This window comes from Malus sylvestris, chromosome 17, assembly GCF_916048215.2.
Source record: "Malus sylvestris chromosome 17, drMalSylv7.2, whole genome shotgun sequence".
In the NCBI taxonomy this organism is placed as follows: domain Eukaryota; kingdom Viridiplantae; phylum Streptophyta; class Magnoliopsida; order Rosales; family Rosaceae; genus Malus; species Malus sylvestris.
Window position 1 is genome coordinate 13,395,277 of NC_062276.1, and position 64,370 is coordinate 13,459,646.

General features: G+C 36.4%; 4 protein-coding genes and 1 pseudogene across 10 annotated transcripts; 2 read left to right on the forward strand and 3 right to left on the reverse strand.

The window, feature by feature from the left end:
* Positions 1–5,286: 5,286 nt before the first annotated feature.
* LOC126609578 (uncharacterized) lies at positions 5,287–9,128 on the reverse strand. Of its 5 annotated transcripts, none has more exons than XM_050277423.1 (6): positions 8,834–9,038; positions 8,690–8,755; positions 8,490–8,546; positions 7,446–7,510; positions 6,947–7,024; positions 5,287–6,656 (listed from the first exon to the last, which is right to left on the reverse strand). In XM_050277423.1, exons 1-5 carry the CDS (start codon positions 8,903–8,905, stop codon positions 7,003–7,005), a joined length of 282 nt encoding a protein of 93 aa, XP_050133380.1. In that variant the 5' UTR covers positions 8,906–9,038; the 3' UTR covers positions 5,287–6,656; positions 6,947–7,002. The 5 variants fall into 5 exon arrangements, with proteins under 5 accessions (XP_050133380.1, XP_050133382.1, XP_050133379.1 ...); XM_050277425.1 differs by having other exon boundaries at positions 5,287–6,206; positions 8,834–9,037; XM_050277422.1 differs by having other exon boundaries at positions 5,287–6,659; positions 8,834–9,036.
* Positions 9,129–9,796: 668 nt separating this feature from the next.
* Positions 9,797–11,511, reverse strand: LOC126609575 (23 kDa jasmonate-induced protein-like). 2 transcript variants are annotated; one of them, XM_050277419.1, is made up of 3 exons: positions 11,350–11,511; positions 10,591–11,141; positions 9,797–10,407 (listed from the first exon to the last, which is right to left on the reverse strand). In XM_050277419.1, exons 2-3 carry the CDS (start codon positions 11,047–11,049, stop codon positions 10,222–10,224), a joined length of 645 nt encoding a protein of 214 aa, XP_050133376.1. In that variant the 5' UTR covers positions 11,050–11,141; positions 11,350–11,511; the 3' UTR covers positions 9,797–10,221. The 2 variants fall into 2 exon arrangements, with proteins under 2 accessions (XP_050133376.1, XP_050133377.1); XM_050277420.1 differs by having other exon boundaries at positions 10,591–11,136; positions 11,350–11,501.
* An 18,865-nt stretch (positions 11,512–30,376) lies between these two features.
* LOC126612116 (uncharacterized) lies at positions 30,377–37,080 on the forward strand (annotated as a pseudogene).
* A 5,997-nt stretch (positions 37,081–43,077) lies between these two features.
* On the forward strand, positions 43,078–47,644 carry LOC126611038 (oligouridylate-binding protein 1B-like). Its single transcript, XM_050279214.1, has 12 exons — positions 43,078–43,358; positions 44,200–44,261; positions 44,716–44,818; positions 44,995–45,071; positions 45,158–45,219; positions 45,313–45,400; positions 45,577–45,652; positions 45,938–45,968; positions 46,117–46,236; positions 46,411–46,496; positions 46,776–46,952; positions 47,134–47,644. Exons 1-12 carry the CDS (start codon positions 43,248–43,250, stop codon positions 47,419–47,421), a joined length of 1,281 nt encoding a protein of 426 aa, XP_050135171.1. The 5' UTR covers positions 43,078–43,247; the 3' UTR covers positions 47,422–47,644.
* A 137-nt stretch (positions 47,645–47,781) lies between these two features.
* On the reverse strand, positions 47,782–50,412 carry LOC126611039 (protein FLUORESCENT IN BLUE LIGHT, chloroplastic-like). 2 transcript variants are annotated; one of them, XM_050279215.1, is made up of 5 exons: positions 50,197–50,412; positions 49,624–49,739; positions 49,012–49,174; positions 48,527–48,850; positions 47,782–48,261 (listed from the first exon to the last, which is right to left on the reverse strand). In XM_050279215.1, exons 1-5 carry the CDS (start codon positions 50,297–50,299, stop codon positions 48,059–48,061), a joined length of 909 nt encoding a protein of 302 aa, XP_050135172.1. In that variant the 5' UTR covers positions 50,300–50,412; the 3' UTR covers positions 47,782–48,058. The 2 variants fall into 2 exon arrangements, with proteins under 2 accessions (XP_050135172.1, XP_050135174.1); XM_050279217.1 differs by lacking the exon at positions 50,197–50,412 and having other exon boundaries at positions 49,616–49,739.
* Positions 50,413–64,370: the final 13,958 nt, after the last annotated feature.

The following is a 64,370-nucleotide window of genomic DNA, read 5'->3' on the forward strand; positions in this document are numbered from 1 at the left end:
GCATTGCTACCGACGAAGTTGAAGGAAAAGAGAAGCTCTGCAGATAGCAGGCTGGGATCCACAACTATTCAAAAATTGAAGATCCCAGTAGCAGGGCAGTGAAGAAATCCCCAGGAGAGTGCAATTGAAGCTCTAGCCGGCTGGAATCGACAACCATTAAAAATTGAAGATCCCGGAGCAGGGCAGTAGTGAAGCACAAAAATCCCAGAGGCCAATGGAGTGCAGAAGAACAAAACCAATGAAGCAGAAGAACAAAACATATAACATGCCCCAAATCTCACTTAAAAATACACCTAAAAATTGGAATGATTTCATTCTAATCTCAAAAAAAAAGGCCAAACGTTAAGCATTAACTAATGAGAATTAAAATTTGTATAAACTCAAGAATTCGAAGCTTCAAATGTGTCATGCCTTGGAAAAAAGTACAACCAAGAATTGGCAACCTTGGCCTATCAGATACCCCAAAAACAAAAATAATAAAGATCAATCCAAAAAGGAGTTCAAAAGTTTAAAACAGCAAACAACATAAAAAATTACAAAACGCAGCAAATAATATAACTCGTGCAGCACATAGACTACATACTCAAAATAAGTAACAATCTGCCCAACTTCTACTGCTTGCAGCAACTTTTCCTCTGTGAGAAAATCACAATAGCCCTGCAAATAAGATTTTACACCAATGAGTGTGAGTCAGCATAAAGACAATGAACATAGAAAACTTTCATGGAATCACTATATCCACCACTGGAGAAAGAAAATTGTTATTTAATAGTCTTTCATGTCAAATGCATAATGTGTACATAAAGTAATTTAAAAGCCCAAAAGTAAGTAAAAATCTACTTGAAGTGATGTGCACACACACATATAACGACTAAAGATGTGGCTTAGAGTCTAAATAGAACCAGATGTTAGTATTGGCTCTATTGTACCAGATTACTCTCTCAGTATAGAGTCCAACTGCAATTTTAAAATATTATCTTATATATGAGTTTAAAGTTTTTGTTAATTAATTCTTTTTAATCAAATAGTATCTGCATTAATTTCCTTTCTATATTTCTAGTGTTATAGAATTTTTAGTTTGTGTGTAATGTTTGAATTGATTGTATTAAAATTTGTTGTGATTTTTTCTTTCTTTTGTATACAAAAACATAATCTAATCTATAAAGTTGTTTGTTTACATTCTTTGATTAGGAGCTGCTTATCAGTTATTAATACAACTTTATATTGTTGGGTATTTACGGACTTATCATTGCCGTGATCATCAGTACCGATATGGCTATCTAGCTTGCGGCCTTGCTGGTCTCTCTACTAGTATGGCTATCGGCAGTGTTGATGATGTTGGTGTTAGGTAATATCTCTGTTTCTCTTGGAAAGGATTGGTCTTACTCTTGCTAAGGGTGTAGATATCATATCTCTTCAATTGTTTCTTAATTTATTTTTTGCACTTGCTCCTTTGATCAATTATTTAGCTACATATATCAGAGTCATGATATGATGGCCATTTTTTAGGTGACCATTTTCAGTGTCATTTTAGATAGTATACAATATCAAATAATGTATTGAAATTTGATATTCTGAACTGTATTGGTTAGATCGTAAATCAGTTTGAAGTTGCAGGTAGCAACATTTTCAGGCACAAGGAGTTTAATCTTCAAACACTTGGAATTGGTGGCTTAGGTGTTGAGTTTGCAGATATATTTCGAAAAGCTCCCATGTTTTCCCTCCTCACGTGACAAATAAGTAAGATAACTGATTCTTCTAGTTGCGCTGATACCTTTTTGGTATAACTTTATACCACTCTTTACTGGAAAGACTTTGATCTTTCAGATTAGTGATCAAGCATGTAAAGGGTAAAGGGTATGTTGGGGCACCTGGTACTGGAAAAACTCTCATGGCTCATCAAATTGGAAAGATGTTGAACAAGAAAGAACCAAAGGTTTGGAGTTTGATCCACCTTTTTCTTTAATAATTAAATTTCTGAGAGTTGTAAATCTCTTAGGACTAAGATTTGTTCTGTTCATTTGAATGATTACTTTTCTATATTTCAGCTGTAATTTCAAATAAGACTTTACCAATTGATGACACATGAAACTAAGATGAAATTAAGAACTAGGTACTCATTATCACAATCTTGTATGCTTATTTTTCATAACAGGCTTAGGTAATGAATCGAATAAATTTTGCCGGCTGTAAATGTTGAACCATGTCGAATCATGATCAAGGGGCTCGCGGTAAGGGAAATATATATATTTCAAGTGCACTTAGGCTTGTTTTTAAGTTTAAGAAAGAAGGGAATGTGGTTAAATGAGCTTCATTGCATGAAGAACTTGGGTCCAACAGCTCCAGTGCAGTGGGGGAGGATAAGATTCTGAAGAAGGGCTTGGTGGTAAATTATTGTGGGATTTGTTGATTTTATAAAAATTTCAAATTTTTTACATTAATAATTTTCTTTTTAAATAGAACCTATTGGGCATGATTTGAAAAATGTGCGCATATGATTTTGTCACCTGACATGGTTGTCAGAATTAAGATACAAACAAATAATTTTTTGTGTGCACTTGTCATATTTTTTGTAGTGTATTGGCGGATATTATATGTTGAAATAAAACCAAAGAAGTTGGTCTTTGCTAGCCATATATAGTTAAATTGGGAACACAATGACACAATAACACACCTAAAAAATATGACAAATATAGAAGAAGAAATATTTTCAATCAGAATTACGAATTATTAATAGAAAAATAAGACACAAGCTTAGACATATGAAAATGGATGCACTTTATAGAAGGTGCTCCTCCCTCATGAACAGAGAGCCTTAAAGATATTTACAGGTTCAGACACCTTATAAATTTAAGGAAAACTAATAAAAAAAGTTTCAAAACATTGAATTTTAACCAAAAGACATGTACTAACTTTATTTAATGGTTAGGACAAAGCCCACCTTTAAACCAATCCAATTAAAATGGCCCAAAAATTAAGTTTTTAATTTTGCCCCTGACAGCAACACAACATTTCGTCCCTCCCTCCTTCTACCTTTGCTGCATTTCCTCCATTCATATAAAAAGGACAAACATTGATTTTTTAGTTAAGTTTTACATTTCATGGTTACGCATGGTGGAATTGAAGCCGTGCTCCCCGCGGAGAGAGAGATCGAGAGTAGATGAGATAGAAGATGCGCTCCCCGCGGAGAGAGATCAAGAGAAGATGAGATAGAGGATGTGCTCCCTGCGGATAGAGAGACCGAGAAAAGATGAGATAGAAACCTCGCCGCCCGCTGCAATTTCTGAAATTGCAATGAAAGTTTGATTGACACACCCTGACCCAGAATGTCCACTAGGACTCCGAATCGAGCTATGCTGGCGGACACCTAGAAAGTGACGAAGCCATAAAGTGTAGTGATGTGGAAAATGTGAATAAATTTAAACCTAAAAGTGCCTAAGTACATGAGTGTGTGGTGAGCGGGTATGGATCCATTTCACACGAGATGTCCGAGTATAAGTAAAGTACAATAGGGTAAGATAAGGATTATACCATCATAGGAAGCCACCTGTACTGGGATAAGAATCCTCATCGATATAGAAACTTTGCTACTAGAACCTAGAGGGGTGCAAAACAAGAAAACATGAGTGGGCAAAAACAAAACTTTTCAAAAATCCATTTCTCTTTCCAAAAATAATAACTCCTCATCGTAAAAAACGTATAATTTCCCAGAAAATAATACTACGTATGTACGTAAAAACAATGCACAAAGGCAGTAAAAACCAAGTATGCCATGTCATAGCATTTCAACAAGGAAATATGTAAGTCAGGTGAAATAAATCAATGTAAAATAATATGCCAGCAGAAGTCACCTAACGTGACCTGTATGACTAAATCTATAGCTCATTAACCAATTCCTGCACACGAGTTGGAACCACCTAATGTGGTCTGTACGACAGGACTAGGTGTAATAAGTACGCTCAAGTGCTAGGATCACGTGAAGATTGTGCATATAATCGCGGGTCACCTACAAGTCAGAACCACCTATAGTGCCAAAGAATCAACATGAAGGAACCTATCACGAGTTCAGTTTTAATTTCGTTCTCCACAACTCTCCGATGACCTTCTTTGGTTGGGGATTATCTGGTCCTTTGTCTCGTTGTCCGGATGTAAAATACGGCCACCCATTCCAGAAACCAACTAGCGTCGTTTTAACCCCAAACGGAAGTTTCCCAAGAATTGACCACTTCTGCAATTATCGAAAATCAGAAATAAGAGTAGAAAAATTGCCAAGATTTCTATAACAAAAGAAAAATTGCCAATATTTCTATAACAAAAGAAACTTATGATCCGTTATCAGCTATAGCTCGTTTGTAGAAACGTAGTGTCTGCATTTATATCAATTACTACATGCAAGCTACCATCCTATTTGCAAAAGTGGAGCAACTAAAAGAAAAAGGAAGAGGTAGTTGAACTGTTGAACACATTGTGGTAGTATAACCCTCCTCCATACCAACAATGACTGCCTTGCAGTTGATTGGTTTGTGTTCATTTGTGTATGTGTAAAACAATTAAGCATATATAGTCTGTCGTATAAATATAATGAGGAGAACGGAAATACCAGTGTATTCAAGTTGAACTGGAATATTTCACCAACAAAGTTATCTTCTTAGTCACAGGGTGCTTCTCAGTTGTGCCTCCAATAATAACAATAGAGTTGTTGACAACAGCACAAGCAAATTCAAAATGGGAATCTAGCTAAGGCATAGGAGGTAACTCTTTCCACTTCATTTCGCCATCCATCATGTAAACATCACTATATACAACCTGAAACAATCAGAAATAACAAGATGAAACTTATATAAGAGGACAAGTCCAGATTTATCCTTCGGTTGATAGGATTTTGTTCTATGTTTGGGTATGGCCTTCTGAAGCTTCTTGTAAGTAATTGCGTGGTTCCTCGTAAATAGTGCATGGTTCTAACTAGGTGAGTAAAATAGGTGTTCGTGTTGAATATATGGTGCATTGAAACTCAGTAAAGGAGCAATACAATGTTCTCACATAATCAATGGGTACCGTTTCCAGAAAACACAAATAGAAGATTCTTTATCTGTATAGAAGCTCTATCCAAACGAGGTATGGCTGCCTCAGCCATACTTTCCCCTTTTAATTCTGGTCCGGGCAAATCAGCATAGGTTGCTGATGAAACACTCCCAGGAGCAGTATCGTTTTTGTAATTCATGCTCCCCTATAGGTAATCACTAGTAATATGCCCGCGCGATGCTGCGGGACTTGAATACATCAGCCTTAACTACATGAAAAAGACACATTTAACCTGAAAAACATTCAACATAATCATGAACAAACAAAAAGGATAAACAACACAGAGTCTACTGTTGCTGCCTCAGCAGCATCTTGAACGGGTAGAATACCAATTAACCCCTTCTGTTCCTGCTGCCATAACTCATGCTCTACCAATTTGACCAATTTTATCAATTCGATAATCCACCAGTTAGAAAAACCCAACTTACAAACCGCATAACGATCAATTACCTAGAAAAAGGAAAAAGGAAAGTTGGCATTTGAAATTAACTCTGGTCAAATTGAAGAATAAAATATGCAAAATTTTTGCAGTAAAAAGTAATAACGTATGATCCTTCAATGTTTCACCCATAAAATTCCAAATCTATCAATGTTTCACCATATAATTCCAAATCTATAAACACAAAAACGCAGAACAAAGTAAAATTACTTATAAAACCGTGTGCGTGGGAAGCATTTTTATCAAACAGGTAGTGGGCACTAAGCATTCAATTTGACATAATCGAGCTCATCTACACTTGTTTATCCATTGAACAAAAGAGACACTATGAATGTAAATGTTGTTTTTAAACTCAAATCGGACGCGTAAAAGTACTCTTAACATGGTTCGTAAATTTTATTTCATCAAGTGATTTCAAAATTCAACAAATTGAATAAATCAAAACACATAAGAAATATGAAAAATTACATTTAGAAGAACTGGAAGACAAATTTACATTTTTGGGTTTTTTTTTTTTTTTTTTTTTTTGGTACCCTCCACCACCCACACAAACACAAACACACACACCAGGTTTCGAACCTGGGACCTAGAAGGAATAATACCATCCCAGAAAACTCGTGCATCCACTCAACGAAGCTTTGCTGGCTCTCTATTTTTCTCACCTGCAATTAAGAGTCTAGACCCCCTAATTTATCAATAAACAAATAAACATTGTTAAAAACCCAAAATTACCCAATTGGAATAATGATAACAATTGGACAAAGCAGAAGAAACCGTAGAGAATCAACAGTTCAGAGTCCACAACCTGATACTTTTACCGAGTTCATACAGCTAAAGGAGCAATACAATTACTAAATTGTAAAGAAAAATCTTCAAAAAATAGCATCTAATAGCACATCAGATAGTAAACTTGGAATTAACTACAGATTCTGCAAGACAGCATTTAAGATAGATGTGTAAACAATATGGAATCAAATCTCCACCTAAATGGGTTGTTGGAGAACCTGCAATCCTTGAAAATTGTTGTAATTCAAATCCAAGTAATTAAGATGATTCAAATGGAGCAAAAAGGATTTATCTTACCACCCAACCAAGTATTACTGTTGTTGAAATTCCAATCATAGAGGTGGAAATCCTACTGAAAATTGGGATTAGTGAGGCGAAGTTGAAGGATCTTGATATGTCAAACGACAATTTAAATAAAGATATATCCGTTATGTTTGAGAGTTTGTCTATTTGTAGTTCGGAGAGAATAAAGTCATTATCGTTGGGGTTTAATAATCTTTCAAGCCATTTTACAGGACTCTTCCCAGTTCAATATCAAGTCTCATCCCAGTTTAACAGGACTCTTCCAGAAAGTATTGGTCAACTTAAATTGCTAATTAAATTAGATATATCTCATAATTCAATGAAAATTAAACATACCAGGTGAGCAATACCAGACATTCCTGCCTTCAAGCAACTGGATATTGTCTCCATGTTCAACTAAACCTCCACAGAAAACTGCAAAAAAAATGATGAGAATCATTTAGAAACGGGGAAAAACCGATATTAATAAATAAAAAAGAAGTCGGAGAAAAAATAGAGAGAAAACACTTCCTTTTGCAGAGCCATCCTCTTGATTTACATAGCTAAAAGGTAGCGTTTAATGACAATTAAACACGCATTTAGTTCCTCCATGTTTTTTACATAATCTCTTTTTATATTTGCAAATATAACTTTCAAAACCGAAACTCTCTCTAATTTCACACAAAAATGTAAATTTGCACAGTAATTACTACAATTTGAAGCAAAATTCAAGTTACCCAATACTCCAATTCAACAATTAACAAAAAAAACCAATATTCCCAACGAAGAAAACAAAACACAAACAAATGAAACCCAAAATAAAGAATCTACACTTTGTAGAGAAAGATAACTTTACCTCCCTCCATGCACAGTAATTGAAATTCCAGATAATGGGTTTGTTGGGTGGTGGCGGTGATTTTGCTGCAAGAGAAAGTTGGAGAAAATGGACAAAAATGTTAGTAAAATGAAGAACAAAAACCATTAATCAGACAACCCAAATTCAGTTTTCCATTTAGCATTTTTCCAAAAGAAGGCAATCAATTGCTGACACATGTAAAAAATCAGAGTTTGAAAACTAAAAATCAAGCAAGTTGAGGAGCAGAAGCAGGTGACTGTGGACGATACAGAAGTTTTTTAGAGAAGATCAAAATATATAATCTAGAAAAACAAATAAAGCAGCCAATCCAAAGTTAAATAAACAGAAAGAAAAAAGGGGAGAAAAAGACAACCTGAATTCAAAATGTTCCACATGCTGTATTCAAATTGATTACAAAACGATTACATATCTGAAATTGATATCAACTCACCTAAACACTTCATTTTCTATATTCTATTGGGTTTAATTTTTTTTTTCTTTTTTTTTTTCATTTTTACCATACCAATCTGTGCATTTTTTTGTCAGTATGCCTTAACTTTTGAGTCACTATATACACCTACTATATAACCCCCCCCCCCCCCCCCCCGCTCTCTCTCTAGCTATCCTTTTAAATAGCTTTATCATAAACCCATGCTCACTTTCACCCAACAACAAAAGAAACAGAGGAGAAAGGAAGACACCACATTTAATTAATTCATGATTCTGTCTAATTAGCTTTGATTGAACTGGAAAGCATCAAAAGAAGGTCATACATTATCAGCAGATGTTCATGCAGTGCAGCTGAGTTCTTCAAATCATTAAAAACATCCTACTTTATTTCAATTGAAAACTAAATCAAATCAGATAATCCAAAAGCACACAGAAAACCCACAAAATTAGAAAGGCAAAATTTAAACACAACCCCCAAACTTACAAAAGCAAAATTTAAACACAATATTCATCCCTAAATTGAAAACCACCCATCCAAAAAAATAAATTAGATGCACTAACAAAGCTAAAAAATATGGCCAATATCAAACTCACCTTGATGCCCAGTGGATCTGGAACCATGGTTGGAGAAGAAGAGAGAATGAAGCTGCCCTAAAGGTCACCGAGCATCAGGTTCTGAGTGGGAGGTGAAATAAATTAAAAAAAAAAGGAAATTTCAATCTATTTGTAAATCCAAAATCATAAAACCCCATATTTGAGCAAAACAAAACCCCCAAGATACTCGAAAAACTTACAGGATTGACGATTTCCTGAAAACCAAGCTTTTCTAGGTTCAAAATTTCTTCCCGAAGGCAACAGATCTAACATACTTGGAAAGAAAATTCGATCACGAATTGGAAAAGAAAAAAGAAAAAACTGAGAGTGAGAGAGAGACGAACCTTCATACGGATGCTAGCGATCCGGAGCCCGAGAAATCTGTGGAAGCAAATGGAAGAGCCCTGATTTTCCATTTTTCTTCCGTTCTAGGATGAGAGAAACGGAAGAGATGGGAGTTGTGGCCGCTAGGGTTTGAGAAGGACAGAAACAGGAAGAGTGAGAGATGAGAGAGAGAGTCGGGAGAGAGGGGGGGGGGGAAAGAAAAGGCAGTGGTAATTTTGTAAATAAAGTGAAATTCGACTCAAACCTACGGACACAATTACCCTCTTAACTTTTAATAATTACTCTCCAACCCAGACACAGATTTGGTGGCTGTGATGTAAATAAGGCAAAATCAAGGGGGGAAATTTTGACTGTAGCTAAGCTACAGTCAAATCCCTCCTCAATTTTAGAATAGATAATGGTCAATATTCAGAGCTCAAACAAGGATCGATTAGAACTTTAATTGTTATTAAATTCACATATCTTCTCCTTGATTTTCCTACATTTTCAAGTGGAACCCGAAAAGCATTCCATTTCTCATGAACCGAATAATATAGGTAAGAATTCACATCAAGCGGACATAAATCCGCAACAATGTGGGAGTGAATGAACTCGTCGAAATCCAAATCATAGTTTACAATTACCATCAACGAGCTTCAATAATCAACCAACTCTCACATCAGAGAGAGAGAGAGAGAGAGAGAGAGTCAGTCACCGCCAACGGAGGAGGGATGGAGCTGCTGCACATACCGGCACAGATTAGTAATTGTTGCAGTGAGGCTGGAGCTACTTTTGTAATTATTGGTTTTCTCCGGGGTCAGAGAAAATTTACTTATTTTTTCTAGGATTTTAAAGTGAAAATCGGCATAGCCACACAATTAATCGATCTTAGTTGGCGTTGAGCTAGCCTCAAATTGATGTTTTTATTTTTTCCTTTAAGAAAAGCACCAACTTCAAATTATTTCATATTTTTCGGCAAACAATAAGATAAATACATTACATTCATCTAAATTACGGAGAGATAATTTCGAGTACAGAACCTTGATGGATGGATAAATGTTCTTAACCAACAAAGCTAAAGTTCACTTGAAACCTCAAATCAATGTTCACAAAGCATATTAATGCACGAATATCTTATTGAAGAAGTTTACATTAGGTAGCCTCGACCGTGTAAATTATGAACGAAATGAACCATTGCTATCACGAATAATAACAACACTCCCCTGCAGAACCATCCTTCCAAGCACCATCGGCATTCACTTCAACAAATTTCCGCCACTGCTCTGCTCCTGACAAGCGACAAGACAACCGCAACGAGGTCCAGACTCCTTGTAAACAGCCAGACACCTACCTAGCTAGCCTTCCAAGTTTCCCAAACGCAGAAACATATGACACCAAATGCACCAACTCAGACATCTTCTAAAGTGAGTGTTCCCTCAACAACTGCGAAAATAGCACTGTCAGTTGAGATGGTTGAGGTACATCCATGCCATGTATCCTCTTGGGACGAGCGAGTTCTACACAAGTGATCGTAGATTTCATTCCAAGTTGCTCCATTGTCAAAGTGGTTAGTTCTGCGAACCTGCGTACACACCTGCATATACATACGCATTGTAAAGGAACGAGGATGAGCAGGAGATAACCGCGCTCATACCTGATAAATCATTGTGAGAAGACTTAATCTCTACGAGTTTATTCATTGTAAGTAAATATGCCATGAGATATATCAAATGCGTTCAATTTCGAATATGAACATACAGATAAAATCACTACTTACCGTGTTGTCCCATTTAACCCTGTCCGCCGGGTTGCTCCAAGACAGCATATAGTCGCAGTTGTTACCATCGGCGTTCTTGCCGCGATACACAACAGCGGAAGTAGAGCCATAACTATAACTGGGGTTTTTGACGGTCAGAAACCCAGCCCACTGGCCATTTCCAATCAATGGTGGGTACACTATGTCAACGCCAATCCAATCTTTCTGACCAACACATCTGACGGTGTCTCCTGTTGCATTGTAAATAAGGACGAGATTGGCGAGTTTTGTACCCGATTCGTCCTTCAAATGCTCGAGGTGTGCTCGTGCCTTCACGTAGTCCTTTCCCCTGGCTTTTTTCATATCCATTGCCGCGCGTGCCCTGTCGATTCTTGTTATTTTCCCAGATCTATACTCTGGCATACCCTCCAAAGTTGCGGTTGTGATGGGGTTGCCAAACACGTCTCTCCCCATCTCCATCTCTCTCTCTCTCTCTCTCTCTCTCTCTCTCTCTCTCTCTCTCTCTCCCTGCCTCCCTCCCTCAAATTAGCATCTCAATTCCCCCATCTGAGCTGAAAGGAGTTCAAAGGACATAAATCACAGCTACTGGAAAAGGACTAATCAATTCAAATACTTTAATTCCAATCAGGGTATATATCCAACAGCAATTATTTGGAAATTGAAACCGAAAATTAAAACTTAATCCTAAATCAAATTATAACACCAACAGACATGAATTGAAATTGGAAATTAAACTAAACCCTAACTCATCCGTCATACCTATCTGGTTAAGCCTTCAATCTGGACAGTCGGTGCCGCCGTCAGCAGGATCCTGGTTTCAGACGAGGTTAGATTATTGGGAGATTTGGGATTGAACTCCCTTGGGCTGAAAGAAAGTCCTAACTAATCAGCAACTAATAAAACCGTTGACCATGTACATTTGCTCTATTGGTGCTTATATTTAAGGCATATTTGTTGATTTGCCTACAGAATTTGTATACAGCTGACAATTTTTCTCATGAACTTTAATTTTATTCGATTATCCTCTGAACTTTTATAATTAGCTAATTTTCCTCTCAAACTTTGATTTTAGCCGATTACCCCCTGAATTCTTATAAATAGCCAATTCTCCCCCTGACGCTAGATTTTAAAAAGTTTCGTCCAATTTTCCGTCCATTTTGATCACGCAGACAACACATGACAACTGTATGAAGGTAAAAACAATGGAAAATTGGATGGATGGAAATTGGATGAAATTTTTTAAAATCTAACATTACGAGGATTTGGCTATTTATAAAATTTTAGGGAGGTAACCTGCCAAAGTTCAAGTTCACAGGGGGAAATTGGCTAATTATAAAAGTTTAAGTGGTAATTGGCTAAAATTAAAGTTCAGAGAGGAAAATTGGCAACTCTATACAAGTTTGAGAGGCAAACCGACAAATACCTCTATATTAATACAATCACATATAATTCATGTGTGTATATTTATTCGCATTCATGAGTTCGGTAACTATTTGAATAATTAGGTCGGATCAGATTTTTATATAATTTAATTTAAGACATGAAAAAGATTAAAATTGTTACAGTCCTAATTTAGTTAGAAATATGATTGTGTAAATCTTGAGAATCCTTATTGGGATTCTAAAATTGGTACCATTGGAATATGTTGTATATAAAAATTATAATCCGCTGAACTGACTAGTCAAGCCCACTAGTCACCTAAGATAGATTTGCTAGTTGATAAATTTGAGATTCAAATACCAATTTCAATCCCCAAAAAACTATCCTAGTCAGCAAGGCTGTAGATCGTTGCAAGTTATTAATGTGTCAAGTGACCATGACAGTGAGCACATACCAATTAAATGTTCAATAGATATATGTACCATGTATGTGTATGTGGGATGTGTGACACAATAAACATAACTTGAACACAAGATATTTTTTACCCGAAAAACCAACCTCTGGGTTAAAAAAACCTAAGACTCTCCTCTGAGTCCAATCCACTAGTGTAAACAAAGGTTCATACAAAGACCACACAAGCTCAATTCCTAGATCCCTATCTATGGAGTAGCTTTACCTTTGTGCAACCTTGCCTTACACGAGATGGACTTCTTCGGTCTGCACAAAGTGGCAGCTCATCTTGAGCTCATCACGTTGTGGCATCGAAACCAACACGATCAATTATATGATATGATTTTATGATATGCACATGAAATCTGGATTCAAATGACCAGTCAAACAATTGAAGGAAGAATCTAACTTGAATCCAAAAGTTTGGTCTAAAAACGAATTTAAAGCTTAAAACCATACCAAGACATAAATGCAAAACCTTAAAACAATGCAATCCTAATATACAATGATTGGGTGTTTAATGCATGAGGAATGTTTGGCAGTTAGGGTTACATAAATTGAGAAGATGCAAGCTTAAAGCCTTTGAGGCAACTCTCTTTGTCTCTAAAAACTAAGTTCTAAACCCCCAACAACAATTTGAAACCCTAGAAGTTAATATACCCAAGGAAATCAAAATTTCCATTAGCCAACTTGTTCCCAGGACACTTATCAGCTGCAAAAGAGATCTAGGCAAATCAATGGCCAGAAATTTACTACCATCAGAAAGGTCAGCCCCAGTGTTTTAAAAATAGCCCTAGGCGTTGAGCGGTGAAGCCCCGATGTGAAATTGGGAAAATCGTTACAGAAATCAGTCGAAAGTTAGGCGGTCGTCTAGGCGCACTCCCTAGGAGTTCTAGGCAGTGCTAGGCGGCATGTCTTGGCGGATTGAATCTTGTCATCTTTCGTCGCTGGTTTTGCTACTTCCGTTTCGAACTCGCTTCTTCGGCTCTATGCACAGTTCTCGCCATCGTCTTATGCTATGTTCTAAATAATGCTATCTCATTTAAGCAGACTCGCATCTGCAACTTGAACTCTCGCGACGTCAAACTCGAAGAAGAAGGGATTTATAGAGGGAAGATATGAAAGAGGAGGAAGACGAAACATAAAAAAACCTAATAGAAAATAAGATGTGAGAGAGGAAGAGGAAACGGAATAAAAAAAACCCAAAATAAAGGGCACTCTGGTTTCCAAAGCATCAAAATGTGTTGTAGTGTGTGCACCACTCTTCTGTATTTACCATCATTGCCCACCCCAAGCCTTATCATTAAATATTATGACTAATTTTTTCCTTAACCCTTCCCCCTCTTACTAAGACTACAGAATGTTCTTGTAAATTATGGCCAATACCAGGTATATAAGTAGTGATTTCAAATCCAGAGGTTAAGCGTACTCTGACAACTTTACGTAAGACAGAGTTTGGTTTTTTGGGGGTGATAGTGGAAAAGTTGACAGATAAGTCACCTTACTGCCACTCTACAGAACCGTATATTAGATTTTCACCTCATATGGCTCTATTTTCTACACTATTAAATCTTTGATATAGGATTGAGACCTTGGGTAATGTGAAAGAGGTAGAGTGAATCTTTTGATCTGGCTCCATCGATTGCAGTGATATGGAAAAGGTGGAATGAAGGCATTGTGGCTGTTTTTTCTCCTTTGATGTTGTTATTATTTTTTTAAACACAAAATCATATTATATACTTGAAATATTATGTTACAAACTTACACACACACACATATATGTGTGTGTGTGTGTGTGGATTATTCTTTTGAAAAATAGCATATTATTCAATATTTATTTATATATTATATAGTAAAATTTAATTAGTTTATATAATATATAACAAATTTACTAAATCCGTCTAGTCCATCTAGGCTCCCGCCTAGGCGCTAGGCCTCAATATGCCGCCCGACTAGTGCCTAGCGTCTTTTAGAACCTTGGTCAGTCCATGCGGGCTATCTTAATCTGTGTGCCTAGATAGTTGGAAGTTAGTGCGTAAAGTTGACTAGACAATCAGACTAGATAGAATGCAACACAAATAGAGATATGAAATGCACATGCATGAATAAACCTTTGAGTTGAAATGTGCCACTTCTTGAACATTTACTCCAGCAGTAACAACCCATAATCTGAGTATATTCTAAAGTTAGATTGAGCATGTGTGATGGTTCAATTACAATATTTGACAAGGAAAGCCAAACACTTAAAGCTAGACTTTACAGATTCTACAATACCTTATCTTTAGATAGTATCTTTTTTAAGTTATAATTCTTATTGGGTAAGGAATTTACCTTCCCTTCTATGATAAATAACGACACAATAGTTTGAGATCAGACACACCTTAAACTCTCTCACTATTGCCGTTGCACCCCTCTCTTTTCCGCTCTATAATTCTTCACTTAAAAAGGCTTATAACTGTTATCAGCACACTATAACATAATGCTAAGGAAATTGACGCTAAGGAACTAAAGGTTCGTGGAGGAGGTTCTTCTACAAATTCAAATGCTCAATTTCATTTTCTGGCATTCCTCATGATCCATGAACCCCCAATTTTATATTTTTCTATATATATATATGTGTGTGTGTGTGTGTGTGTGTGTGTGTGTGCGCATTCATATGCAACTTATAAAATCACTATGTTACATTTGTGAGTCAAAGAAACCGAAAGAAAACAGAAGCACGAATTTTGGGTTTTGAAAACCCTATAATTGAAAAAATATATTTTTTTTTAGGGAAATAGAAGCTAAGTCTTGGCCTAGAGCCACACCGCAGCCGAGTCGTGAACCTAGCCTAGCCAGCAGCTCAGGCATGGCTCCCTCTCTTAGACATCATCTTTTGGCATCTAGACCCAAGCCGGAACCCTGTCAAAAACTACAAAGAAGAACCCAGAACATTGTCAGGGCTTCCCTGCGCTATATTTCAACGATTTCACACTCCAAAACCAACCCAAAACACGAATTAAGGTCTAGGAAATTACCTAAACCCAAATTTGGACCAATGGAGGTTGAATCCACCTCGATTTCCAACACGATTTTTATGTTTAAAACCCTTAATATAGGATCAAGAACTTACCCAAGTGAAATGTAGGAGATTTCATAGAGAATTACAACTCAAACTCATTAGAGTTTATCTGTTTGCCTTTGTCGGAAATTGGAAACATGAAGGCAGTGTGCATGTAGAGGTTAGAACAACAATTTCACTCTCAAAACATCATAAATCTCGTCCCCATAAACCCAGAAATGGAAACAAGATGAGGAAGCTCCTTAGCCGCCTTCGAACTCGACAGTTTTCACCAGAGTTCGTCGCTGGAGTAGGGCAAACATGCACATAGTTAACGGGGTTTAAACCCACATATTTAAGTGCAAAAACCACCACATGAACATGTAGATAGCAGAAAGATTTACAAATTTAGAAAGAAGTTTCACCTGGGTTCGAGTTTGCCCTTACCTCGACTCGCTGCTTTGCAGCTTGATGGGTCGCTCGTGCATCCTTGTCTCGAAAGCCCAATGCTTACAGCTTTACTGTAGGGCCATGTACACATCAGCCAGCATAACCTTGATAGGCTGCAACCCTTTTTCGACCCAATGCTAATTTTTTGGCCATGTTTCTTTTTAGCTACACCCAATATTTTTGGGTGTCTTAGGCTAAAGCCCTATTAGTCTGTATTTTCAGAATTACTTAACCTGAAGCCAACTAAAGCTATATGACCTGAACATCATTATTATTTTCTTCCATGATTAACATGAATGGTCTCGATCTATTGAATTAATTTAAGTGACTAGCAATCCATTGCAGGGACCCAATGTTCTAACTATATTTCTATATATCTTTGATTTTCCATATAAATAACCATGATCTTGCTCCTTCCATTGCAGGGACATGTCGAACTTGAATAAACTCGAATTTACCGTTCTAGAAGTATCCGGAAGAAACTACCTAAAGTGGGTTCAAGAGTAATGGTTTAATAATGATTAAAGGGGACACTATTTGGATCGAAAATGAACATTGGGTCCAACCACAACCCAATTCTCTCAAATAAGCTCACTTCTTAGTGGGTATTTGATTTTGGGGTGTGCTATCTACACACCCCATTTTACTTCTCACACACCCTTTGATAATTTCTGTCCATTGATCTTCTTCGATTCATCCGATCTGACGGCCGAAAATTAAAAAGGTGTGTGAGAAGTAAAATGAGGTGTGTGGATATCACATCCTTTGATTTTAACTAACACGTTTTGGACAATAACCGCCCATTATATGAAAAGTACTTTTGACATGGCGGGTTTGGGTGGCAAATCCCCCATTGTCCACACTGGAAGAGTTGTTTTGCAAGAAAAAGCACTTTTTAGTGGCAAAATTAGTAAATTTGAAGGAATCAAGGATCGATTACCAAGTGAAGACTCATCTTCTACCAACAATCACATCAACCCCATGGTTGAAAGGGATGTATCAAGCATGAGAGCTTAATTCACAGGGATGAAAGCTCCTATAAAGGTAGCAGGAGAATAAGAAGAAAGGACATTCAACTCAACACTCAGAAAGACTTCTTAAAAGCTCCGTCACATCTTCACAGTCCATTTGTAGTTCAGACATTAGATTTATAATTTTTGCTTTACTACTTTCCCTTTGTAGTATCAATTTCCTTGCTTTCACTTTCCTTTCTCAAGTTTGTACACTGTGAGTGCAACGAGTTTACCCGACAAGCAGCTAACATTGCCCAAATAGGTTGAAACTTTGTTCTAATACTTGTATTTGTTGATTACTTCTCTAGCTATTGTCTTTTCATACAATATATTGTTGCTTTCACTAACACTATGAATTCTTGCAAGCTTTTTACCTTTAATATTTTGTGTGTTATTCTTTCCATTAACGATAATGAATTAATTGGCACCATTGTGGGGTAGTTTATAACAATGTTTTGACATTCAACATAAATCAAAAGTCTTTGTCTTCAAGGCATAGAAGAACTTATTATCTATTTAACCCTTCTTTAACAACCTTTTGATGAAGAGGTTCAATTAACTTGTGGCACAAGTAAATGACACATAAACACTTAAATCAATCTACAATATGTTGGTTGCAATCAACAGTTGCACGCCTAACACTCAAGTAACTTTGCAAGAGAGCCTAAGAGCCTAACAAAGGTGTAGAATTTTTGGTTTAAAGTTTTCATATGTATTTCATGTGTATTGGTACAAGAGGGAGTCCGGATATATATGAGAAGAGGGAGGGAAAACTGCTATATGCAGCCGACAAGAAATCAGGAAATGGGGAGAAAGTAGTATGAAGAAAGTGGAAAATAAAGCTGCTGCAAGCAGCCAACAAGAAAATAAAAAAATAAGGAATAAAGTTGCCAATCTAAACTTAACTTATGCAAGTCTACTCCCTTAAATCAAGGGAAAGGTATTACAATGACACTCAACAACACTCCCCCTCAAGCTGAATCGAGTAGATTAATCGAGCCAAGCTTGCCCAAAAAACGATGAAATGGAGTAGATGTCAGAGCCTTGGTAAAGAGATCTGCCAGTTGATCATGGCTTCGCGTGAAGATGGTCTGAATGACTTGAGTTTGCACTTGAGCTCTAACAAAATGACAGTCCACTTCAATGTGTTTCGTTCTTTCATGGAACACAGGGTTAGCAGCGATGTGCATGGCTGCTTGATTATCGCACATAAGAGACATAGGAGTAGTGCTAGTAAACCCTAAGTCTGAAAGAAGCCCTTTAAGCCATATAAGTTCACATGCAGTGGCTGCCATGACTCGATATTCAGCCTCTGCACTAGAGCAAGCAATGACATGTTGTTTCTTGCTCTTCCAAGTGACAAGATTTCCACTAACAAACGTGCAATAACCCGTGGTAGATTTCCTATCAAGAGCATTCCCTGCCCAATCTGCATCAGTGTAGCCACTGATGGCAGTGGAATTGTTGTTACGCATGATGATTCCCTGCCCTATCGAACCCTTGAGATAACGCAGAACTCTCTTAACCATGTTAAGATGATCAACTGTAGGAGAATGCATAAATTGGCTTACCAGGCTCACTGCATATGTGATATCCGGACGTGTGATGGTGAGATATATAAGTTTGCCCACCAATCGTTGATAGTAACTCACATTATGCATGGCTTCTCCATCTGTGTTGAGCCTTAGTTTAGAATCCACGGGAGTGATGGCAGGTTTGCAATCAAGCATTTTTGCTTCCTGAAGAAGATCTAATACATATTTCCGTTGATGTAGAAATAGCCCCTTTGAAGAGGTTGCCATTTCTATGCCCAAAAAATACTTTAGTTTCCCCAGATCTTTGATAGCAAATGTTTGGCATAGCGAGACTTTTAGTGCCTCAATTTCAGCAACACTATCTCCTGTGATGATGAGATCGTCTACATAGATGAGCACCACCAATTTCCCACTGGTGCCAGTTCTTACAAACAATGAGGAATCAGCATTACTTCGTAGGAATCCAGCCTTCTCTAGAACTGAACTGAGCTTGGCATACCAAGCTTTTGGGGATTGTTTCAATCCATAGATTGCCTTTGTAGCTTACAAACCATGTTGCCTTTAATACCATCAAAACCTGGAGGAGGCTGCATATACACTTCTTCTTGTAACTCTCCTTGAAGGAAAGCATTCTTCACATCCATTTGATAAAGAGTCCACCCACAATTGATTGCAACTGAGAGTAGAACCCTCACTGAATTCATCTTGGCCACAGGAGCAAATGTTTCCTTGTAATCTACCCCAAAGGTTTGGGTGAAACCTCGAGCAACAAGCCTAGCCTTGTGTCTCTCGATAGAACCATCAGCCTTGAATTTAATCTTGTAAATCCAACGACTTCCAACAGCTTTTTTTCCTGGTGGTAGTTGAACCAAGCTCCAAGTTTTATTTTCTTCTAGAGCACTAAGCTCATCTGCCATGGCTTGTTTCCATTGTGGGAGGAGAAAAGCCTCTTGAAAGCTTCTAGGTTCATTGTGTTTATCAATTTCACAGAGAAATGTAGCATGAGATGTTGAGAACTTACCAAGACTGATGTTTTCACTGATAGGATACCGTGAGGCATAAGTAACATAGTCCTGCAGCCTAGTTGGAGGTTTTCTGGTTCGAGGAGGATTTCTTCTAAGCCCTTGAGGCTCTGTAGGAGATTGTGAATTATCAGAATGAGACTCCTCGTCTCTCTCATTGGCCGGGATACTACTATCAGTGATTGAGTCAGTTTGTATTTCTTCAATATCTGGTATCACAGTAACTGAACTCTCTTCCAATACTGGATTATTAATGTTCTGAGGAAGTGGAAAGATTTCAAACAGTTCATCCCCCTGACTTGCAATATTTCCCTTGTGAGTAAAATAAGGACAATCTTCTTCAAACTTCACATCCCTTGACACAACACATTTCTTAGTGGTTGGATTGTAGCACTTGTATCCCTTTTGGGTGGAAGAATACCCCACAAACACACACTTGGTTGCCCTGGCATCTAATTTGTCACGGTTCAAGGCTTGAATGTGAACAAAGCAAACACATCCAAATACCTTGAGGTGTGTCAAATTAATTTTCCTACCCTTGAGTACTTCATAGGGAGATTTAAACCCTAACACACGACTTGGGAGTCGGTTGATGAGGTAGGTGGCAGTGAGGATAGCAAATGACCAAAATTTCTTTGGAACATGCATATGAAGCATGAGGGCACGAGTCTTCTCCAAGATATCTCTATTTTTTCTCTCGGCTACTCCATTTTGTTGGGGAGTCCCTACACAGCTGGTTTGATGTATTATGCCCTGAGAACTTATGTATTGAAGCATGTTGTTGGATAGAAATTCAGTGCCATTATCAGATCTTAACACCTTAATGTCTGATTGAAATTGTGTCTTAACATGCATATGAAAATCTTTGAAAATAGTTTGAACTTCACTCTTTGATTTCATAAGGTACACAAAACTCATTCGAGAGAAGTCATCGATAAATAGAACAAAATACTTGAACCCTTCTATTGATTCAGTTGTTGGTCCCCATACATCGGTGTGCACCATTTCAAAGAGTTTACTTGTCCTAGACATTGAATTACCAAAAGGTAGTCTAGTAAACTTAGAAAGTTGACAAGTATCACAAGTAACATGATTTTTACAAAAATTTGGAAATAATTTAGACAAGATAACTTCAGAGGGATGAGCTAATCTCTTATGCCAAAGTTGGTTTTCATCTACGGACTTTGATTGAGTTTGAAGGGCCTGAGTAAAACAGGTATTCTTGCACAGGTAGTAAAGTCCATTTATAAAGACCCCTTCACCAATCATCTTCATGGTGAGAACATCCTGAAACATCACATTATCTGGTGAGAAAATGGCACGGCAATTTAGGGTGTTTGTGATCTTTCCAATTGACAGAAGTTGGAAAGGAAAGGTTGGTACATATAAGGCAGTGGAAGGTGTTTTGTGTGAGAATAAGTTTATTTCTCCTTTTCCCAAAACTAAGACATTTTTTCCATTTGCAATAGATACATGTGAGGGACTTAAAAAACGTTTAAAATGATTCAAATTTGTGACTTTGTTTGTCATATGATCTGTGGCTCCTAAATCAATTACCCAACAATCATTTTCAGTACTAGTTAATAGGGTAGTAGTGAAAGCTTTGAGTATACCTGGTGCTTCATCCTTTGGGACTTTCTCATTTCCAGCCAGAAAGCCAGCAAACTGTCCCAACATGGCTGTATGACTGCTCTTTTCATTGCCTCGAGCTTGTGAACGTCCTTCGTGTTCCTTACTTTGAAGGTAAGCTGCAAACTCATTGATAAGTGACAATGGGTTGGTAGTGAACTCCATGGATCCTTGTGAGATAGTAGAGGGATGAGCATTGGCAAGTTGAGCCTTGTAGTGAGGTTGAAATTGCTGTGAGGACCTTGGTATCATTTTTCCATCTTTGCTGAACTTAGGCTTGAGTTCAGGATGAAGTTCCCAACACTTGTCTTCCACATGACCAACGTCATTGCAATATTTGCATTTCAGGTGTGTATTTTTACCCTTGTACACTTTTGCCTCTGAGGTCTTGTAGTTTGAGGCATATGCACGAGTCTCAGTCAATCTCGAGTTGTGCTCAGCATTCATCACTTTCTCTCTTGCTTCTTCTCGTTGAATAGTTGCACAGACATTGTTGAACGTGGGAAGCTCCTGACTCATCAAGATGTGACTCCTTAGATCCTCGTACTCGGAGTTCAAACTCCCCAACAGTTGGTAGATTTTGTCTTCCTCGGCTCGTTTAAGGAGAATGATAGGATCTGTGGTATGTGGAAGGTATACATCCAACTCATTCCACATGGCTTTGAGGCTTCCAAGATGTTGAACAAATGCTTTCCCTTCTTGTTGGGCACTGGCTATGTCCTTCTTAAGTTGAAAGACACGTGCATAGTTGTTTTGATTTCCATACATATCTTGCAATGCTTTCCAAAGCTCACATGAAGAATTGTAGTAGCTAAAAATCTCAGCAACATGTTTCTCCATGGTGTTGAGCAGCAAAGACATGACAAGTTGATCCTTGCAAAGCCATGCACCATATGAAGGGGAGGAGATGTCTGGAGCTTCCACACTTCCATTTACAAATCCTAATTTCCCTTTGCCTCCGAGAGCTAGTGACACAGCTCGAGACCAAGGGAGATAATTAAACTCATTCAAGAGAACTGAACACAAACGTTGATTGGTGTTAACCTTGACGTCTGAGAAATTTGAAGGAGAGGCGAGATGTCACCCTCAATGTTTATTGAATCTTCTTCAGCCATGGCTTACGATTGAAAGAAAGATGCAGCGGGAAGAATGGCCAGAGACAGGTTACAAAACCTGCTCTGATACCATGTAGAATTTCTGGTTTAAAGTTTTTATATGTATTTCATGTGTATTGGTACAAGAGGGAGTCCGGATATATATGAGAAGAGGGAGGGAAAGCTGCTATATGCAGCCGACAAGAAATCAGGAAATGGGGAGAAAGTAGTAGGAAGAAAGTGGAAAATAAAGCTGCTGCAAGCAGCCAACAAGAAAATAAAAAAATAAGGAATAAAGCTGCCAACCTATCTGCCAACCTATCTAAACTTAACTTATGCAAGTCTACTCCCTTAAATCAAGGGAAAGGTATTACAATGACACTCAACAACAAAAGGCTTTACTAAGACACCTTTCAAAATTAACACGAGAGTTCACCATCCGTGCAGGGAGAGTTGTGCGAAGATCTTATACACCGAATACGTACCAATTGCGAGTAAAGACCAAAGCAAAAACATATTGTATAATAGACTGCTCCACTATAAAAATCAACCCTTTTATTTGAATGAACACTTTATTTTGGAGCTAGTGTTTTGCATTATGGTTAATCGCCTATGAGAATTCTGGCAACGGGTTAGGAAGTGGGAATTGCAAAGAGTTGGGATGTGCACAAGGAAGAGGAAAGGTAAAGAATGTATTAATAAAAAATTAATATCATCCTCCTTTTGAGTGAGAAATAAACTTTAGAATTTAAGTTAAAATCAGATTAGCTCAAACAATATAACACGTGCATTCTTTTCTTGGGAATGAATTTATTCTTCCACTTGCAAATAACGTATCGTTATCATAGAATTCATAATCAGAACCGTTCAATTCTTTTGCTTCTAGTACAAATTTTGTGAGTTCAGCGGCTTAAAATGGTCTTAACATATACTTTTAAGATATAATCTTTGACATAGATTTAAAAATCATATGCATAAAATAGTCTTAAGATATAGTCTTTGAATAATCTAGGAACTAGGAATATTCATGAATCCGTTCTACGTTTACCAAATAAATTAAGACCTTCGCATTTTTTCTTATTCGCATAAAAATAATCTTAAGATACAGTCTTTGAATAATCAAGGTTCCGTTGTCTTGACTATATTTTTTACAACCTTAACATATAAGAGTTGCTATGCCTCTCACTTTCTTATATTTTTTTAAATACTTTTGCTTAGAAAACACTTTCATTAGAAGCACACCGAAAAACATTTTATAAAAACGTAAGTACTTCCTACAAACAAATTTGACGTGCTTATTAGGGAATTTTTAAACTGCTTTTACCTCATTAACACTTTTTAATTTTCTCTGTCAAATATAGTAAAACTGTGTGTTAATTACCTAAAGGCACTGCTAGATAGACCCTACATAGAAAATGACTTTGGCAATTTTATTTTATTTCTCCTATTGCTAGGCAGTCAGATCCAATAATAAAATATGCTGTCATGCATATGCCCTTGTACTTCATTTTTTTTTTTTTTTGGAAAGTAAGAAATTAAATTAAACACAAAACCCCTTGACCTAATTATACACTAATAATTACCGAATAGAAAATGACCTTGGCAATTTTATTTTATTTTTCCTATTGGTAAGCAGTCAGATCCAGTAATATATGCTGTCATGCATGTGGCCCTTGTAGGAGATTAAATTAAATACAAAAACCCCTTAGAGCAACCAGAACAACAATTATCAAAGTGTAAGGCATGTGGACCTTGTCGGCTTAAGAATACCATGGCCAATTGCATTTTTATACACGAGCAAGCATGTTCTTGGAATGGGTGGGTTAGCCTTCGTCTCCGTTAGAGATTACTTCTTTTAAAGACTAGTCTTTCAATAAGAGAAAACTTACACTGAAAGAGATTATTGCTTCTATAGCATTTCGTTTCAATAATGCAATTTCAACCGAAGCAAAAGAAAAAAGGAAATATATAAAAGGAGATAGAAGTCTTAGTATTTCTTAAGAAAATAGAATTTTTTACGGTTGGCTTAGTTGATACAAATGATAGTCAACTCACTAGTTATACGTAAATATATCTCCACATTAGATATGAACTACGACACTATGTGATGGTAAACCTGATACATATAAGTTGTTCTCCTTACATACCAATCTTCTAATTAATATATAAAATTAATTTATAATGCACCATTAGTAGGGTGTAGTGAGAACACGATTTTAAAAGTAATTAAGTTGACCTAATTGGAGTGGGAACATGAGATTTTGGAAATACGAAGCTCTCTATTTGACTTTGAGAGTATAATATAAAACATGTACATTAAAATCTCTCCAAAGTAATACTCTATAAGGTAATAACCTCCCAACTTAGGACATGTTATGTATAGGAATAAACTTCACATTGTAATAAGTTATAATTTGTCTTGATTCCATCAAGAAAACACACCCTCAAATAGTAATATTTGTCAATGAGTACAACAATATGCAATATCACAAATAAAAGTTTAAGATGAACTAAAGTATTTCTCTAAAGTTGTTTGGTACAATACTTTAGTTTTTAGAGTTGATGTCACGTCTTTGATAGCTCACCACGGTGGGAGAGACGGGTTGTGGAGGAGGACGGGTTACAGGGTGCCCTTTTTCCCATCCGATATTGAATTTTCCATCTATAATGGTTTTTCCCGTTATAAATTTTGAATGGTGATAAACCCACCCCATTGTCCTATCTTCTCACCCCACATTTTAGTAAAAATGTTAATGGCATGTTTATCCTTTTATAAAAAGACTTTTAAACCCTTATTTATTTTATTATAATTAATGTTATTATAATTTGTGTGTAGGTACATTACTGTATCTTGCCAAATGATTAACAACAAAAAAGATGTCAGGTCTAGTGCATTGAGCTAAGTACAATAAAGCGTCTATTGCACTTAGATAAGGAACTTTAGGCTCCAAAATCTCTTCATCATCCTCCTTCGGACAAAAGGGTTCTCGTTTTGCATCTAGCGATCGAACGACCATAGGAATACTCGAAAGTTTCACTTTATCCTCATTAAAGTGGCGCAACACCTTCTGGATGTAGTTCGATTGATGTAGTAGAATTCCATCCGACAATGCTCTATCTCGAGACCAAGACAATATTGAGTCTTACCTAAATCTTTCATCTCAAATTCTGACTTCAGGTGCGCGGCAGTTCTCGCGAGCTGTTCAGAAGTTCTGATAAGGTTCATGTCATCGACATATACGACAACAATCGCAAATCCAGAATGTGACTTCTTAATGAACACACAAGGGCACAGTTCATTGTTCACATATCCCTGACTAGTCAAATACTCACTCAGGCGGTTATACCACATTCTTCCAGATTGTTTCAAACCGTAGAGTGAACGCCGCAGCAAAATTGAGAGCGTGTTCCAGGGTTTGGAAATATTTGAACCAGTTAATGTAAGTCCTTCGGGAACTTTCATATAAATTTCTATATCAAGATCCCCATAGATACGCGGTTATTACGTCCATCAGCTGCATATCCAGTTTTTCGAAAACTAACAAATTGATAAGGTAGCAAAAAGTAATCACATCCATAATGGGTGAATAAGTTTCGTCATAGTCAATCCTGGGGTGTTGTGAGAAGACTTGTGCAATAAGAAGAGCTTTGTAACGCATAATTTCGTTCTTCTCATTACGCTTCCAAACGAAAACCCACTTGTAGCCAACGGGTTTCACATGTGGAGGAGTAGGAGCTACAAGTCCAAACACTTTACATTTCGCAAGCGAATCGAGCAATCATTTATAAACGCTTAATGAAAGCCTTTGCCAAGTTGTTCTAGGTGTGAACATGGGGTACAAGATGTTCAACTTCAACCCCAGTCGACATGCAATAGTCATCAAAAATTTTAGATGTGAATTCTCCAACATTATCCAATCAAATAGGTTTGATCGGATAATCATGGTAGTGAACCTTGAGCTTGATAACCTGAGCCAACAGTTTGGAGAATGCAGCGTTCCTTGCGGACAACAAACACACGCGCGACCAACGTGTGGAAGCGTCAACCAAAACCATAAAGTATGTAAACGGTCAGCAAGGATGATGAATCGGTCCACAGATGTCCCCCTGAATCCGTTGTAGAAAAATGGGAGGATTTGAACGAATCTTGTCATAAGAAGGCTTAGTAATAAGCTTTCCCATTGAACATGTTTGGCATGCAATTCCTTGGATCGAACCTAAACTTTGGGTTAGTGAATGCCCATGTGAAGATTTAAGGATACGGGCATATCGTTATTCATCCAAGATGTCCCAAACGATCATGCCAAAGTGTAATTTAGTGCACGATCCCAATAGTAGGGCCGATCACATAGTGGCATTCAATAGGGCGTATGGTCGTAATATACAGACCACTCGGGGTATGCTTTATCTTCTCTAGAATACGTTTCTGGCCATATTCGTAGGAAGTTATGCACAGAAATTCAACTTCGTTTTCTACATGGGTTTCCGCATGGTAATTGTTATATCTAATGTCCTTCAAACTCAACAACGTTCTTCCGGAACATGGAGAATAGAGTGTCTAAAAAATGGTCAAGATTGTACCATTGGACAACATTATAGGGCCTTACTGTATCCTTCTATCATTTGCCGGAGAGGGTTGTCGAGGGTGCATTCTTAGGTATGAAGTTAGTGAAATAGATGCGTTCACGCAAAACTGTGTGCGTTGATGCATTATCTGCCAAACAACTAACTTTCCCACTAGTCATACCTAGAATGAAAAATTAATTTTGAATCAGTCACATGCATAAAAGTTCATAAAAACAAGTATCAATTCAAAATAATTTCATTTATTCAAGGATGGTAATTAATTATAACTTAATATCCAAAAAACAAATCACCAACAAATAATCCAAATATAAAGGAAAATTGTTCAAAAATCAACCAAAAACAAAGGAGGGGTTCGGCCACTAGGTGGAATTCAGTCCCATTGTCTTATTTCAACTAAAAAATAAGTCTATGTCTAAGATTCTAATCTTCCATAGGGGTGGTATCCTCTTGAAAGTCAGAAACCTCCATTTTTGTAGTCTCCGGTTCATCCACTTGCATAAAATTTGATTCAAACTTCTTACGACGAGAATGATGTTCATCTACAACCTTCTTAGGAGCTCGGCAAACACGGGACCAATGGTCCTTTGAACCACAACGATAGCACATATCTGCGTCCATGGTTTCAGGTGCTTTGGCCTTATTCTTGAAGTTCGGGGCTTTGGGAGCTAGGTTTAGGCACTTCAAGGCCTTGTTTCATCCCTTAGATGGGCCTTGACTCTGTTGACCTTGGTGGGATGGCTTCTGGCCGCCCCTACCACGTCTCTTTTGGCATTTTAGGCATTGGTTGGTGTTATAATGTGCTTCAGGCACAGCAGTCGCCCTAGTAGGTCGAGCTTGATGATTCTTCATCAATAGCTGGTTCTGCTTTTCAGCGAGAAGTAAAATAGAGATCAAATCCGAGAACTTAGTGAACTTTTGAGCTTTATATTGTTGCTGAAGGACAATATTAAAAGCAGAAAAGGTCGAATGGGTCTTCTCGAGGAGATCCTCTTCAGTCAAAGTTTCGTTGCAAAATTTGAGAAGTGATCGGATTCGACAAACTTTAGAATTATATTCATTCATAAACTTAAAGTCTTGGAAGTGCAAGTGCTGCCAGTCGTGTCTTGCTTCAGGCAAGAATATGTCATTTTGGTGAGCAAAACGATCAGCCAAAGCGAACTATAGTGCACATGGATCCTCCTCAGCAAGATACTCAGTTTGCAGAGCGTCATGGATATGTCTTCAGATGAAGATCATAGCAGTGGCTTTTTCAGCTTCGCCAACAGGGTTGTCCATCTCTTCTTCAATAGCTGGACGTAAGTTCTTGGCAGTAAGGTAGAGCTTTACATCTTGAACCCACTTGAGGTAGTTTTTTTCCAGAGACCTCTAAAAAGGTGAAGTCGCGTTTGTTCAAATTCGACATGTTCCTATCACAAAATAGATGGACAAGATGTGGTTAGTGTAATAGAGAAAAATCAATCCATTCACAAAGGAGTAGAACATATAGGTTCTAATAGACATGTATTGGTTTAAGTTTGCATGAAAAAGTTTGGGTTTTCATGGGTGATGTTTTTAAATGAAAAACTTCAGGTTTTCAAACAAGGCATATTTATAAGAAACTTCAGATTTCAAAATAATTATGAAATTCGGGTTCATATATTCCTGCAGGCAATCACAAATATATACAAAAAAAATATGCAACAAGAATATGCAAAGTAGAATCTTTTAGGTCTACAATTATAATTGAATTTTAATTATTTCGACTTCTGGCCAAATTAAAGTGTGGGTGAAAAAATATAAAACCCATTGGACCTAAAATAATTAGGCAAATAAAACTTGGGGCCCAAAAGAGAAATATAAGCCCACAGGGGGCTGTATAAAAATGATGTCGTGTGACCTAGACCCTAAATTGGGCTAGGGTGTCCTGGGTGGGGCTGCAGGCCCATGGGGAGAACTGGGCAGGGGAATGGGCTACAGTAGGTAGACCCAAAAAAAAAATTCTTTTTTTTTTGCGGCTCGCTTCAGGCGAGCCCAAATTTATTTTTTTTCATATTCAAGTCGGGGAAATTCTAGAGCCTAACGGGTTAGAGCAGGATTCCAGTAAAGGGGCCAAGCTAAGTGCCTCGGGTGTCCAGCCGAGGAGCCCATGGCTCCGACTTGCGGTGTGGCACGGCTCAGCCCACAGGCTACAGGCCTGGGCAAGGTCGTGGGTTCAAAAAAAACCATTGTGGCACCAGGTTTTTTTCCCGATTTCAAAAAAAAATTGCTCTTTTTTTTTCAATTCAATTCAATTCATATGTAATTCAATTTGATGCATATACAAATATATTTGATGCAATTCATAACCAATATCAAATTCACATAATTCAACAATTATGATTATGAGGCATACACAATTTATGTAGAATCTAAAATTCGTAAAATGTAAAGTTGGGTCATGCATCATGATGAATATTCATGCTATCAGGGCTGTAAAAATGTCGAGATAAAAACCGTTGTTTTGAAAGAACCTGATTGCGTGATGATATGGATAAACTGGTTTGATGCAGAAAAATTCTTCAACGTTAGATTCCTAAGCGCAACGGTAGGAGCATGCTAATAACGTGTTGTGGTCTATTTTATCTGACAAGTTTAGGGTGGCTGGCGGCAAGGAGAAGAGAGAGATGTGTTTATAAAATTGTAGGGGAATGTGTATGTTGTTATCCCTCCTACATTGTGCCTTTATTTATAGTAGTAAGGGAGAGAAGATATTCTTTCATCCCCAAGGAATACAAGATACAATAGGAAATGATAACTAGAATCAAATCTAATCTAGGATTTACACAATCACACTTAAACTATGAATGTTTACAACAATATTATCAATAAAAATATTATACTACTAATAATTGATAAGCATATAACTTATATTATTAATAATATAATGAATACAATTGCTAGTGTTGACATCCATATTTAATAATGCATGATTACTGATAATTTGTTTCTCTATATAATAAATATTTATATATATTTTTTTAAAATGAAAATGGTATGATTTCGAGAATAGGTTTGGGGTGGATACGGGATACCTCAATAACTATAACCGAATTCGAAATCGAAAAATTTACCCGACGGTTACTCATAACCGTAAAATACTCAAAATTTAATCCCCCAAAACTGAACTGTTCGAATCAGCACCTACAGGAATCGAATTTGGCAAGTTAAATTACTATCCATATCTGTCATCTTAGAACCTAGGCGACGAACGCCTGCTTTCGGAAGCAACTTGTTTTCATCTAGCGAGTGGGTTTTTTGTACTGTAGGTCCACTTACTATTTGTTGGTTTCTAATCGATTTAATTAGAATAATTATGAAAACTAGGAAATGAATGGTAACATTTGATAATTTAACAAGATGACTTATCCTTATTCATTATAATATTTATAATATTTATATTATTTATTTAATAATGAATAATATATTTGTATATGACAGTGCATATATACGTGTGTGTGTCTATATATATATATATGCATGCATGTATATAGGATGAAAATGTACAGACGGAGGGAGGTAGAGAATTAATGAGTTGAGTCGAATGAGTTGAGTCTTGATTCTGAGAGAGATGGCAGATAACGTCTTTGGCGAACCCATCACAAACGCAACTTTGGAAGGCATGCGAGAGTATGCATGTAGGCGGGGGCAAATTGAAAGAATCAACAGGGCACACGTGGCCATGAATATGAAAAACGCGGCCGGGAAGGACGTGAAAGCGCGAACACATGCGGAAAAATTGAAGGCAAAATCCGGTGCCGGAATCGCCACTCTCTGCCTTGTTTACAATGCGACGGGAAGCACTCTAGAATATGTTGGTCAAAAAGATTGGATTGGCCTCATGGGAAAGTCCCCATACCCACCACTTATTGCAAATGACCAGTGGGCTGCGTTTCTGCACGTCAGAGACCCCAAAATTCAATGGGGCTCTTCTGCCGCTGTAGTGTATCGCGGAAAGAACGCTGGTGGTATCAATTGCGACTGGATGCTGAGTTGGGCCAACCCGAAGGACAGGGTTACATGGGACAACAGGGTAAGTAGTGATTTTATCTGTATATACATATTTGAAATCGAACGCATTTCATATATCTCAGAGCATATTTACTTAGAATAAACAAATTTGTTGAGAATTGAGTCATCTCACAACGATTTATCAGGTATGAGCGCGGTTATCTCATGACCATCCTCATTCCTTTACAATGCGTATGTGCGTGTGCAGGTCTACACGGAAGTTCGCAAAATTAACCACTTTAACAATGGAGCAACTTGGGGCGAAGTAAAAAATCGCTTGTGTGCTACTCGGTCTCGGTTCTACCATAAGGACACATGGAACGGATGTGTTTCAATGATCTCAACTGGCAGCGGGATTTTCCCAATTGTTGAAGGAATACTCACTTTAGAAAATGTTTGAGTTGGTGCATTTGTAATAGCTAGGTCTGGCAATTCCTGACACGACCCGATAACCCGACACGACACGACACGAAATTAACAGGTGTTTGGGTCGACACGATAACGAATCGGGTCGTTATCGGGTAACCCGATAAGCACCTGTTAAGATAACGGGTTGATTCGGATATACACGTGGGTAACACGATACACGATAAGCAGAATATTAATTTTATAATTTTATAACCCTAAAAAAATACTATAATAATTATATATATTAATTTAACAATTTTATACCCCTAAAAACTATAATATATAAATATATATATATATATATATTAATTAACTATAATAATTATAATAATTATATATAGTATATACTATAAAATTATACCCCCAAAATATTAACTATAATTATATATATATATATATATAAATTAAATTTTATAAAAACTATATTAATTATTAATTAATATGCATCCATTGATTCTATAATTCCATTCCATTCCTGCCGCACCCTTTGAAGAAAAAGGGAGGGAAAATGAAAATTATAAGAAAAGCTGAAAAGGAAACAAAAAAAGAGAGGGAAAGATGGGTAGGCTAGTGCCCTTTGAAGAAAAAGAAGGAAGGGAAAAATGAAAATTATAAGAAAAGCTGAAAAAGAAACAAAAAAGATAGAGAAAAATGAAAATTAATAAAAGTGGTGAGAAATTTTATTTTTTTTAAGTTATTAACTTTTTATCACACATATGACATATCCCATTATTTTTATAATGACACATAATGTACTACTCCGTGTACCGGTCAATTATACATACAAAATAAATAGATTTAAATCTACTTAATAAATAAATATATATACACACACACACACCATTGAACTTGATGGGATACAAATTATACAAAACTAATTTCAACGATCCAACCGTCAAACTTGTTTGTATATGCTTCGAGATCGTATCAGCAAAAAATCGCAAAAAACAAACATTCAGATATCAAGTGACCAAACAAAACCTTTCGATGGTTATAAAATGAAAAATCACGATTTAATGGTTATTTTAACTCCGATTTTGATTATTTTTTATAACTACACTCCTTAATCCTATATAAATACAATGAATGAATTCGATTTTCAATTTAAAATATTTACACCAGTGGATACCATAAAATCTTATGTTATACTTAATGAAAGTATGAATAAACTCTTAAGTATTAGTGAATCTATTGTTTTGATGGGATACTCATTCTACGAAACTAGTTTCAATGATCCAACCGTCAAACATGTGTGTATATATGTCGAGATCAGATACGCCAAAAATTGCAAAAAACAAACATTCAGAGATAAAGTAAGGGGACAAAACTTTTCAACGGTTATAAATGAAAAATCACGATTTAACGGTTATTTTAACTCTGATTTTGATGATTTTTTACAGCAACACTCCTTGACCATATATGAATACAATGAATGAATTTGATCTTCAATTTAAAATATTTGCACTAGTGGATACCATAAAATCTTATGTTATACTTAATGAAAGTATGAATAAACTCTTAAGTATTAGTGAATCTATTGTTTTGATGGGATACTCATTCTACGAAACTAGTTTCAATGATCCAACAGTCAAACATGTTTGTATATACTTCGAGATCGCATACGCCAAAAATTTCAAAAAACAAACATTCAGAAATAAAGTAACCGGACAAAACTTTTCGACGATTATAAACGAAAAATCACGATTTAACGGTTATTTTAACTCCGATTTTGATGATTTTTTACAGCTACACTCCTTGACCCTATATGAATACAATGAATGAATTCGATCTTCAATTTAAAATATTTACACTAGTGGATACCACAAAATCTTATGTTATACTTAATGAAAGTATGAATAAACTCTTAAATATTAGTGAATCTATTGTTTTGATGGGATACTCATTCTACGAAACTAGTTTCAATGATCAAACCATCAAACATGTTTGTATATACTTCGAGATCGCATACGCCAAAAATTGCAAAAAACAAACATTCAAAGATCAAGTAACGGGACAAAACTTTTCGACGGTTATAAACGAAAAATCACGATTTAACGGTTATTTTAACTCCGATTTTGATGATTTTTTACAGCTACACTCCTTGACCCTATATGAATACAATGAATGAATTCGATCTTCAATTTAAAATATTTATACTACTATATACCACAAAATCTTATGTTATACTTAATGAAAGTATGAATAAACTCTTAAGTATTAGTGAATCTATTGTTTTGATGGGATACTCATTCTACGAAACTAGTTTCAATGATTTAACCGTCAAACATGTTTGTATATACTTCGAGATCGCATACGCCAAAAATTGCAAAAAACAAACATTCAGAGATCAAGGAACGGGACAAAACTTTTCGACGGTTATAAAAAGAAAAATCACAATTTAACGGTCATTTTAACTCCGATTTTGATGATTTTTTACAGCTACACTCATTGACCCTATATGAATACAATGATTGAATTCGATCTTCAATTTAAAATATTTACACTAGTGGATGCCATAAAATCTTATGTTATACTTAATGAAAGTATGAATAAACTTTTAAGTGTTAGTGAATCTATTGTTTTGATGAGATACACGCATTCTACGAAACTAGTTTCAACGGTCAAACATGTTTGTATATACTTCGAGATCGCATACGCCAAAAATTGCAAAAAAACAAAGATTCAGAGATGAAGTAACGGGACAAAACTTTTTGACGGTTATAAAACGAAAAATCACGATTTAACGGTTATTTTAACTCTGATTTTGATGATTTTTTACAGCTACACTCCTTGACCTTATATGAATACAAAGAATGAATTCGATCTTCAATTTAAAATATTTACACTAGTGGATATTATAAAATCTTATGTTATACTTAATAAAAGTATGAATAAACTATAATAATTATATATATTAATTTAACAATTTTATACCCCTAAAAACTATAATAATTATATAATATAATTATATATATATATATATTAAATTAAATTTAAAAATTTGATGACCATTGGATTGGCTGAGATCAAGCCAAAGTTCTAATACAATTTCATGATGATTGATGTAAATCGAGGATTTTGTAAATTGAGGTTTAAACTTTTGAGAAAGACTTCACAACCTTGAAAACAAAAACTTTTTCATTTTGCATATCGTTGCACATTTAATATTTGTAATAGATTAGTAGTGTATGTATTATTTTTTTATTAGGCACTTATTTTCGAGTGTAGATGTAATACTTAAACGACAAATGTGTTTTAATGTTTTGAAGTAATATTTATGTGGCAATGTGTGATATGTGCAAATTTAAGAAAAAAAAATATTTTTCTTAACGGGTCATAACGGGTCGGGTCACTTTACCCGGACATGTTAAGATAACGGGTGTGACACGACACGACCCGTTAAGATAACAGGTGTTACATGAAAACGACACGAACACGACAGACACTACCCGTTTGCCAGGCCTAGTAATAGCCCACGCACTTTAATTTCTCGTATGCATGCATGGGGACTTTTAATAAATTGGTAGTGTGAACCAATAGTATTTCATGTTAATTTTAGTTCAATAATGGGCTTGTATTTTGAATCTTCTTGTATGTTATTCTAATCTTAATAAATTTAAGTAGAATTTCAATACTCAGGATTTTTGGCATAGTCAAATGCAGTCTAATATGAAAGAATCCAAGCTTGTAAACTAAGTCACGATCATTTGTGAACTTGAAGTACCATAAAATACAACGATCGAGAGGAGGTAGGGGACTGCATGAATCTCCATACTTTGTTAACAAATTAATTAAAAAAATATTCGACCATATAACTACTGTCGACGAATTTATACATATCCATAATTAGTACGTTGATCATCAATAATTAAGTACTCCCCAATAAGATATATGTGAACATCGATTTGAGGTGAGTTTAATACTCGGTTATGCTTGGCCATTGGCTTGAGGCACGTACCAATTGTGACTATGATAGACTGCTTCACTATAAAATCAACCCTTTTAATTTAAATGACACTTTCTTTTGGAGCTAGCGTTTTGCATTATGGTTAATCTCTTATGAGAATTCTGGCAACGGGTTAGTTAGTGGGAATTGCAAAGAGTTGGGATGTGCACAAGGAAGACGCAAGATCAAAAATGTATTAATAAATAATTAATATCACCCTCTTTTTGAGTGAGAAATAAACTTAGAATTTAAATAAAAATCGAAATTTTCATTGTAGAATATTCATAATTAGAATTGTTTAATTTTTTCACTTCTAGTACAATTTCGTGAGTTCAGCTGCTTAAAATAGTCTTAAGATATAACCTTTGAAGTTATGACCTTTTTGTCCACATGACCTACATGCATATGGCTTGGTGTAAATCCATCTTTTCAACTTCTTCATGACTTGTAACTTTGAAACTTCACATAATTGCAAGTCTAAAAAATGAAAATGGTATGATTTCGAGAATAGATTTGGGGTGGATACGGGATACCTCAATAACTATAACCGAATTCGAAATCGAAAAATTTACCCGACAGTTACTCATAACCTTAAAATACTCAAAATTTAATCCCCCAAAACTGATCTGTTCGAATCAGCACCTACAGGAATCGAATTTGGCAAGTTAAATTACTATCCATATCTGTCATCTTAGAACCTAGGCGACGAACGCCTGCTTTCGGAAGCAACTTGTTTTCATCTAGCGAGTGGGTTTTTTGTACTGTAGGTCCACTTACTATTTGTTGGTTTCTAATCGATTTAATTAGAATAATTATGAAAACTAGGAAATGAATGATAACATTTGATAATTTAACAAGATGACTTATCCTTATTCATTATAATATTTATAATAATTATATTATTTATTTAATAATGAATAATATATTTGTATATGACAGTGCATGTATACGTGTGTGTGTCTATATATATATATATATGCATGCATGTATATAGGATGAAAATGTACAGACGGAGGGAGGTAGAGAATTAATGAGTTGAATCGAATGAGTTGAGTCTTGATTCTGAGAGAGATGGCAGATAACGTCTTTGGCGAACCCATCACAAACGCAACTTTGGAGGGCATGCGAGAGTATGCAGATAGGCGGGGGCAAATTGAAAGAATCGACAGGGCACGCGTGGCCATGAATATGAAAAACGTGGCCGGGAAGGACGTTAAAGCGCGAACACGTGTGGAAAAATTGAAGGCAGAATCCGGTGCCGGAATCGCCACTCTCTGCCTTGTTTACAATGCGACGGGAAGCACTCTAGAATATGTTGGTCAAAAAGATTGGTTGGCCTCATGGGAAAGTCCCCATACCCACCACTTATTGCAAATGGCCAGTGGGCTGCGTTTCTGCACGTCAGAGACCCCAAAATTCAATGGGGCTCTTCTGCCGCTGTAGTGTATCGCGGAAAGAACGCTGGTGGTATCAATTGCGACTGGATGCTGAGTTGGGCCAACCCGAAGGACAGGGTTACATGGGACAACAGGGTAAGTAGTGATTTTATCTGTATATACATATTTGAAATCGAACGCATTTCATATATCTCAGAGCATGTTTACTTAGAATAAACAAATTTGTAGAGAATTGAGTCATCTCACAATGATTTATCAGGTATGAGCGCGGTTATCTCATGATCATCCTCATTCATTTACAATGCGTATGTACGTGTGCAGGTCTACACGGAGGTTCGCAAAACTAACCACTTTAACAATGAAGCAACTTGGGGCGAAGTCAACAAGCGCTTGTGTGCTACTCGGTCTCAGTTCTACCATAAGGACACATGGAACGGATGTGTTTCAATGATCTCAACTGGCAGCGGCATTTTCCCAATTGTTGAAGGAATACTCACTTTAGAAAATGTCTGAGTTGGTGCATTTGTAATAGCCCACGCACTTTAATTTCTCGTATGCATGCATGGGGACTTTTAATAAATTGGTAGTGTGAACCAATAGTATTTCATGTTAATTTTAGTTCAATAATGGGCTTGTATTTTGAATCTTCTTGTATGTTATTCTAATCTTAATAAATTTAAGTAGAATTTCAATACTCAGGGTTTTTGGCATAGTCAAATGCAGTCTAATATGAAAGAATCCAAGCTTGTAAACTAAGTCACGATCATTTGTGAACTTGAAGTACCATAAAATACAACGATCGAGAGGAGGTAGGGGACTGCATGAATCTCCATACTTTGTTAACAAATTAATTAAAAAAATATTCGACCATATAACTACTGTCGACGAATTTATACATATCCATAATTAGTACGTTGATCATCAATAATTAAGTACTTCCCCAATAAGATATATGTGAACTTCGATTTGAGGTGAGTTTAATACTCGGTTATGCTTGGCCATTGGCTTGAGGCACGTACCAATTGTGACTATGATAGACTGCTTCACTATACAATCAACCGTTTTAATTTAAATGATACTTTCTTTTGGAGCTAGCGTTTTGCATTATGGTTAATCTCTTATGAGAATTCTGGCAACGGGTTAGGTAGTGGGAATTGCAAAGAGTTGGGATGTGCACAAGGAAGACGCAAGGTCAAAAATGTATTAATAAATAATTAATATCACTCTCTTTTTGAGTGAGAAATAAACTTAGAATTTAAATAAAAATCGAAATTTTTAGCTTGACATAGCTCAAACAATATAATACTTGCATTCTTTTCTTAATGATGAGTTCATTCTCCCACTTGCAAATAACGTATTTTCATTGTAGAATATTCATAATCAAAACTGTTTAATTTTTTCACTTCTAGTACAATTTCGTGAGTTCAATTGCTTAAAATAGTCTTAAGATATAACCTTTGAAGTTATGGTCTTTTTGTCCACATGACCTACATGCATATGGCTTGGTGTAAATCCATCTTTTCAACTTCTTCATGACTTGTAACTTTGAAACTTCACATAATTGCAAGTCTAAAAATTCAAAGTGAAAGTGTTAAAGGAGTCTCCTTTAGCCCACTCCGTATTGTTCGGTTAGCATCTTGGAAACTCAAACCGTAATAAGTGGGGTTACAATTGACGGACTACAAGTACGAGAACATGGCCCCCTGACCCGTAAGTCTAGTGTACCATCCGGCTCCCAGAAGATTATGCAACGTGAAGGTTGTGGTTATGACATTCAAACCCAGGCTCTATGTCATTAGAGATATTGATCGAAAGGGCAATCCAGAAATCATATGAAAGGTGGCTTTGAGTCCTAACCTCGAGTACTATCACTTTTATCCCAGACTAGCATACTTAGTCAAGTAAGTTATGCAACCCTATATGTTAAGCAAGTCTGAAGAAGGCATACAGACAAGGAAAATCCTCAAGAGGAATTTTATTCCAATGGAGGAAGTGATTTAGCCAAGTCAGCTAAGTGTAGTTCGGTCAGAGATGCTTAGGTCCAACGCATAGGGTCTGACAAAAGCATTTAAAAAGTGTTTCTAACCCACATGTAGGTGACCAAGTCCATAATGAACTTTCGTTTAAGATTCACTAAGGATGGACCGATAATCCGAATTGAGAAAAAAAAACGCCTCTTCTTAATTACACATTGCAATATCTAAATCATCATACTCGGAATGGAACAAGGTGAACAAACAAACGTGTGAAGAATTGACAATTGGACTAACTCGAAGTAAAAGACCTCAATAACTCGAAGGACATTACATGTATTATCTAACGACTCTTTACCTTTAGTCTGATTGGCTCAAAAGTGAGTCTAGGGCAAGAATGTTTTTCATGGGCCAAAGGCCAGAGGTTGAAATAAGGTGGTACTCCGGCTATTACGATGGAAATATTTATAAACGCTACATATGGGAGGTAGCGTTTTCTTAAATCAAAGCTACATAGGGGAGCATTAAGCTCTGTCCCAGGCACACAAACTTACTAGACTAAAGTGCACCCATTATATGGAAACACATAGTGAAGAATCCTAGAGAATTTTTCCCCTGGACAAGCTCAAGCACTTGGGTATAATCATTTCACCAAAACAAAATATGCAAGAAAAGCAAGCAAGCCTATTTAATAAAATGCAAAAACCCAAGTTCCATGACAGAGGGAAAGATGTTCAAGAAAGTTATGGAAGGGACATTGCCTTTTCCTAGCCGGCTTAGTATCTGAATGCAAGAAAAATCATTCAACTGCATTGCCCCTTGGAGTCAGGCTCCACCATTACCAACTTCCATTTATCGTCAGCTACAGTAGCCTCACCAGTTAGATCATTTGGACTAGAGTCCTCATCGACAGACGTCTCCATGAAGTCACTCCTCAAATGCTCAAAGATGTTAAGGTTAGCTATTTTGATATTCGATAAAATTCGATGAGGATCCCAGTCTTTGTGATGGCTTTGCCCAGTGTAACTTGTTAAGAAACTAAAGCCATATCATTCAAAGTACCGCAAGAATGACACCGCCTTGAACGATGCACGCAACCCTTTGACGTCTGCCTCATTCTCATCTTTGGCTAATTGAAGAGTCGCCAAGTTTGCATCTTCCTTCTGCTCTGTCTCACGATGCAGCTAGTCTACCTTCGAGTGCAGCATTGTTTACTCTGTTTCCCAGGAGATCCGCTTCAAATATAGGACTCGCTACACCTCAGACCTAGCTTCGAGCTTCTACCCTAATTCTCCTTTGACCTTGGTAAATGCAACTTCAAGATTGTTCACCCTTGCCTTTTCACAAGTGGCTCGGTTTAATAGATCCCATGCCACTACTGTGTGCATCTTCGTTAGGGCATGATGTTCTTTCCGTTGTTTCTCCAGTTCTATGTGTACTTTTTCCAGCTATACCAACAACGCATGCAATTACCCCAATCCATACCGCTAAGCAACCTCTAAGTGTCAAATCTACTTCGTTCTGTGCCGGAAAGCCGCCTTTTTCCAAACATGAGTTTGTTCAAATGAAATGTATCAGGAGAATACAACCTGAATTATCCAATCAGGAGGCTAAGGCACGGGAATTACTTACCACATAGCAACCTTCATTACACCTCAAGATGAGGTATTCGAAGGATGTGCAAACTTTTTTGTTGTCTGCTAGGGCAATCATGGCCTTAAGAAGAGTTTGGGCATGATCGACATTATGAAGACTAGAAGCAATCGCCGACAGCACGACACGATCCAAAGACGACCAAGCCACAAGGAGGGTTGAGTCGTTCGCTTAAACTAAGGCAGAGCAACTTATGAAATATCACTGGCTCTGTGACCACCAGTGTAAGACCTAGTGGATTTTGGGACACTAGTGAGATAAAGGCGGAGTGGGAGCAGATACAGAGGAAAAAGTTTAAGCCTTGACTCTGATGTGCTTACAGAGTGGCAGAAACAAAACCTCTAAGACATGAAGAATTGGCTGAGTCTCATCTAAAGATGGATGAGAGGAGGAAAGACGTGGTTGCAATTGTAAGGATAATTGATGAGGGGAAGTATGAGGATTATCAACGACGACTTGAAGAAATGCAGTTCTTTCCATGACGGATGACAGAGTAGAACACAGTATTCTTCTTCGAATAGATAAACCTTCTCCTTTTCCTTTGCCTCTAAGCTTACAAGTGTACTTCGACTTTCCCCTTCCGCCAATACCAACTTCTTCTGGGATGACCCTTCCAAAGGCTTAAAGGGTTTGACGTCGAAACGTTTTCATTTTATCTTATCTAATGATGTTGGGGTGATGGATTTGAACGTATAGATTCTCATGTGTACTTTCTTTTCTTCAATCCAGTCTGCATCTAGAATGGGAAACTTGAAGTAGTGCTTAAAGATCGTGTCTTTTATGCACTCCTTGAAGCGTGCGGGAGAAGTTTGCCACATCCAAGTACAGTTCTCTGTAGGAACTTGGAAGGCTCGCAGTATTAGTACTAGATGACAAAGCCTAATACTTTCTAGGTCATTTTTTTAGTGAAACACCAGCAATGGGCATCCCTGACTCGAATGTCAAATATATCTTCTTCTTGGTCGCCGTCCATAACTAAGGCGTCCCTATACCAATCTTTGTATTACCATGGCACATTGAGAATATAGGACAACCACAGGACACCATGTCTTGGATGAAAAAAGTAATGCTCGTCGGAGCTCATTCGCACACTATATAGCCTACAGAATTTTGGCATATTAAGTTCAGCCTCGTACCATTAATTTAGCAATTTGAAGCAAGTAATGAGCCTAAGAGCAGCATGGGTAAGTTGTTGATGCCATGTCGTAGCTGACTAAGACGCCCTTCAACAGTCTGGAATGAGAAATCTCAGACCTAAATCAAGATATCATGGGTGGATTGTAGTGCAAAGGCAACGAGGGTCGTTAGGCTTGAGGAGAGAGACAAAAGTATTATAGTCTTTCTCCCACCATACTTTACATTTGTTTAGGAGGTCTTGATGGTGCTTCACGAAAACTTGACACTCATCATGGCTGCGCATTCTAGTTAAAGGGACCCTGCTAGAGGATGCCACCATTTGGTTTTGGGTAGAAGGAATTGAGAAGATCAAGTGAAGTGATGTGAAAGTGGTGAAAACCTCAAACTTGGTTTGCAAAAGGAAAGTTCGAAACTTTTTTGCAAAATTTTAGGGTTTTTTTTAGGAGACGAGTCAGAAGGATTCTGAGGTATTTAAAGAGGATATTTTAAAATCACCTAGCCGTTGAATGCGGATCGTCATCGGCAAATATGACGATTGGATTTAGCTAAAGAAAACAATAAATAGAGCTTTGTTTTTCACGCACACGTAATTGTGACAATCCTCATCATTGCGATATTGAAGGCACGATTTACAAAGTAGTGTGCTTGGATACGAAACACTTTGATGTACAAAGGTTCACAAGAAACAAAGTTGAGACGCCGTGCGTATGAAAGGAAGAAAACGGTACGTTTCCAATTTGCTTTGAAAGGCATGGTCTCTGGGTACCTACCTATCCTCAAGGGGAACAAGTCTTTTTCAATGCCTAGTTAGAGGCAATTATGGAACCATTATTTTCTAGGACCAAAGTAAGATGAATCAAAGTACGCGTACCTCAAAAGTTCGGTTATAGACTCAACAGCCTCCATTGCGGAGCTGACTAAACGGATCAACGATGCCACAATCATCCTGTCTGGGAATCAGTGAGTGAAGTCCGTCGACTTCATCATCGACACTAACCCCACGCCAACTCAAACTACACAAACCCCACCTCCATATATCAAAGGTTTGAAGAAAGGCTATTGGGACCATCAAAAGTACATAAAAGTCATTGACAGAAGATAAGTAATACTCACCAAAATTTGGAGGCTTTCCAAATATGCGAAATTTCTCCAACATGCTCACAATTCACCAAAATTTTCTCACAATCCACAAAAGCTCAATGATTCCTCACAGATTTCAGAATTTGCGAGTCCTGATATAAGCAGAACTAAATCTCTTTCGTTAAAATTCCTAATTGTCATGCTCTAGCTTTTTCAAATCTCTCTGACCAAAGAAGGAAGAAGTATCCGTGGAAAAGGTAGAGAAGTGAGCCGAGTAGTAGGTGAGGCGATTTGACAAAAAAAAACCTCCACCAAAGGGTCACGGGGGTCGGCACGTGCCTTCTTAACAAAGAATTTGATGGATTATTGGCAAAAGGATGACATTAATGTGTAGCATTGAATATCAGGACCAAAGTTACCGATTTTGAAACCGAGAGACTAATAAAATGATGAGTTAAGCCAATGTCGCGACCATTTGTGATAAACAGTAACACCAATTTATTTTTTGAAGTAGGATTCTCTCCCTTTATATTCTCATCTCCTTGTCTCTCCACCTATCACATATTATTTTTTGTGTTATTGTCTTTATAAAAAATTAATATAAGATGTTGATGTAATTAAATCGTAACCGATCAAATACGAGAAGAGAGAAGAGGAGAGAGACAGATTAGGAAGGGAAAGAATCCTCCTTATTTTTTTTTTTCCCTCCTCTCGTCCTGCCAGGGGTCCTCTCTCTCTCCCTCATCTCTCTTTTATTTCTATAGAGGCCCTTTGCTCGAACCCTAACCCTCAAATTTCTCGGCAAAACCCCGACTTTATCGGAAAATCAGCGAGGAAATGCAGCACCAGAGGCTGAAGCAGCAACAGCAGCAGCAGCAAGCTCTGATGCAGCAGGCTCTTCTACAGCAGCATTCTCTCTACCATCCTGGCCTCTTAGCTCCCCCTCAGGTTCTATCTTGCTCTAATTCTCGTCCTCTGACATCTATTCTGTTTTCGGGTTCGATTTCCATTTCGATTTTGGTTTTGATTTCCAGCTCCAATTGTCATTGTATGTGATTGCAGTACGGAATGTAGGGTTAGTTGAGTTACTCTTCCTTTGAATTACCCGAATCCGCAAGATGGGATTTTTGGGAAATTTCTGTTGTGGGAAAGTTTTAAATTTAATAGTTTTGTTTTTTGATCGCTTCTCGTTAGTGAAAAAAAGCTTGGGTGTTATATTTTGGGAGGCTCTGTGATTGGTGTTGAATAAGGTTAAATAGTTTTTTGTTTTCGTTTTCGTTTTTCGGATTTCTGAAATGGGGAAGAATTGTTGGCATCTTGGGACGTTTCGTTATCCTTATGTCGTACTGAATGGAAAATAGAAATAGGAGACTCTGTGTGGTTTTTCAAATTGTTTTTTTTCGTGCATTGGTGCCTTGGTTGGTGGTGATTTCGAAACCTCCAGTAAGTTGCTGATAATAGTTTTCAATAAAGAAGTAAACCAAATAACCATTTGGCCCTATCTTAGAAATTTGATAAAGTTCACAGGAGTTGCGCTTTAGGTTCTTTTTAGTTCCCTGCCAACCATGTTTTTGTCTTGCATAATCATTTATTTCCACTACGGACCACTAGTATTTAAGTTTGTCGTTGTTGGGTTCCAGTGAAAGTACTTAAGTGAATTTTGTTGTTAGGTTCTCATCTTGTTGATAACTAAGGGATTTTAGTTTGATTTACGTTTTTATTTTATTTTTTTCTTCTGGCTTTTTAGGTTCCTTTATTTTCTATTCTTTTTCACATTTTTATTTTGCAGATAGAGCCAATCCCAAGTGGAAATCTGCCTCCTGGTTTTGATCCAAGTACTTGCCGCAGTGTGTGAGTATTTGTCTAGACATTTTTTTTTCTTCTTTCCATTGTAAGTTTTTGTTTGTTTCACCTCTATGCTTATGTAACTATTATGTTTCTCTGCATTTTGTACCCTTGGTCGATGACTCGATAATGATTGTCTTCATTGAATAGCTTTATGATAGGTACATTTTTTCCATGGTTGCTTTTCACTTGGCCATGCTATATCTTCCTAAAGTAATTTTCAAGCATCTGAAATTACCCATCCTTCTCACAAAATTACCCTTTCACTTGCTATGCTTTCTGTCCGAAAAAATCCAGACAAAGTTAACTATGTGTAACTAAAATTGTCTTTTTTTTCTTTTTTTGTTTTTCTTTTTTTTTTTGTTTTTTTTTTCCTGGTTCAGAGTGATTACTTAGGGTTTAATTTAGTTTCTTTTTTGTCTTCTGGTTTTAAAGTTTTGTCTACTTTGAAAATTTTCAGGTATGTTGGGAACATCCATACCCAGGTGACAGAACCACTTCTTCAAGAGGTTTTTGCAAGTACTGGTGCTGTTGAAAGTTGCAAACTTATAAGAAAGGAAAAGGTAAGTTTGCAAAGGTGCACATGTTCGTCCTCGCCTTTTTTTTATCTGATCACTGTTCAACAATCCTCTCGTCATATGAAAATTTCTGGACTTGATTAGTTTCCTATGAGCCTAACTCAATTTTACCGTATGGTGATCATATAATTGATAATTTCTGTTTTCTCTGCCTTCTGCAGTCATCCTACGGGTTCATTCACTATTTTGATCGTAGATCAGCTGCTCTTGCAATAGTGTCTCTAAATGGCAGGCATCTGTAAGTACAAATATGACTTATGCTCCTTGTTATTTTGGTTGCTTTTATTTGTACTTTCTCTAAAACCTTTGATATGTGATCTTCAGGTTTGGGCAGCCTATCAAAGTAAATTGGGCTTATGCTAGTGGTCAGAGGGAGGATACATCAGGTTGGTTTTTGTTTTTCTTTCTTTGAACCGATTTTAATGATGCTTTGGCATTTATCATCTAGGTTAGTTATATACTGTCTTTCTGATGTGCAGGTCATTTCAACATTTTTGTTGGTGATCTGAGCCCTGAGGTTACTGATGCTACATTATTTGCATGCTTCTCAGTTTATAACAGTTGTTCGTAAGTGTCTTCTCAGGCACAGGTTTTCTTAATTTTATCATTCTTTAATAAAACTTGTGATGGCCAATAGTTAAGACTTGGAAGTTTTAGGTTCATCTGTTAACATTTGTTAAGGTTACATTGGAATCCATTATTTGTTTTTCAGATGCCTAATTTGATTCTTTTGTTGGTTTTAGAGATGCAAGGGTTATGTGGGATCAAAAGACGGGGCGTTCAAGAGGCTTTGGGTTCGTCTCATTCCGAAACCAACAGGTAGTATTTTTTACGTAACTTTTTACTTTTGTTATCTTTCGGAATGCATGGTGAATTCATTTTTATTAATAATCTATTGTGAGTCTGAATGGTAGTTTCTGATGGACTGGTAACTGAATGCAAGGGATTAGGATGAGAGAACTTAGGTAACGGCTTGATATAGCGATGTCAAATTTCAAATTTTCTTTTAAAGAGTCAATAGTTTAGAGCCCAGCCCCTCTGCCTTAATAAGTCTTTCAATTTGTTACTAAATTGCATCTCATCATACTCTCATTTACTTTTCAGGATGCTCAAAATGCTATCAATGACTTAACTGGTAAGGATGATGTTCTTCCTATTTAAAAACTATTTTGACAAGTTTGTTGAAAAAAAATGCAGGCGGGATAAGTACTGAGGGTTGAAAAAAATTCACCTGTATTCCTTCTCACCATATTCTGAACTATCTTTTTGTCTGTGATATCCAGGTAAGTGGCTTGGCAGCAGACAGATACGTTGCAACTGGGCAACGAAAGGTGCTGGTGCCAATGAAGACAAGCAGAGTTCAGATGCTAAAAGTGTGGTGGAACTAACAAATGGCTCATCAGGTGAGCTCACCGTGATCAAACTTTTTTTCCTTTGCTAACTTACAAAAGAAGTAATGTTCAGTTTGACTGGAAAATGGGAGGAAAATAATTTGGTTTGTAGTAATTTCATATACATTTTGTTCTTTTCACAGTCCTCAGCCTAAGACAGACTCATATTCTGTTTTACTTTTGCAGAAGATGGAAAGGACACAACAAACAGTGAGGCTCCGGAGAACAACCCTCAGTATACTACTGTTTATGTGGGCAATCTTGCTCCAGAGGCAAGAAGTTTTCTCATCTCTCTCTCTTGTGCACCGCGCAAACATGGGCTGTCACACACATTAATTTCTGCCATGCCATGGATATGAATTGATATACAAGTTTTTTTTTTGTGACAGAACTGAGTTTGAATTTTCTACTATGACTGCTTCTTAGCTTGAGTTGGTGGTTTTGAAGTTCTCGAAAGAGGAAAAGATGTGGAGAACAAAATGAATATCTTCGGTACTTGTGGATCACAGAAATTCTAGTATCATTAATTTTTATTGGTCTTATTCCTACAGGTCAGTCAGCTCGATCTGCATCGGCATTTTCATGCTCTTGGTGTTGGAGTGATTGAGGAAGTTCGGCTGCAGCGTGACAAGGGCTTTGGTTTTGTGAGATTCAATACACATGCCGAGGCAACTCTGGCTATTCAAATGGGAAATACTCAGTCCATCTTGTGTGGTAGACAACTAAAGGTGTGCTTCTATGCTTAGTTTAGAGATGTTATAAATTCAAGTATTATCGGCACACAAAAGGTAGTGGACTGGATCGGCCGATCTTACTGGGACATCGTGTAGAGATCCATATACGTACATCTACTGTAAAAGTTTTTATTTTTTCTATGTGTGCATTGACTGTTGATTGTTTATTATGTAGTGCTCATGGGGTAGCAAGCCTACTCCACCTGGAACAGTTTCAAACCCACTCCCACCGCCAGTAGCGGCACCACCTTTGCAGGGCCTCTCTGCAACCGACATTTTGGCCTATGAACGGCAACTGGCAATGAGCAAGATGGCTGGTGTCCATGCCCTCATGCACCCTCAGGGACAGCATCCCCTTAAGCAGGCAGCAATGGGAATGGGCACTGCTGGAGCAAGCCAAGCTATATACGACGGTGGATTCCAGAGTGTTGCTGCTGCCCAGCAGCTCATGTACTACCAGTAATAATACATTAGAGGATCTGTTTCCTGCATTATGCTGTTGTTATCTGAGTTATAATCCCCATTAGGAATCTTTTTTATTATTTCTCCCCCTTAAGTGGCGACGGTGAGGCTGTTACCCTGCCTTACGTGCTTGCTATCTGTATGGATATGTAACATGTATGATCTCCTGTTTTCAGACTGTTATGATGATTGGTTATTTATCAGAGGAAGTTGGCTTTTCCACACTTGTTTTCAGTCTCTTCCTTTATCGTTTTGGCAACGAGCCTACCGTTGATTATAACAGTAGAACCGACCTCCCTTCTTCGGTTGTTTCTTGGCCAAAGGCTATTATGCAATATCGCTAATGGGTTCATCGATCACCTGGTGCGGAAGTTTATGTTCTTGGACAAATTGCAAATCGAACATATATCCTGTGACATACAAAAATCATGATTTTCTACAATCTAAAGTGACGGGCGGAGTTCGACAGTAGGCAGATAAACCAAAGGCATTATGCATCGAACTACTTCTAACACGAAACAAAAACAACAATCCGGGATCTGCAGGCTGGTGCTGTTGACAAGTCTTTTGCACCCTCGCGTGATGTTCCATATTAACTCTTAACTAATAGAGAGAAGCTTTTGGGTTATGAAGCTAATTCAGTCTGACTCCAACCTCGCAATATAATTGTCGTAGAACTTCCCTGCACGCTCAAGATCACCAAGCTCAGTATAACAATCAGCAATTGCACCGTAAGCTTCTGTGTTTCCCGAGTCTTCTCCTTCTCGCTTGGAGATGTCCAGAACCATAGAGTGGTATTTAATGGCGTCTCGGTACTTGCCCAATCTTTGCAGTGAGGCTCCTGACAGATGCAAATGGCAATTAAAGGGCACAAAATCAGAATGGATTTCCAACACACAAGCCAACATAATTAGACAAACACACTTGCAAACTGTTGAACATCGTCGATACTGAAGCTAATAAATAAGGCTCACAGAGACGAAACTAGCAGGGAGGCAAAAGACAGAAGTAGCAGCTGCATAAGATGTGCTCTTGTTCTTGTCTTAGCAAACTAGTATGACAAGTAAAAATAGGACAGTAATGAACAACGGGGATCAGAGACGAACCTAAACCTCTTGCAGCCTTCTTTTCCTCAATTGGGTCCTTCACACTTTGGGCAAGCTCAAGCGCAGTCTTAAACTCATCGAGTGCTTTCTCCGTTTCTTGGTTTCTCAAAAAATTCTTCCCAGATTTCAGTCGAGAAATCAAATCGTGCTTCCTCGGATCAACTATCACCTCACTCTCTTGTAGTACTTTTGCACCAATTGGCGAATAACTCAAACTCGGAGCATATGACTCAATCTTAGCTTGCCTTCTTAGAGATTGATTGATTTGACGCAACTGTTCATTCACTCGCTGTAATTCTCCTTTCCTTTGCCGAGCAACCAAGCCTATCATAGAAGCACTAAACTATTAACAAACTGCTCAACATGGGTATCATATGAAGGTATAGTTAAAACATTCAACAGAACTGCTTAAAACAGTTTCAAAAGCAAAGCACATAAATCCAACACCAGAATTAATGGTAATTAATAACCCTGTAAAATCTTACCACCAACAGTAGCCCCAACAAGGGCAACAAAGAGCAGTACAGGCATGCTGAAACCAGAGTTGTCAGCCTCACATGTTTCTGCCAAAGCATTCAATGGCTTTGTCAACATTAAGGCATTGCCGAGAAGAAGTCCCATTGTTGGGAATCTCAACTTTATGTCTCCCTGCAGAAGTAATAATTTCCAAATGAGAGTCACAAAAAAGCATTTTTGAATACAGATCATCAGATCATAATGGATAGAAAGTAACAACGCAAAAATAGAAATTTGGACACATGCATTTTCAATAACTAGCCAAATCCAAAAACACTGTATATCCCAATCCATTACATCTGACGATGCATTTGTCAATCTATGAAAATCAACCTACAGGGGAATTATACAGATATTACTTGAACGAAGCACGACAATGCATATGCTCACCATGTTTTTGACAAAACCAATCCAACAGAATACGATTAGTGTTGTCATCTCTCACATTATTATATCTATAGAATGCCTTTAAACAAGTTACCAAGTAGGTAAGGTGCGAATGAAAATGAAAAACCCGAATCAACCAAAATTGAACGCACAACCAAATGAGAAACATCTGGTGCAGGAACTCACCATCATACCTGACATTTTGAGTTTGGCAACATATGGTGGATCTCACACACTCCATCAAATTTATTTCCAAACGATGAAACAAGCTTTTCGACTTTAAACGGAAGCGAAGCTAACTTTCCGGGTTCTAACAATGAAAAACACTTCATGTCAATATCCAGATCAGTTTCAATTAAGTAACACCCAACCAATCATTGCAACAAATAAAGTACTAACTGCTAACCAAGAAAATTAACAAAAACAACTTTTTGGATTATTTACATATTCGAATATTTCGCTACGGTAATGCAAGAAAATCCCAAAATCCATAAGCTTTGTCTCCTCACATTCCACTCATACCTTTGATCATGCAAGCTTAGTCATTCATTTCAATTTAGGGAAAACCAAAATTTTCAATTTTCAATTTTTTCTGTTCTTTTCGTTCAACTTTCTCAGTAGCCAAACAAGAAGTAAAATTTCCCAAGTTGAAAACTCAATGTCACTAAATTGCACTAGAAATTCACATTCACATTAGAATTTGAAGGCATTTCGAGCAAGATGCTAAGGAGTGAGCAGAAACAATGGGTGCACGAGGAAGTACTCACCGGAAAGATTGGAGTTGAGGGAGATTTGATCGGACGGCGGAGATCGGCCGGAGTTCTTGGGGTGGGTGAAGAAGCAGCAGGAGAAACGGGCTACCACTGCCATTTGGTTCGGATAAACGTTGGTGTGGTTGTTCCCAGTGGGTTTTTCTCGATATGAGCAGTCAGAATCCGTGCGCGTATAAAAATGGTTTCTTTGCCATCCGACATGAGCACAAAGGATTTTGTTTTGGATAGATTTGATGATGTAATGTCACTTTAATTAATATTTTTTTATTTTTCTTGACATGAAATGTCCATTTTACCCCTTAAATCCATTTTTATTACTATATAAAGATATTTGTCGATTTCCTTCTCAGCTTATAAGGATTGTCAGTTTTCTCTATGAACTTTAATTTTAATCGATCACTAACTTTCCATCCACCTTAGTCATGTGCAAGGCCCATGACAATTGTTTAAGGGTAAAAAGGTAATTTACTCCTAATGTGGACAACATTTTTTTTTCTTCTACTCTTCCGCTAGATCACTTCATAATTTTTTTTTGTTTTAGTTTTATTCATAAAATTAAAGTTTAGATGAGAAATTGGCCAATTGTAAAGTTCAAAATGATCATTGGCTAAAATTAAAATTCGTGGGAGACAATGGCTAATTATAAAGGTTCATGGGGTAATCTATTATAATATATACTAGCAGATATCCACACACACTGTATGAACATTTTCATTTCATTTTGTTTTTTTTTATAAGGAAAACTAAAAAATAGGGCTTCAAATCTTTACATTTTAATTAAAAATCATACACTAACTTTATTTAATGATAAGGACAAAAATAAACATAAAAAAAAATAAAAAACCAACCTCACCCATCTCACCCACCTCAATCTTTCCCACAATTCCCTATTGGGTTCTCTCCCAGATGACTTGCTTTCTTCCCTACCAAATCTTCAGATCATTGACTTGAGCTTCAATCATCTTGTTAGCCCCTTTCCACCATCTTCGAATGGAAGCAGCCACCTTCAAATTATAAACTTGTCCAGCAACTTCTTCAATGGAACAATCCCGTCTTCGGTCCTTGTCCCATCAATATCAATTTTCAATGTCAACAACAACAGCTTTTCCGGGTCAATACCAATGAGCAACCGCAGCAGCCACGCTTCCCTTACATTTTGAATAGCCTCTATGGACCCATTGGCGATGGTATCATGAACCTCAGCAATCTCAATATCCTAGACCTCTTTTCGAATCTGTTCGCTGGTCCAATTCCAACCCATATCGATAGCCTTTTCAAGTTGGAAACACTGCTCCTCCACATCAACAACTTCACAGGTTCTTTGCCTTTTCAAGTTGGAAACGCTGCTCCTCCAACTTCATATCGGTAGCTTTTTAAGTTTTAGTTTCATAAACAGTGTCGTAAATTTTCATAAATAGTGTAATAAGTTTCATAAACAGTGTGTTAAGTTTCATAAACAGTATAGAAAGTTTCATAAACAGTTTGGGTGAGGATTTGCATGGGTCCGCGTGTCAGATTTAAAATTTATTTTTTAATATTAAAATTATATCATTTTCATTAAAATTTAAGTTCTTTTGTCCTTTTTATTAAAATTTAAGGGTTTTTCATTAAAATTTAAGTCTTTTTCATTAAATAAAGTTATAACATGGTTTTTTATTAAAATTGTCACATCCCGGGCCCGCTCCACCACCGTAGCACGATATTGTCCGCTTTGGGCCCCGACCACGCCCTTACGGTTTTGTTTCTGGGAACTCACGAGCAAAGTGACGGAGATCCGACCGTTGGATGGTAAGGAAATTTTAGGATGTTGTTATAGAGAAATATTGTGGACCTCTGGAAGTTATGGATTGGAAATCTGAGTTGCAGATCTTTCGGATCGAACTACGTAGTGACGTGTTTTATATAAGTTATATATTCTATCGATATGATTTCTGAGGTTTGATTTGATGATTGTTCTAGGCGCCGATCGTCATGACGTCTTGATGTGTTGTGCTAGGGAGTTGTAGGGCGAACTCCAAGTGAGTGGGCAGTTATTTTCAGTTTATACCTATATACTACTGATTTTTCCTAGAAATTGAAATGAAAGTATGTTTTAAAATGCTATGCATACATAATATATGAATTATATGAATTAGTATTTGATGCATATATATGAAATGGTGTTGTGGACGCACATGTGAGTATCAGGTGAGTTTTATGTGTTCATGTGAATTATTAATGATATGAATTGTGTTGAGAGCTCATAACCTGCACCCCTGGTGTTAGTGCTTATATTATTCACCCCGCACCACACGCTCACCTTAGATCCAAGTAGGTGCATGTCGTACAGACCACGAGAGGTGGTTCCGACATGTTGTACAGACCATTAAAGGTGGTTCCGACTTGTAGGTGACTTTAGATTATTATACAGTTGTTGATAAGAGAAGCACTAGAGCGTATTCTTACACCATTCTTGTCGTACATACTACTTCAGGTAGTTCCGATTTATGTGCAGAGTAGTGCCGTATATGTCACAGTGGTGACTCCGGTTGGATTGGATATTGAGCTATAGAATTAACCGTACAGGACAGTTGCAGGGTCTCCGGTTGATTCCTCATTTCACCTGTTATATTGATGCATCATTATCATGTTTTGAAGCATAGCATGGTATATTTCTTGAAAAGTGTTAAAGACTTGTGATTTGGGTTATTTGCTGTTATATATGGTTATATATATACTATTTTTCTGGGAAAGTATATGGGTTTTACAGCGAGGGGTTAGCGTTTTGATAATGAGATGATTTCGAAAAACTTTGTTTTACTGAGCCACTCAACTTTGTTTTGCGCCTTTCCAGGTTCAAGATAGCAGAGCTTTGGTGGCTACGAGGAATCCAACGGTGTTCTGACAGAATTCACAAAAGTAGAATTCACCCTCAGGTGTTACATCTTAGTAATTGTATCTTTAAAGCTTCAGAACTGTGTAAATGATTACGTCACTCTCACATGACGGTCAGCATGTCCTTTTTCAGGACGAGGTGTGTCAAAAATAAACTTACTCCAATCCCTTTTCATGAAAGTTCCCTTTTTTTTTTAATTATGAAGTGATTCGTTTTTTAAAATTAAAAAAAAACAGTTATGAAAATTGGGATAATGATGAACATTAAAAAAAAAAATTAAATAGGGCATGCTATACTAACCTGGTTATGAGGTTGCTGTAAAAACTAACAAAATTTATGTTTTGTAATTACTAAATTGCCCATATTATTTTTGTTCATTTTTAACGGAGGGGTTAAAATAATAATTTCATGGAATTTTAGTTAACAACCAGGGTTCTATATATATATATATATATATGCTCTTAGTAAAGAACACGAAACTTGTCAATTATTCACACTAGAACAAATCAGAACTCATAGAAAAGATGGTTACAAGTACATTCACATACGTCTAATCCAAATAGCAGTCAAGCTCTTAAAAAGAAGAGGCCTCAATACCTCTATTTTGTTATGTCTCCGAGATGCAAGATTCGCTGACTTCAATGATAGTATTCTTGGAATGATTGAGTCAAGTCTTTACAATGGACCAATTCATTTTGATTGCTTCCCAGATCTCACAATAAGTCTTTCAGACCCCCACATGCTGAAAGCACTTACATTAAACATAAAAACTTCAGGGTACCAAGTCTTTGAAGGAGTCCAACCATTAGCTTTAATTTTCAGAGTTTACTACAAAGTCACGGGAACAAACATGAACTTCCAAGCCTTAGTTAAAAGTCCTCAAGACCACAAACTCTTGATACAAACCAATCAAGAAAATGCCAACATTAAAATACCCAGAACCATTAGGTGGTCAGATATCAGTCTACCTTCAGATTGGTACTTGATCAATGAAAGCAAACTAGTTAGTATCCAAAATAGTTTAATCAACCTAGACAACATAAAACAATATTTTGATGGAACTGCTAAAATCAACTTTGACCGTCCAGCCAGAAAATCTAGTGTCCACTTACACGAGTTAGCCCAGTCACACAAATATTTAGAACCAAGTAGGAATTCTTTTTTTGGATTCACATCAGCCAATATGGTGGGATGAGATCAAGATTTAATCAATTCCTTAGTCAATAGAAAATTAAAAGTAGTAGAAACTAACTCAGTAGTCACCTGGCAAGAATTAATTAATGATTTCATCAACATAAAATTAAAATCGTTAGAAACAACATCTCAGTTAACTCACCCACGATACCAGCCTAACACTCAAAACCAAAGAGAACAAACCTTTTTAACAGAATCTGACTTTGAAGCAAGTCAAATTAACCACCAATTACTCGTACTGAATAAACCATTCAAAATTCGATGGAAGAAACTCAATGTTGACATTGAAGCAACAAAAAATATTCCCAGAAGAAATATTTTTCAAAATAAATATACAAAAGAACAAAAATTGGACATTTACAATAAATGGACTAATTTCATGAAGAAGCATAGATTTAAAGTATTTTTCTTCGATTTCGTTGAAAAACATTACGAGTCTGAAAATAAGATAGAAGTCATCACCAAAGAAAATTGGGTTAAAGAAGACAAAATCATAGTCTCTTCTAGTCACCCTCCACAAGAAACAATTTTAATTACAACTGCAAAAACACAAGTACCAGCCACTCCCTTCAAACTTCCAAAAGAAGATGCAGGAGTCAGGCTAATCATTGAACAAAACAATTTTACAAACCAAAGTCTACACACCATAGGAAAACAATTAGACAAAATAGAAACCAAAATAGATATACTTTCTCAACCAAAACCAACAATTAGGGAAAAACCCTTAGTCAATTTCCCAAAATTTTCCTCTAGCAGAATAGCTTTAAAAACAATTTCCACAAGTCAAAAAATAGATCAAATGTTACAAGAATTAAAACAAGAAAAAGATGAATCTTAACCAGAAACAATTTCTCCAATATGGGATTCAGAAGACGAGAGTGAAACAAATTCCATCAGAAAAGTAGAAGAAGCTTTTCAAAATCTTGAACTAAAACGAATCATGAACAAACGAGTCGATCCAACAACTCTTACCAAAAATTGGTATCCAAGGCCAACACCTCCGAATATTCAATTTGAAGAAAGAAACATTCAAAATCAATTCTCAGTCTCAGCTAAAAAGCTCTATGAATGGAACATAGATGGATTATCAAAACAAGAACTTTTGAATAAATTACAACACATCTCCAAGGTTGCTAATAATTATATTACCAATCAGAACCTCAGTCAAACACAAGTTGTCGACCTTTTGGTCATTGGATTTACAGGAATGCTCCATTCCTGATGGGAAAAACATCTCATTGAACAATCCAGAAATGAAATTAAAAATGCAGTCAAAAGAGACGAAGATGGAGCACCCAGTAAGCTTGAATCTTACAAGATGCAGTCAACACATTACTTTTCACCATTATAGAACATTTCATAGGGACACCCAGTAATGTCACCTCTAGAATTCATGACCAACTTAGTAACTTAAGATGTCCAACCCTACATGATTTTAGATGGTACAAAGATGTTTTCATGTCTAGAGTCATGCTTAGAAAGGATAGTAATCAACAATTTTAGAAAGAAAAATTCATTAACGGATTACCAAATCTATTTGCCCATAAAATTAAAAATGTTTTAGTTAATGAAGAAGGTATCATACCATATCATACCCTTATGGAAATATTATTAATATTATCTAGAAAGAAGGATTAAAAATGTGTATTGATATGAAAATTACAAAACAAATCAACAAAGACAAGCCAATAGCCAAATATGAATTAGGAACATTTTGTGAACAATATGGATTACCTTCTATTGCTCCATCCAACAAAAAGAAAAAATCAAAAGCCTACAATAGGTACCCAAATATGTACTCAAGTAGGAAACATCTCAAATATAAAAATAAGAATTTTGAAACAAATAAATTTTACAAGAAACCCAAGCCCAGCAAGTGGAAGAGGAAACCCTCAGGAAAATTCCACTCCAAAAACCAAGAATGAAAAGGAAATTGCTATAAGTATGGCAAATTTGGTCATTATGCAAATAAATGTAGAGTCAAGACAACAATCAACTAGTTGAAAATCTCTGAGGAAGAGAAAACTCAGTTAATCTAGGTTTTAGAATTAAGAGACACAGGCCGCAGTCAATCCAAAGATGATTTAAGTTCTAATTCGTCTTCTTCCAATAATTCCTCAAGTAGTCTTTCATCCCCCGACATGAAAATAGGGTGCACTAATACTTGTTGTAAAAAGATTTCAGTCCTCAATAAACAAGAAGAACAAGAAGATCTTCTTATCGAATTAATCAGCAAAGTAGATGACCCTGAATTAAAGTCATTCTATTTAAAGAAACTTAAGAAGTTAGTCTCCCCTGAAGAAGCCAGTACTAGTCAATCCCAAGAGGCCCCAAAAATATGTCTTAGCGCAACCATAGAAAGGTTTAATAGGGCTAAGAAAGAAATTACAGACAAAGATTTACAAAGAGAAGTTAATAAAATTAAGGAAGAAATTAAGTCCTTAAAACCAGAAAATATAGAAATTCGCTCATATCTCAGTAGTATCTAAACATAAGAACTCCTTGGCAATAATGATGAAGAACATAATAGTTCTTCCTCTGACCAAGAGTCAGAATCCAAATCCATAGAAAACCCAACAAAACATCTAGTTTTAGGATTACTACAAAAAATTAGGATCCAAAAATGGTATTCTAAAATAAAAATAATAATTGAAGACTTCCAGTTAGAAACAATTGCCTTAATTGACTCAGGTGCAGACTTGAATTGTATCCAAGAAGGTTTAATTCCCACTATGTATTTTCATAAATCAACATAAATTCTTAGTGCTGCAAATCAGTCACTGATACAATTAAAATATGAAATCCCAAAAGCTCATGTTTGTCAAAACAATGTTTGCTTTAAAACTCCATTTGTTTTGATAAAAAATATTTTAGACCCAGTCATTCTAGGTCTCCCCTTCATAGCTCTCCTATATCATTTTAAGGTACATCATAATCGTATAACCACCAGAATGTTAGGACAAAAAATACATTTGAGTTCTGCACAGAAACAAATCTCAAAAATTAACACAATTACAAAAAGATAGCATCTCAAAAACCATCAATTTAGTTACCAAAAAATCACAACAAATTAATTTCTTAAAAGAAGAAATTAATTACAAAAGAATTGAAGAACAATTAACAAACAAATCTTTGTTACAAAGCATTAACAATTTTCAAAAGAAACTTGTTAATGAAATTTGTTTGGATATTCCCAACGCCTTTTGGCACAGAAAACAACACGTTGTTAAATTTCCTTACAATAAGGAATTTAATGAAAAAGAAAATACCAACAAAAGCCAAACCAATCCAAATGAGTCAAGAAGTTATGGAATTCTGCAAAAAAGAAATCCAAGAACTTCTCAATAAAGGAATCATTAGAAAAAGCAAATCACCATGGTCTTGTTCTACTTTTTATATCCAGAAAAATGCTGAATTAGAAAGCGGAACTTCCAAGTTAGGCATTAATTACAAATCTCTTAATGAAGTCTTGGAATGGATACGGTATCCATTTCCCAACAAAAGATTTAATTAAGAGACTTAGTCAAGCTGTAATTTTCTCAAAATTTGACATGAAGTTTGGATTTTGACAAATTCAAATTCATGAGGATGATAAATACAAAATAGCATTTGTCACTCATTTTGGTCATTATGAATGGAATGTAATGCCATTCAGTCTTAAGAATGCACCCAATGAGTTTCATAATATCATGAACGAAATATTTAATCAATAGTCATTTTTCAATTGTTTATATTGATGATGTTCTCATTTATTCCAAATCAATAGATGAGCATTGGAAACACTTAAACATGTTTGCTAGGATAATTAAGTCATACGGATTAGTTGTCTCAGCAACCAAAATTAAGCTATTTCAAACCAAAATTAGGTTTTTAGGATACAATATTCACCAGTCAACCATTCAACCAATAGATAAAGTAATTCAATTTGCTGATAAGTTTCCAGATGAAATCACTGACAAAACCAAATTATAGAGATTTCTAGAGTCTTTAAATTATGTTGCAAAATTTTACCCACATCTTAGACAACAATGCAAACCCTTGTTTGATCGTCTAAAAGAAAATCCATCATCATGGTCCAATACTCATACTTCCATAGTCAAACAAATCAAATCACATGTTAAGCTTTTGCCCTGTCTTGACATTCCAACTCTCAATTCATTCAAAATTGTTGAAACCGATGCCTCTGAAATTGGTTACGAAGGTATTCTTAAACAATCAATTTCTTCCTGATCTCCTGAATAAATTGTTCGTTTCCATTCAAGAGTATGGAATCTAGCACAAAATAATTATAGTACTATTAAGAAAGAAATATTATCTATAGTATTATGCATTAGCAAATTTCAAGATGATTTATTAAAACAAAAGTTTTTAGTAGCAAATTTCAAGATGATTTATTAAATCAAATGTTTTTAGTCAGAGTCGATTTCAAATCTACAAAACATGTTTTACAAAAAGATGTTCAAAACATTGCATCAGAATAGATTTTTGCACGATGGCAAGCTATATTAAGTACTTTTTTATTTTGAAATCGAATACATCGAAGGTAGTCAAAATTGCATCCCTGATTTCCTAACCAGAGAATTTTTGCAGGGGAAGAATGACAACAAGAAGACCTTATTAGAGGAGGCTTTCAAGAATCAAGCTTAGATTCTTCATTGGCCTTCGCCCAGGTTCCCAAAATGGTGGTCAACTCACGAACCAACAACCAGTCTCCTACCAGAAGAACTTATGCAAGTTCTCTCTGCCAGTTTCCAACAAAAATTTGACAAAAACCGATTCAACTACAGAATTACACTTCTCCCAATATTCATGGCCAAGTACAAAGTCTCATAGATCATGAAGTGGAATTATGAAGTCGAAACAAGTGAAGTTTACAGAGCTAGATCAGTCAAGTGGTGAGATAAATTCAACCATCAGAAGACCATCAGTCAGGTCCTCACCGAATTTCTCATTACTCCACTCCCAGTCATTCCGGCACAACCAGCACAGCTATCATTGCCAGTCATCCCGGAACAATCATTATCAGACATTAGTTCATCTTCGTCCCTCAAAAGAACAGTCAAGTCTACCAAATCGCCAGGCTCAAAGAAAAATAAAGTCACTTAGCTTGAAGATTTAGCACAACAATTACTTGCAGAAGCAGTGATGCTCTATGCTGAAGACGAAGAAGCTGCAGACTCCAAATCTTCAGACGCATCCTCACAACAACCACCCAACATAGCAAGCTAAAAAACACAGTCAGGTAAGTGGGCCGACTACTAGGATTCTCAAGACCCATTTGCTTAAAGCCATCATGTCAAGTCACCATGTGAACAGAGTTATTTGCCATGTGAAACATTCAGAAATTATTCTCACCAATGATTCTGACAAAGTTTGAAGTCATTCATTCATCCATCCATCCCATGCTTCCACAGTAATGGCAGTAAATATTCTTCCACAGTAAAAGCAACAATTATTCCAACAAATTTCACTGTTCATCAATAGTGAAAGCAAGTCTTCCAAGACTTTTTCCAAGTCTTTAAGTGAACTACGGATGCGAAGGTTTCAAGTTTGGAATTTCCACAATTTATCAATCAAAAGTTTCTTTAAGTTCACACTATACCCAAAGAAATCAATAATTGTAAACACTTTTCATTTTAGAATATCAATGATGCCTGCGTGCTCCAATATTATTTTCATCAGTCATTTTCTTATTTGCTGACTCAATTGTTAGTAAATCAATTGTAAGTTCCGGTGTAAGTTTTGGAATAAAATTTATTTTTAAATTATATTTGCATCATTACTTTGAATTCATTATTTTCATAACAACTGATTTTGAATGACATAAAATTATTACTCACAGTCAATTCATCGAATACCTCAAGTTCAAGGTAAACACCGATCAAACATTTGTTCAATTCTTTCTATTTGTTTATAATAGTTGGTGTCATGGCATTTTTAATCCTGATTATTCACCACATCAAGTTCCACATAATTCAATTAACAATTCATTTAACAGTTCATTCAACCCTAATCATCATTGCCCTTGGTATAATTGTCATCATCGTTATTATTATCATTAGTTCCGCCTCAATATATATAGGAAACCTTTCAGGGAAGGGATTCCTATATTTTTATAAAAATGGGGATTCGTTGTGGAGTCCACACCATATCAATCTTTAACGATCTGAACCGTCTAGTTTTCAAGTTGCACCTCATAGATCATCCTTGTAAAATATTAGCCAAATCGGAAATGTTTAAGACATCTAATTAAGTTCAAAGAAATTAACGAAACTTTGTTATATAAGAAACAATGAAATTATATCTTGATCAGTAAATAGGCAAATAGTTTTGGATTGAATTAAATTTATGTAAGAATGATCTATGAATCGAGAATTAAAAAATAGACAGTTTGGATCATTGAAGTTCGATGTGGAGTGGGCTCCACACCTAATCCCCATTTTTTGAAAAAAAAAGGAGATCGATTTGCATAAAGGGCCTACACATACACATACACACACTCTATTAAATTGGTCTAATTTTGGCTTATTAATTGAAATGTCCTTGAAACTGCTATTTAGTCTTAATTTATCCCTTGAAATTGATTTTGTCTCATTTTGCCTCATGAAACTGACATTTTCATCGCTTTTGGTCTCACTTCACCACATTCCATTAAAAACTATTAAATTTAAGGGTATTTTAGAGTTTTCACTTTTTACATATCTATTTACCTCTAGCCTACACCCTAAACTAATCTCATTTACATTTTAGACAACTCTCATTCAAACACCATGAGTTAGGGTCTTTTTAAAAATAAATTACTCAATTAATTGAAATTTTTTTAGCAACAATGGTTGCAAACTGTGCACATTTGCTCTAGATGATTTTTATGGTTTGGGAAGTATTTTGGACATGATAGCTCAATGGTTTTTTTGAAATTATATTTTGTGCAACCGATTAGAGATAATTTTTCTATGGGTGAAACTTGTGGTTAGGCCAATTTTGATTAGAAAGATATCTTGAAATAGGATGATCATATATCCTTCTTGTTGTAATGAGTTTTTCAAGTGCAAAGTTTCGAGCCAATACATGGATGCCTTGTAAATGAAATGATTCTAAGAACAAAAATGTAACCCTTATTTCAGTTGATATAATGATTTTGTTGCTCAGAATTTTTCTATTGATTGAATAATTTAGTTTCAAAAAGGCCCAAAACTTTTGGGTTTGAATTAGAGATGTCAAAAAATAGAATTGAGATTGGTTTAGTGTGTAGCTAGAGGTAAATAGAAGTGTAAAAAATAAAACGTCTAAAATACCCTTGAATTTGATAGTTCTTTAACGGAATGGAGTGAAGTGAGATAAAAAAAAGTTGAAAATGTCAGTTTCATGGGGCAAAATGAGACAAAACCAGTTTCAGGTGTAAATTGAGACTAAATAACAGTTTCAGTGGCATTTCAATTAATAAGCCTAAATTGTTTTATTTTTGCTCTTTTGAATACAATCAATAAAATATTTAATAATGATTTTTTTCTTAATCAAACAGTCACGAAGGAGACAGAAAGGTTATAATTTTGTGTTCCACGAATGTGGAACGAGTCGTTCCAGGGGATGAGGCGGAACGAAAATTCATCCAAAATTCGTCATGTGGAACAGCACGTTCCACCCGTTTTAAGCGTACCAAACGTGGGATGGAATGACTCGTCCCACTCCGTTCCATCTCGTATGGTACCTAAGGTCGCGTTTGGTACTCGAGACAAGACGAAACAGAGTGGGACGAGGCGTTATGTCCCACGTTTGGTACGCCTAAAATGAGTGGAACGGGTTGTTCCACGGGACAAGTTTTGGATGATTTTTTGTACCACCTCCCCCCTGGAACGGGTTGTTCCACGTTCGTGGGGACAGAAATTTACAATATTTTAAGACAAAAATGCCCCTTGTCTTTTTCAAAATTTTCATCATCAAAATCATACAAACCCTAAAAACTATTTTCTCTTCTTCTCAGCTGCTATGAATACCTTCGCAACCTTCCTCCTCATCTTCTTCTGTGTAGCCTCTTCACCTCTGCATCTCCCCTTCGCAACCTTCCTCCTCGCTTTCTTCCTCCTCATCTTCTTCCATGTAGCCTTTTCACCTCTGCATCTCCCCTTCGCAACCTTCATCCTTGTCCTCTTCCGTGTAGCAGCTCTGCATCTCCCATTCGCAACTCTTCCATGTAGCAGCTCTACGAACCTTCTTCCTCATCCTCTTCTGTAGCATCTTCAGCTCTGCATCTCCGTTCCAAATTCGATCTGTTATTGTGTAGCTCTCGGTCTTTCTTTCTTTGTAAAAAAATTTCTTTGTAATTTGATGGCATTATAGTGAAAACCAATTGTTCAAATGTTTTTTATTTGTTAAGGGCTTTATGTGGTTGACATTTCCACTGTCCAGTCGTCTTCTTCTTATTATTATTCTTTATCTCTTTTTTTTTTTTCAATTTGTTTAATTTAGTCATTTCATTTGCAGAAAACTTGGCCAATCATAAGATAGTAAAAATTATAGATTATAAGATTCTACCCATCCACAAGGTGAAAATCTTTAATAGATTGCACATTCTTACATTCTCAGTTCTTCTGAGAGCTCCTCATTTGCTGATGGAACGAGAGCCTGTTGGCGTAGCACCTAATTTTCAGACTCAAGACTTGACAAGTTAAACTATAACCTGATTAAGAAAAAAAAAGTTTGTCAACCACAGTTTATATTGATAGAGACATTCAAGAAATTACTCAGCTATACGACAAAAATAGAAGAGCAAATATACAGGATTACCTTTCAATAGTCTCCTGAATATGCACTGCTTCAGCCGTGCTTCTTCTGCCTCCTTATGCCTTGCTTTCCTTTCTTCTTCAATTTGAGAGTGATTTTCTTCCAATTCTTCAAGTTTCTTCTTCAGGTCTAGCTCACCTTAACATCTGGTATCCAATATCAGTTATATGAATATAATAGATGTGCACGTACCTACATGCAAATGTAGTATTTACATATACACTTCAGTTAGAATCCGACAGCAATCTCTTGTGATCACCTTAACATTCCATGTATCATTATTAATTTTCCTTGTATTGGTCAGGGTTTCAATTCCAGTGCTAGTCCCTCGTACCAACAAGGTTTCTAAAAATGAAAAAATAAAAAAAGGATGGATTTTTCTGTATCCGGATCATTATCGACATACTTACTCTCTCTCTGTTTTTTTTCTTCGAATCTGTTTAATTTAGTCATTCAAATGTGTTCAAAGTATCTATTTTTTTCTTCCTTGTTTGAACTATTTTGATTCTGATTTTTCTTCTTCTTTTTCTTGCTCTTGCTTGCAACATATTGTTCTTGTGATCAAAACCAAGCAAAATCTCATTTCTGTTGTTTCTCATTCTTTTTGCAGCACTCTTAAAGCGTCAAAGGGTTAATGTGAAGGGTCTGTTGAAAGCTGAAAAGAAGAACCTCAACCATACATTTTGCACAGGAAACTTGCAGGTGCTGTATATCTGTATTTATTGCACTTTTTGTTGTTTCTCATATTTTTTTGGTAACCATTCTTATGTAGCAGTGGTAGTGCTTGTTTGTTAGTTCAACTCTTTCTGGAAATGTTTCCTTTGAACCAAGAACCTGTTTTGTTAACACAAACTCCACAAAGCTGGTTGATTGTACTCTTTTTGTCTTTCTTTTCAAAATTGTTAAAAAGGAAGACATAAAAGTTGTCTATGTATATGAGGAAGCTAAAAGAATAAGGCTTCAGAATCAATTCATAAATTGTATGGAAATACCACTAACTTTGTTAGAAAGCCTAATATTTAGTTTTGAATTCTAACCATAAAACTAAGAGGTTGTAACATTCTACAAGAACCATATCTAACTCATCACAAATGAGGTCTCAGGGAAACATGAACATTCATTTGCAAATTTTATGTTTTGCTTTGGCTGTAGTTCCATATTATTGTTGCTATATTTATTCATTATTTAGAAATGCTTTTTAGGTTTTGAGAAGTGCATATTTGATGAATCGTAAAACCTTAACCCCACGCAAAAGGAACTGAGCTAGATATGTGAATATAAATCTCATGTCAACTTTTTTGTTATGCAATCAATATCT

What these genes read in the sequence shown, in the direction of transcription:
- LOC126609578 (XM_050277423.1), bottom strand. Translation starts at nt 8,905, where the DNA reads ATGGAAAATCAGGGCTCTTCCATTTGCTTCCACAGATTTCTCGGGCTC. An exon ending in CAGATCCACTGGGCATCAAG is followed by an intron (nt 7,511 to 8,489) that starts GTGAGTTTGATA and finishes TTTCTCTTGCAG; the next exon opens with CAAAATCACCGCCACCACCC. An exon ending in ATTACTGTGCATGGAGGGAG is followed by an intron (nt 7,025 to 7,445) that starts GTAAAGTTATCT and finishes TTTTTTTTGCAG; the next exon opens with TTTTCTGTGGAGGTTTAGTT.
- LOC126609575 (XM_050277419.1), bottom strand. Translation starts at nt 11,049, where the DNA reads ATGGAGATGGGGAGAGACGTGTTTGGCAACCCCATCACAACCGCAACT. An exon ending in GGGTTAAATGGGACAACACG is followed by an intron (nt 10,408 to 10,590) that starts GTAAGTAGTGAT and finishes ATGTATATGCAG; the next exon opens with GTGTGTACGCAGGTTCGCAG.
- LOC126611038 (XM_050279214.1), top strand. Translation starts at nt 43,248, where the DNA reads ATGCAGCACCAGAGGCTGAAGCAGCAACAGCAGCAGCAGCAAGCTCTG. An exon ending in TCAGAGGGAGGATACATCAG is followed by an intron (nt 45,220 to 45,312) that starts GTTGGTTTTTGT and finishes TCTGATGTGCAG; the next exon opens with GTCATTTCAACATTTTTGTT. An exon ending in TGCTATCAATGACTTAACTG is followed by an intron (nt 45,969 to 46,116) that starts GTAAGGATGATG and finishes TGTGATATCCAG; the next exon opens with GTAAGTGGCTTGGCAGCAGA.
- LOC126611039 (XM_050279215.1), bottom strand. Translation starts at nt 50,299, where the DNA reads ATGGCAGTGGTAGCCCGTTTCTCCTGCTGCTTCTTCACCCACCCCAAG. An exon ending in TGCCAAACTCAAAATGTCAG is followed by an intron (nt 49,175 to 49,623) that starts GTATGATGGTGA and finishes TTACTTCTGCAG; the next exon opens with GGAGACATAAAGTTGAGATT. An exon ending in GAAGGCTGCAAGAGGTTTAG is followed by an intron (nt 48,262 to 48,526) that starts GTTCGTCTCTGA and finishes TGCATCTGTCAG; the next exon opens with GAGCCTCACTGCAAAGATTG.